Source organism: Silene latifolia, chromosome 4, assembly GCF_048544455.1.
Source record: "Silene latifolia isolate original U9 population chromosome 4, ASM4854445v1, whole genome shotgun sequence".
NCBI lineage: Eukaryota > Viridiplantae > Streptophyta > Magnoliopsida > Caryophyllales > Caryophyllaceae > Silene > Silene latifolia.
The window spans coordinates 108137168-108209256 of NC_133529.1; the positions used below are offsets into that span (position 1 = coordinate 108137168).

Sequence of the window (72089 nt, forward strand, 5' to 3'; positions counted from 1 at the left end):
GTTCCGGGGTTTTATCCCGACATCATTGTACCTACGCGACAAATCCATCAAATCCAACAGAATATAGGGTCTTAGGGCCAATTACAAACCAAGAGCAAATCCAAGTACCAACAAATGTAACGATAACAAATCCACACAAGTCCACTAAACAAGCATGAACAAGAAACATCACTCGAGGTCACCACCTCGATCCTCCTCCATCTCATCACCTCCTCCCGCTCCTGACGTGCCTCCTCCAAGCCCTCCTTGCGCAGCTGCTCCCGGTCCTGGGTCTCCTCCACTCCTCTATGGCGCTAGACATCCGTAAGGCTAACTCTCAGGAACTCCCCATGTAGCCGGATCCACTCCGTAGGAGTGAAAGACACCACTATCATTCTCCACGTCGCGCCACCAAACCGGTTGGGCCAAGTTGGTCCCCACACTCTCCACATAGGCCATCTAGTGGAGGTTCCAGAGCACCAAGGCATTACACACTCTCTCTGTAAGCTTGGTCACCTGCATCTGAGGGCTGAAGGAAGACGCGTAGCTGGGGTAGTCCCGGCTGAACAGACGGCGACTCCCCAACAACCTCTCTAACCCTCCGGGGTACTCTACCCTCCCGAGGCACCTGGTCCTCTCTCCTAGCATGCTCTCCCCCGAACGGCTAAGGCATCTCCTCCCGAAGGTCATCAATGATCAAGTACGTCCGATCGGGAAGGGCAACCTCTGCGCTCCCAGGGGCAGCCTCTGTCAACGTCTCAGTCACAGGTAAGTGGTCTGGGTCGAGCACTCTCATCTAACTCCTCCCCTGTACTCTCCATGCTAAGCCGCCATCATCCAACACCCAAAACCACTTCTGGTGGATGAAGTAGACCTTATCTAAGGTCGGAGCAACCGAGGTCAAAGGTTTGAGGGCCGAAGAAGCCTCAAAATTGGTCAGCCTCTCAGTTAGGCGAGTAGCGATAGCATTGCAACTAAGGTAACGGGTCGAAGACTTAGCCATCAAGGCTAAACTGACACATACTATTGTCGGGGTACTGTAAGCAAACCTCTTTTCCAAGGTGGGGTTCAGGTAAGATATCAACAACATCAACTCATGTGAGTTTAGCTTACTCACATCCTTCCTCCCATAAAGTAAACAAGTCAAGGGTCGGAGAAAGATCTTTAGGGTCATGTGTTGAATATCATTTATCAGCATAGCACTCGAGGTCGGGGCAGATTTACCGGTAAACAAAGGTAGGTAGCTACTGGCGCCACACTCACTCGGGACATCACTAAGATATCCTTTCTTGGGCCGGGTAAGCCTTATGTGATCGACAAACTGGTCAAGGGTCAGATAAAAGCCAGTGTTCATCAACCAAAAACCCACCATCTTCTCAGCCACATCATAAGTAAAAGAACTTATGGACTCAAGGGTAAAAAAGGCATATGAATACTTCCTCAAGTGGTACAACCCCTCCAAACCCAACACCTCAAAGATGTGTCGGACATCTACTTCTATTTTCATCTCCTCCAAAACAACCGGGTCTATGCACCTTGTGAGTCTCAAGGTGCGACTCAACAAGTCCACAAAAGCATCTCTCAATTTAAAGTCAGTGAAGATTACTGTCGGATACCCAGGTACCGGCGGAACAATGGGTCCTTGGCTTCTTTCCCCTACCTCTACCTCGGCGGCGCGTGTCCTCTTGATTTGTCGTGTCGCAGCAGTTCTCGGCATCTGTTTCAACATAATTTAGCCACACATCGGGTTTTACAAATTCAAAGTAGAACTTTGAAATGCTTTATATACGACGAAGATGATGCTTAAGATGGATTTTCTTGCCAAAACATGTATAATTGAGAGCAAAAACATGTATTTTACCAATTCCCTTACCCTTTGCCATCCATAAAAGATGGTCTAAAATTCCAAAATATGAAGTTTAAGTAAGTTGTAGAAGTAACCGAACTGCACTTTCACCAAAACTAAGCTCAATAAGTCGATCATTGTGGAAAAATTGGGACAAATTTTCAGCTTTGTGCACTTTTAAGACGAAGTTTTAAGACGAAATTTTTGGATGAAATTAACCGAAATCAAGCACCAAATATGATACCACTAGCATCCATTACCCTTTTTCAACACTTTAAGATGAATTTGATGAACAAAATCGAAAATTTAGGGCAAACCCTAGAAAAATCCGGGTTGGTTATTGTCACAAATCAGGTTTAGTTTGTAATTCCTAACATCATTAACAATGATTCAAGGTAGTTTCTATCAAAATACAATAATTACAACACAAAATTAGGATATAAAAACCGAATTTTTTCGGAAGATTCAACACCAACACATGCTTCAAATTGCTTTAAAATCAAAGAAAAGAAGTAGAAATTTACCTTGAATAAGTTTGCAAACGGATTAGGTGGATGAACTTAGGAAGATGCGGAAGAAATCAAGCACAAAATTACCAAAGTTTTGGTAGAGGAATGAAGTTTATGAGAGAATTTAGTTTTAGGAAGAAGAATAAGAAGTAAAAGAATGAGAAGAAACAAAGATATAGACTCAATTTTTTTTAAATAACTCGTGTACTGTAGCGAGTTACTCGATCGAGTATCTGCGGTACTCGATCGAGTTTAGGTTACTCGGTTGAGTTGTGACGTTGTGAGAATAAACATTGATTCTGTTTTCCAGTCAACTCGATCGAGTGACCTATCTACTCGGTCGAGTAAGGTCTACTCGGTCGAGTAAATAAAAACAAGTAACAAATGATTACGAATCTGATTAGGGGTTCCTGCAAAATAACAAATCGTTCGGAGTCTAAGGCATACTTAGAACTCGTCACTAATTATTTCTAAACTACCATCATCGATTAACATTACCTTGCATATAACACAATTACCGCAATTAAAACATTATAACTCTACTCTATTACCTTTCAAACAACATACGATTCGATTCTGCCATTGCATATCTTAATTCGCATATTTACTCATAACAATAACGATATTCTACTCATACATATGCATATCAAATTTACCACACAACATACCCATACATTTTTATCAAACATTACAAACCCGTAAATCAATTATCACTTACATGTCACCACATAACCTTATGTACACTTGCATTACACCCTACTTTTCCATCCACATACTACCACAAAATTACGAGAACAATTACGCATCACATAGGCTATCCTCTACTGTAACACCCTTGATCATCGGCTCATGAAAAATTAACTTTTTACATATAAAATTCGCCGAAATACAGAAATATTATAATCAATATACAAAGTCTCTTCTTAAAAATAGTTTTATACAAAAACAATAGAAACTGAAAAGAAATTTTATAAAGTCTAGCTAAAACTCTTGACTTGGAAATAAATTCTTTTGAACGGCAGCGGAAGACCTGAAAAGAAAACAGGAAGATAGAGAGATACTAACTTTCTTAGTACCTTATACGGAAACACAGAGAACTAAAATAGTCAAAAGGTAGAGGGAGATGAAGATACGCAATTGACTTGTGTTTCACAAATCTTTTCATTTACAATACTAAATACAGATAGTATGCGAAATGATAGTAGAACAACAAGTCTCTTAACTAATGTTCTGCACTTCTCGTAGTTAATCACTGACTCATGGTTCATATTGAAACTAAAACAAACTACGGAGTACCTTTCTATTGCATGTCTTTGTTTTCTAGTCGAAAGATATTTACTCATCACTTCAACAAGGTAAATCACACACATAAAACAACAAACAAGAAAATCAATAAGTAGAGATAGGCTTATACATTATTTACCATCTGAGGATCTTCCTAAAATAACCCATAAGAGATACACCCTCTGTCCTTTTAGATTATACAAGTTTGTCTCAAATCTATCATAAAATGTTTTGTTCAGAATAAAATTCAAATGCTAGCAAATAAGAACCTTTACTTCCTCGAGACTAAGAGGTTAAAAAGAAACGATTGGCCATAAACTTAATATGCACACTTCTATGTCAAGTCTTAGCCTGACAATAATATGTCACATGACAATAATATCTGATATGTCAAACAAGAGTGTCTAATATGTCTCGCCTCACCTAATGTGTCAGGTATGCGCAGTCTCTAATGGCTGAGATAGGATTCACTCTACCTTATACGACTACTAAAGGCATTTTCTTACGCCCGGCTCGCCACTGCGGGTTGTGAGCCAAACTATTTCAAAATCGGCTCGGAGCGAAACTATTTCAATATCAACTCGCCACTGCAGGTGATACGTGCATTTTATATAGTCTTTTTAGCCTATTCTTGCACGCATCTTTATGCTATTTTAGTAGTTATTTGCTGCGAAAATGCCCCGAATTGCATACTTTGGAAGTTCTTGTATTAATTGCAGGAATGAGCTTAGAGATGCGGAATCAAGCCTAAAACATGTCCCTACGTATGCATTTAGGAGATGAGTTGAGTCGGAGCTTGGAAAGTGCTATTTTGAGATGCGCATTGGAGTAAGGAAGTTAGGCGAGCCAAGAGAGTGCTTCAATTTGCTAGTTCCTGCTTGTAAGAGCCATATCTCGAGTTCTACAACAGTTATTAAGGTGATTCCAATTGGAGATGAAAGTTTGTCCTTTTAGCTTTCCAATGCCACCGGAATCACCCTGTTTGACCAAGTAACGAAGAAATGGCAGCCGTTTGAAGTTCAGTGCGCGAAGCAGGAATTACGCGCTGAGAAGTGCTCGATCGAGAACTATTTCTATTCGATCGAGAGCCCATTTGCTCGATCGAGAGCTACTTCTTCTCGATCGAGTGATTAAAGGGAAATAAGTCCTCGATCGAGAGGAATTGTTCTCGATCGAGAGGAATGCTAAGTAATGTTACTCGATCGAGAGCCTTAAGTGCTCGATCGAGCAACAATCTTTGACGGGCTTGGGTTTTTAGCTTTATTTTCCGCAATTAGGTTAATAAATCCTATTTTCTTATAAATAGGAAAGGGAGGACGACATTTGACTCTCCCTCTCTTCTCTTCTCTCGGAGACTGTTACTTTTACACTGTTACTTTGTTCTTTCATTTCCGGACTATTTAATTCAGTAATTTCTCTCCCTTTTTCTCCTTAATTTCTTAATGTTATTTATTGTTTCTCCTTTATTTCTTGTTCTTCCTTTAATTATGCGTAGCTAATTCCCGTAGTATGTTAGGATTAGGGAAGCCGTGGTAGCGATGTTTTAATTGACTTATATAGATTAGCCTTGCGATAGGAATTGTATTGGGCAATTTAATTGTTATCCGGTCGAATGAATGCATGCAGGAGACCATAAATCTAGTTAACCCCGACCTGGATCGAAAGATTGGAAGGGAAGACTTGCTTAATTACAATAGGGTATTGCAGTGAGGGCGAAAGTTAAGTTGTTTACGCTCTAGGGCGGTTTAAGGACCGAAAGGTGACGACCTTAGCTCTTCTTATCAATAGTCTAATCGCCTTAGTATTCCCGATAGTATAAGATCTGATAGCTGCCACGGTGGACCGACTCCTAGCATACTACCCTTCTCTTGCTGTTAATTTCCTTTATCCCTTCTCTCTTGCCTTAGTCTTTAGTTTAGTTAACACAATCAATTCAACCCCAGAATCGTGACATTAGACAGATAATAGACAAATAGATAGTACACCGCCTCCCTGTGGAGATCGACCCTACTTACCGCTGACTTCTGTTAGTTGTACTTAGGTATTTTATTTTTGGTACGAAACGACAGTATCAAATTTTGGCGCCGTTGCCGGGGAGGCAATCTATTTATTTATTTGTTTGTTTAATTTTATCTGTTTTTAGCCTCAGGGGATTTTTCCCTTGAGGCCGTTTTAATCTTTTGTTTAGTGCTGTTTTGATAGGCCTTACAGGTACTACCTAGACAGTTCTAGGTGAAAGACAATCAAAGGGAAGGCTTGAGTACCTTTGACCCATCACCAATGTCCTATTATATGGAACAATGGTGATCCTGCGGGAGATGTGGTTCTCACGAGCACAATGCAGCTGTAGTTGTGCCGCCACATCCACCCTATCAATGGCCACCGCAACAAGATCCTCCTGAGATACAAGAAGAAGAGATTGCGGAGCTGAAATCCTTGATGGAGACACTTGCATTCCAAGCGCAAGAATACTTCTCGCGAGTTGATAAGCTCGAGTCCGTAGTTGCTCAGTTAGCAGCCGAGATGGAGATAGAAGAGATCGCGGAGCTGACATATTCAATGGTAACGCTTGTATCACAAATGCAAGAGAGCAATAAAAATATGGACGCTCGATTCCATGAGCTCGAATCTGTAGTTGCTCAGATAGCAGCTGAGATGCAAGAAGAAGAAGTATACCTTGCTGAGAGCAGTTCTTCCTCTGAGGATACCGTGTTACCCAATGCTGAGGATGATCTCTATGACTCGGATGACGAGTTTCTATCATATTTCACTGCCCCACACGAGGATTTCAGCGCTGTACATGAGGAATCACTCGATCAAGTGAGTAATATCGGTCGATCAAGTGATTTTCCAGGAGAAGGTGCTCGATCGAGTGAACATTCTACTCGATCGAGTGGAAATCAGGAGGAAACTGCTCGATCGAATGAAGATTCTACTCGATCGAGTAGTTTGGCCATTGGGAGCTTTGGTTCGTCATTTGGGCTTGATTTTGATGACGATTTTGACGATGATAACGGTTATGGTGAATCTTCCCTATTCAAAGCCGAGTTGGATGCACTTGAGGCTGCGATTTACGGGACGAATTCCACTAAGAAGGGTGTCAAAGAGGCAGCTGAGTCGGTAATTGCTCCTAGCACGGAAGAGGTAATATCTTCCTTTGTCGATGATTCCGTCATTGAGAGTGACCGACACGAGGTAGTAAACGATAATTTATTTATTGTTTGTTTTAATAGTAAATTGCCTCAGTTGACTTTTGCTGCGCATCCCAATGCTTTACCCCTTCCCAAAGAGGGTCGTATAATTTGACGATTTTTCACCGTCCTTATCATTTTAATTTCGTTAATCTGAAATGGAGCCCTACTTTATTGACAATTGCTCCCGCGCTCCTATATTTTGTGGATAAATTTAGGAGCGCCCATAGGAAATTTGTTAGACTTAAATGTTTACATATCTTTATTTCCTACTTTGCTATTCCACTTTGGTGCTACTTACTCTTCTGTGTAGCACATGCGCAGCTATTTGACAGGTTGCTGCGCGCTTTGAGCTGTTTTGATTGTATTTGATTAGATAGGCTTGAAGAAAAAGAAGGTCGAGCTGGGACCTGACTGAAGCTAGCGCTACCCGGGAGGCAACCCGGCGATTTTATTCTGCTTTTTATTCAATTTCAGTTGTAATAAATGGTTTTATACCATAGACTATCTCAGTATGCTTGTCTTGTTAGTTTGCGGGCTGTTTTTCATTGCGTTTTGCAGGTACTAGCTGAGAATCACTCGATCGAGTAGTTATTCTACTCGATCGAGCACTTTTGCCGGCAATTCCCTTCGATCGAGCAGACCTTCCTCTCGATCGACCACCTGCAAGATGAGGAACTACTCGATCGATTGCTATTTTACTCGATCGAGCAGTTTTAGACGCCCATGTTACTCGATCAGCTACTATCCCTCTTGATCGAGTGTTATTGACTTGGATTAGCTTCCTGAGACGGTTTTCCGGGCCCTTAGCAACCTCCCATTTCATGGTCGGTTTGGGGAGGTCCCCTTATTCGCGCTATCTTGTGAATTTTTCCGCACTTACTCTCTCTTTCTCCTTCAGTTTGCATTTCCTTTCCATGTTTTGGTACAATGGGGGCATTGTACAGTTTGGTTTGGGGAGGTTATGCATCCATATCTGTGTCTGCATATTGTTTTTATTGCATTTCTGTATCACGTTTAATTTTCTGTTTGCATTGTTATTTATTTCATAAAAATTCAAAAATTCCATAAAAATTCAAAAATTGTTAAAAATTCAAAAAAATTTCACGTTTATTTTAGCATATAGGTTGAGTCGGAACGGTAGATTTCCGTGACGAAATTGCACTTTAACTTGTCTTTCTTACTTGAGCCTTGCACTTTATTGACAGTTATTAGCTGAGTCTTGCGCATATCTACGAGTTTTTGTTCAAATATAGCTGACCGTGTAGACTTGACCTGATAAATTGGCAACCTACTCTACAATTTCTGAGTTTTAGAGCCTTATAACTGGTGACATTCATGACCGGTTCATGTAGGAATTGAGAGTAGTACTCCTTGCATAGCATGTTCGTCTCTTTTGCACATTTATGACATTCAATTTCTCGTCAAAATGCACATATTCGGGTTCGTGGTTGGTGTCACATGCAGGGAAGGCCTTGCAAATTTCCCTTTCCTTATATTTTTCACCCATTTAGCTCCACATTAGCCAAATTTGCCTTTTGACCCATTAGCTACATCCCAAACTAAGCCTGCCTAGTCAAGCTAGTTAGTATGTTCTTTTGTGGTATGAGTTTTCGTCTGCAGTTTGGCCGTATCTCTTTTGTATGGAGTTGTTGGAAAATAAAGGAAGGAGGAAAGAAAAAAAAAGAATTGAAAAAGAAAGAAAAAGAAAAACGTGAAGAATAAAAAGAATAAAAAGAAAAAAAAAAAGAAAAAAAAAATCAAAAAATCACGTATACAGGAAGAAACCAGAGGAGGAAAGGTTTGGAAATTTTTTGAGCTGGTTTGATTTTTGAGTCCGTCTGTGCCTTTTTCTATCTTCTGACGGTCTCACTCCTCCGTTTTATTCGTATCATTTTGAGGAGATTGTGCATTGTTTAGTGAGTTGTGTGCCAAATGAAGGGCACTTGTACTTAGTTTTTCAGTCAGTTGAGATTGGGACGGTCTTATATGGTCCTGTTAGGAACTAGCTTGACGCTTTTACCTCCACATTTCCATAACATGTTTTGCCCTTTCTCACCTGAACCTCACTGTTCCCAAATTATTTGTAAGCCCTCGGCTGTGACGGACATTATTGGTTGGAGTATGTGCATTAGTACTTGAATTGTCTTTCATTTTTGTTGCATGCATGCTATGTAGGTCGCAGTTAGGTGAGTGACTGTCCTTTCTTCTCTCTTTTACATATAAATATTCACCCTTTGCTTCATGAGAGAAGAGTGACCACGAGAGAGTCCGATTTTGTTGGTCTTGCAAGGTCGATAGGTTGGCTATATTTAAAATGACTCATAATTCGTTTGCGTATTGATTTGCTTAGCTTAAACTATTAATCTTTGTTGCATTAAATTGGTTCAAGTAGACAAGTTAAGCTAGCTCTGAGTTATTTTTCCGTTCCATTAGCGTATAGTTTTGAGTTTACTCGAGGACGAGTAAAGGTTTGGTTTGGGGAGATTTGATACGTGCATTTTATATAGTCTTTTTAGCCTATTCTTGCACGCATCTTTATGCTATTTTAGTAGTTATTTGCTGCGAAAATGCCCCGAATTGCATACTTTGGAAGTTCTTGTATTAATTGCAGGAATGAGCTTAGAGATGCGGAATCAAGCCTAAAACATGTCCATACGCATGCATTTAGGAGATGAGTTGAGTCGGAGCTTGGAAAGTGCTATTTTGAGATGCGCATTGGAGTAAGGAAGTTAGGCGAGCCAAGAGAGTGCTTCAATTTGCTAGTTCCTGCTTGTAAGAGCCATATCTCGAGTTCTACAACAGTTATTAAGGTGATTCCAATTGGAGATGAAATTTTGTCCTTTTAGCTTTCCAATGCCACCGGAATCACCCTGTTTGACCAAGTAACGAAGAAATGGCAGCCGTTTGAAGTTCAGTGCGCGAAGCAGGAATTACGCGCTGAGAAGTGCTCGATCGAGAACTATTTCTATTCGATCGAGAGCCCATTTGCTCGATCGAGAGCTACTTCTTCGCGATCGAGTGATTAAAGGGAAATAAGTCCTCGATCGAGAGGAATTGTTCTCGATCGAGAGGAATGCTAAGTAATGTTACTCGATCGAGAGCCTTAAGTGCTCGATCGAGCAACAATCTTTGACGGGCTTGGGTTTTTAGCTTTATTTTCCGCAATTAGGTTAATAAATCCTATTTTCTTATAAATAGGAAAGGGAGGACGACATTTGACTCTCCCTCTCTTCTCTTCTCTCGGAGACATTACTTTTACAAATCGTTACTTTGTTCTTTCATTTTAGGACTATTTAATTCAAAGTAATTTCTCTCCCTTTTTCTCCTTAATTTCTTAATGTTATTTATTGTTTCTCCTTTATTTCTTGTTCTTCCTTTAATTATGCGTAGCTAATTCCCGTAGTATGTTAGGATTAGGGAAGCCGTGGTAGCGATGTTTTAATTGACTTATATAGATTAGCCTTGCGATAGGAATTGTATTGGGCAATTTAATTGTTATCCGGTCTAATGAATGCATGCAGGAGACCATAAATCTAGTTAACCCCGACCTGGATCGAAAGATTGGAAGGGAAGACTTGCTTAATTACAATAGGGTATTGCAGTGAGGGCGAAAGTTAAGCTGTTTACGCTCTAGGGCGGTTTAAGGACCGAAAGGTGACGACCTTAGCTCTTCTTATCAATAGTCTAATCGCCTTAGTATTCCCGATAGTATAAGATCTGATAGCTGCCACGGTGGACCGACTCCTAGCATACTACCCTTCTCTTGCTGTTAATTTCCTTTATCCCTTCTCTCTTGCCTTAGTCTTTAGTTTAGTTAACACAATCAATTCAACCCCAGAATCGTGACATTAGACAGATAATAGACAAATAGATAGTACACCGCCTCCCTGTGGAGATCGACCCTACTTACCGCTGACTTCTGTTAGTTGTACTTAGGTATTTTATTTTTGGTACGAAACGACAGTATCAGCAGGCTGGAGCAAAAATATTTCAATATCGGCTCGCCACTGCGGGCTGGAGCGAAATTATTTCAATATCAGCTCGCCACTGCGGGCTGGAGCGAAACTATTTCAATATCGGCTTGCCACTGTGTGGACATGGGCCACGGGGGCGCTTGGGAAACAAGCGTTTGCATTTGTGGAGTCGCCACCAATTTATTGTGGAAAATTGGAAACCGTTCGAATACCTCGTGTCATGTCAAGACACAAAGTAAAGACATGAACACTAAGCAATCGTTACCCTTAGCATTCTATGTCTAGAATGACTCTCGTGGATGCCAATGAACACGGATGTTCACAGAGATCTGGAGTAAGGGGTGAGGGTACGTATTAGGAAGCTCTTTTGATCGAACACCTAATCCCGCCCACCTCGATAGCGGCCTCTACTAATGATTAGGGAAAATCATCTATACTCGATATGTTGTCGGTTATATGCATGCAATGCAACATCCAAGTTTTAATCCTAACATGTGAAGATTAGGCTAAGTCGGTTAACACGTAATTTAGCATACAATTGGGGTCGAAATAGGATTTAGTGCTCAATTACATGTGAAAACATACAAATGATACAAGAAATATGACAAATACAATAAGAAAATTGCAATAAATAAAATTACAATAATTACAATGGAATAGGCGATTTATGTCGAAAATACCTTTAAAACGGATAATTTGAGAAAACGAATAAAAGAATAAAATAACGAACAAATCAGAAGGTGATAATACGGTTAATAGTTAATTATACGTATGTTAATTAAACTAGGTCAAGCAACAACGGAGTTCAGAGACAGAATTCAACCCGGAACAGGCGCAGCAGAGCTGCGTCCCTTGGAATAGGCGCAGCAGTTGCTGCGTCTATTACTGACCTGAATTCTGGCTGTGAAGCCGGAATTGCGTGTTGTTAATACTCGTCGGTGAATTTTAATGATTGATTAAATTATTTACTCGGATGAAAGTGATTAATAGGTTAATTACATGTGAATGATGTCATAAAATAACAAACATGGATGAGACGGAATTAAACGAATTAATTATATGAATGAACGATTAATTAGTGACATGGGTGAATGAAATAGGCTAAACATGACGAATTAATGATAAATTAATGACGATAAACAGATGGAAATATATCAAAAGTCGAATTCCAGAAACTCAATATTGACGAATCGAATTTCTATAACCCGGGTTGAATTTAATGACGAAAAACTCGCAAATATGAATTACTTGGGATTAAAGTCAGATTTATAATGGATAAAACATGTTAATGATGATGAATAATATACATGTGAAATTAATATGCTATCGTATCAAAGAATTGACAAGAAACAAACGAAACAAATAAAGAATTTTGACGAATTACAGAGGACGAAGGAAGAAGAAAGGAAGCAGGAACTGCGGCAGCCTCACGAAGAGGCGCAGCAGGAACTGCGCTCCTTCGAAGAGGCGCAGCAGTTGCTGCGTCCTTTCTCGACGGTTGTCTTCTGGAAATCCGTAAAAAGGGTTTTAAACGAGGTTTTAGAAATCGGTTTCAATGATATTTTCGACATAAACCTTACATTAGTGATACAAAAAGTAAATAATAATAAATAAAGAAGGATTTACACCCTCAGACTTACATGTTTGACGAAACGAGATGGACTAAGATATCGATTAGCGATGCTCGACTCGAACTATAACGCAAATATGAAAGTGCCCTCGTAAGAGGAAAACGATTAGTTAATTAAGTTGATTGATGTGGAGTTGGTCAAATTGGTCGGTCATGCAAATGAGGCTGGTACTCAGAAGGATCCGAGCTTTCGTGGTCGAATGTTCAAGCACGTAGACGCCAAAAAGTAAGAGCAAAAGTCTAGAATGCAAAGGGAGAAGAGAAGGGCGGACACTCGCGTGAGAAATATGAGGAGCGAAGGCTCCTATTTATACTAATCACGTGAAGGAATAGGGTTTTCGGAGAGTCTTTGGAAGTGAATCTCGGAAAGATATGAAAAAGATACGAAAATTACGCAGAAAAGGACCTGGGAAGAGGCGCGTAGATCATGCGTCTCTTGGAAGAGGCGCAAAGACTGCCGCGTCCTGTTTCCCAAGGGGTTTCTCTCTGCGGAAGAAAGATTTCCGTCTTTAAGTTATGGTAGGACGGAATAATCCGGTTTTCCTTAATATTTTATGTGAATATTACGGGAAATTATTACCAAAGAATAAAGATTGTGAAATATTTATAAAATATGTAATAGAAATATTCGGAACATTCCAGAACATTCTGACTCGGGATTTAACGGTTATCGACGGTTTTAGGCCCAGGACTCCAAATATACTCTAATTATCACAAACGACCGTGTCGGCGCGTAGATGACAACTAAGAGGTAGACATTAATGTTTGAGCAATCACTTGACGATAAACTTATTTAATTGTCACAAATCGTTCCGCGTAACAAACATGCGGCCCAATCATCAGCGGGTGGTTTGCGGGAGGTGCGGAAATGAGGTATCTCTGAGCCCCCACTTTGACTGAGGCTTGGACAAGGCGAAAGTCAAAGTATAGCCATCAGGTCAATCGAAGATTACAACCTGACGACTATGGCGACGCGAGGCGGCTCAAGGGGTCTGAGCCAAGGACCTGTCGTCGGGAACATTTTAGAGTCTGTCGACTATCGGGGAGGGTCGTTTAAAGTCCATTAGACTACGTAAGGAGGCTCGCCAGCCATAAGAAGAAATCATACCTGAGACTTCTTTGAAACTCCAGGGAAAACAAAATGCGATATCGGGAGTAGACAGCAGGACACAGTCGGGAACTGCTGGGAGAAATCTGCTTGTGTTCAGCTTCAAACAAACTTCGGAAGTGGCAGGACACAGGCGGGAACTGCTGAGGAGACAACTGCTTGGGTAGTCTTCAAGAAATATTGGAAGTGGCAGGACACAGGCGGGAACTGCTGCGGAGAAATCTGCTTGGGTAGACGTTAATCTCCATGTCTTGAGAGGGAAAGTCTATCCGCTTACTCTCGTCGGGGCAATATAATGGAGGCGTGTCGAAACACCTGTGAAGGAATAAATGCTCGTTGCGACAAGCAAAGGTCTTGGAAGAAATAAATAATATGCAATAGTCTGCTGCTGGCTTGGAAAATGCGGGTCGGAACGAAAGAAAATCGTCAAACGGACCAAAAGGATAAAATAGCATCGGGGAAGAGGCGCACCAAAGATGGGCCCACAAATAAGGAACTCATAACAAATTTTTGAAAATACGTATGGAGGGAACACAAGGAAGAGGCGCAGCGCCTGCTGCGTCTCTTCCCCAAAGTATTTTTTCTGCGTAAAAACGCGATAATCAGAAGGTTTTGCAAATCATTTGTTCGAAACATAAATTACACATTTCTCTCTCAAATCTTCACCATTTACGCCAAGGTTTGATCCAAAAGCTTGAATTAATCATGACTAATTGAGGTATGTGTCTCATTCTTGCATTAATCTTCCGTATTTGCTCAATTTTGATCGAAAAAATTAGGGTTTATGACCCAATTTGATCGAAAATTTGGGGCTTTTCCCCCAAATGCGTTTGCCTAATGAAATTGGTATTAGAAACGGATAATAGGTAATATAAGGAACGTAACCATGTATTTGTTTCGAATTTTCGTTGGGTTTTGAGCCTTTGAGTGAATTTGAGACGGTTTCACAGCTAAACCGTAAATTGCTTCGAAAATAGCCTTAGGATTGCCCGTTTGCGATGAAATTTGATATTTGGGATCCTTAGATGATGGGTAAACTTTCTACCATCTCGGAATTTTGGTTCGTGACAACTTTTTCAGGACACTTTTCTAGGGCATAATCGTTGTTATAACGAAATGCTGCCGAAATTTCGACTCGAACCTGGAACTAGGCTTCAAATTAGGCTTGACTTGACCCAAGTTACCACATGAGTGATCGGGTTTGTGAGAATATGGCCAAAGATGGCGAGAAAAGAGCGATTTCAGGGCTTCCGAAGGCTCGAAAATCCCCTAACTAAGGCTCGTCGTCACGTGACGCGGCCTAAATTTGCTTTAATGTTGTAGGTGACGAGGCTTCTACTCCTGGGAGAGCTCCCATGGAGATAGATGTTGCTACTGTTGAGGAGGCTTTTGAGCAAGCCTTCACCGCCGCGGTGATGGCTGCTGAGGACGAGATCCGTGAGGAGGAGGCTGTTGAGGAGGAGGAGGCCCCGAGACGGGCCAACGTTGGGCGAGGAGGTCATCAGCTGAGAGGAGCTCCCGAGTGGGCTGAGACTTGGGAGAGTAGGCACTTGCTGTGGGCTGCAGAGGGTCACCTGTCCTACAGGACGGTGAAGAGCTGGGTAAATAGGAATTCACTACTCATTACTCACCTTTTTCATTCACTTGTTCATATCTCTTTCAATTTTCATTCAAAAAACTAAAGATAGCTTTTATTTCAAATCATAATAGGAGGCCGGGAACATCAGGTCGTTCTCGGGCTACACGACATCGATGGAGTGCTACGAGCGACTGTCGACGGAGGAGCGCGCCATGATTGAGCGTGGAGCGTTCGGTGCATTGGTGCAGGCTTGGAGGGATATCGCGAAGAGGAAGCTGCGGGCTAACCTTAGCCTGGTCCGCGCTTTCTTGGACCGATTCTGGGATATGACTTCCACGTTTCACATGCCTTTTGGTGAGGTGGGAGTTACTCTGGAGGACTACGGCATGATTTCTGGTCTGCCGTGTGGGACTGAGGCTGTGGAGTGAGAGTTGACCCAGTCTCGGGAGGAGATAGCTCGTTTGTTGAGGGAGCTCGAGGTTCGGGACGCCGAGATTGCCACTCTTGCGGCAAGAGTTGCAGAGCTGGAGGGCGACCAGCAGTAGTTTTGTTTAGTTTTTTGCTTGCTTGTTGGCTGTATTTTTGCACAGTTGTACATTTGGACCTTCATTTTGAACATTCTGGACTTTGTTTGGGGCTCGAGCCCCCAGTTTGTTGTACATTTCCCTTTTTGGTGTATGTGAGATGGCCTGAGTGCCTTTGCTGCTGGGTTGCGTTGCTTGCACCTGCAGGTTAGCTTTGAACAGGTTTGGTAGATGACGGTTTACGCCGTCATGCCGCCGAAATTTACACAGAAATCACGCAAAACATACCTATGTATATACATACGGCCTAAATTAGCGCAAAACGAACGACTCCAGAGAATGCAAGAATGCAAAAGAAAATGCTGGAAATGACCGGACGGTAGGGAGGGTTACCCCCTAAAAAAAGAAAAAAATAGAAATCTATAAGTTAGAAGTGAGATGATTTAAAAAAGAAATGAAATAAATGTAAATCGAAATGAGAATTATTTCCTAAAATGAAAATGTACAAGTGTGCGAAAATAACGAAAATGTCGATGTCGTCTCGAAATGCGTGCCCGCGGAAGTTAGGAAACCCGAAATATGGTAACCTCCACGTAATTACCAAAATAATAACCCGTATGAATAGGAAATTATTCGTCGAGGAATTAGGAAAGATCCAACGCGGAAAATCACAGAAGTTAAGCTGAGGAAGAGGCGCAACATGAGCTGCGTCCCTTTGAAGAGGCGCGGCAGTCGCCTGTTCCCTGTGTTGTTCGTTTCGCGCAGATTTTTGGAAACAGAAATTAGTATAAATAGAGCCGTCGATGGAGTTTTTATTCACACAATTCTTCCGTCTTTTCTTCGTCTTATTACATAAAACTTCTCAAAATAATCTCTCATCATGAATACTTTAGAGATTCGCCTTAAAGAATGGACCAACGAATTTTCAAACGTGGAGAAATATGACATGGGCGCCTATAACCTTGGATCATTGTTGAGTTTAAAGCTTATTAAGGTTGTCAAACCATTCTTGGATGCTTGTCTTGATTATTGGGACCCGAATTACCATGTTTTTGCATTCCTTGGAGGCGATATTTGCCCGTTTCCTGAAGAAATTGCTGCTATTGGTGGGTGGGACCCCGAACACTTGCCTGCCATTCCTTCTACTTCGCAAGGGTATAAGAGCAAATTTAGAGACTTGCTTGGGTTGACTAGACTCGAGGTGGACCGTCTAGTGACCTCGAAGGGAGTGCGAATGTTGGACTTCATTGATCGATTTATTAACAGGGCCGACCCCACCGTTTCTTATGTTGCCAGGCGAAGGGCATTTGGGTTTTGCTTGTTGCATGTATATGTCTTCCAAGGGCATGTTGATGAAGACTTGAGAGGTGATCCCCGTCTTCTGGGCCTTGTTGAGCAAATGGAGCTGCGCAGGAGCCCAACTTGTTTATGCTTAGGAGAGATCCTTTTGGGCTTGGATAATAGGAAAGCCAATCGCGACCTACCGTATTTGGGAAGTCCCGTCATTCTGCAGGTAAAAGAACATTTCTTGCTCTTTCTTCTTCTTTTGTTTCGTTTTTTTTTTTTTTTTCGTTGTTGTCTAATACCCGCTTTTGGTAGGTTTGGCTTATGGAACGGCTTCGATTGATCGAGCCCCCAGTTCATGTTCCTTCCTATCATGCTCGTTCAATTGCAATGAGGACCAGGCTTTACATGGTGGACTTCACCCGAGTCTGCAATTATTGGGAGAACAAACTGAAGAGTGATGATGGCCCGTTGATTAGGTGGATTGTACCGTAGTGGCACCTCAAATCTGTCACTGGAGTGTCTTCTTTGGATCCTACTCGGTCCGTGCGCATTCCTGGCTTGGAATTTATGGTGTGCATCTTCCCGGAAAGGCTGATGAGAAAAGTTGGACTAAAACAGACAATCCCGAAGCTCGATACCGTCCCGCAAACTGCTGTGGCGCTTACTACGGAGAGCCGAAGGGAGTGGGTCATTAAATGGGATCAAAGAAATATATGGTTCTTGAACTCTTCTGCTAATGCCTTGTGGGTGTCGGATTCTTATCTGCGATGGAGAAAAGCTACTACTCCGGAAGAGCGCGAGAGATTGAGGAAACGCGAGCCCGTTGAGTACAAGGTGCGCGAGGTGGAGAAAGAGAAAGAAAAGCATTTGACTGAGGGAGAGGAAGAAGCCGGGTTTCGAGTTGTTCATCCTTCGAAGAAACCGAAGACTTCTCCTGTCGTAGAGATGGTGATTGGCAAGAACGGGAAGTCTAGGCCTCGAGAAAGACCTTTGGTGATTTGGCCCGAAGTGGCGCAAGAGCGTCCGGCTCGAGGTCGTGACAAGAAATATGACAAGAATGACAAGGGCAAAGGGAAGATGGAGGAATAGCCCAAGTCTTTATTTATTATTTATTATTATTATTATGGTTGTAATAAGAAGGTGGGGTTTTTAGAATCCTAGCCTATTTTATTTTTATTATGTAGCGTATTATTATTAGAAAATTAATGAAATAAAAAAGGTTAAATGGTTATGAAACCGTTGTGATTTTCTATTTATTATTCTTGTCGAATTCCAAATGCAACGCAAATGTCCTTCTATTTACATTTTAAAATAATGGGTTGTATCCTGTGAAGGATTGCCTACGTATTCACTTAAAAAATGAAATCAAACCCTTGCGCGTAGTTCGAGTAAATGTAAAAGAATAATTGTTCTAAGCAAGAGCTTGTAATGAACTTTAGAAAAAAATAAGCATGAGCTTTTTGCTTACTCTGAAGGTGCAAATTTAGTTTATTTGATGATATGAGGATGACAAAATTGCCAAAATGCAAGAGCATAGTGACATTAGCTTATTTCAGCTTGGCCAGGGACCGTTTATTTAGTGTCACAGGAGCGACACGTGAGGTTACGCGAGTCGCGTTTCTGTTCCTATTCTAAGCATAGTACCGTTTTAGTTGGTCGAGGTTTGTCGGGTTGGAAAACTCATTCCCCTCTAGGTCTGTGATTCTAACCGCACCCCCTGGAAGTATGGATTTGACTAGAAATGGTTCGGCCCAATTAGGTTTGAATTTTCCCCTTGGGTCGACGGGTAAAAGAGCTCTAACCGATTTAAGTACTAAGTCTCCTTCCTTGATGTTTCTTGGCCTAACCCTTTTGTTGAAAACTCGTTTGATACGTGCTTGATATGTTTGGACATTATGCAAGGCGCGTAGCCTACGTTCATCCAGGAGGATGAGTTCTTCATATCTATCCCTCTTCCAATCGGCTTCTGGGATTTGACTTTCGAGTAAAATACGCAAGGATGGTATCTCTAGCTCGACTGGTTTTACAGCTTCCATGCCGTAGGTCAAATAGAAAGGAGTAGCCCCAGTGGGCGTCCTAACAGATGTACGATATCCCCACAAAGCAAAGGGTATCTTTCTTGGCCAATCTCGATAGTTGTCAATCATTTTCTTGAGAATTGTGACAACGTTCTTATTTGCTGCCTCCACCGCGCCATTAGTCTGTGGTCTATAGGGTGAAGAGTGGTGATGCCTAATTTTGTACTTGGCTAGCAATTGCTCAGTCTCGGCTTGGAAATGTGATCCATTGTCGCTAATGATCTCATGTGGGCAACCGTATCGACAAATGATGTTGTTTTGTATGAACTTTGCCACATTTTTAGCCGTAAGACCAGTGTAGGAAGCCGCTTCTACCCATTTGGTGAAATATTCGATTGCCACTAGGATGAAACAATGACCTCTTGTTCCGGCTGGGGTTATCTTCCCGATTATGTCAATTCCCCAAGCAGAAAATGGCCAAGGAGAGGTCATCGTATAGAGCAATGAAGGAGGGACATGTTGTACATTCCCGAAGATTTGGCAATTGTGGCAATGTCTTACGTATTTGATGCAATCGGATTCCATTGTGGTCCAATAATATCCCATACGTGTGATTTTATTTGCCATAATGGGCCCACTCATGTGAGGACCGCATTCTCCATCGTGGACTTCTTTCATCACCTTTCGTGCCTGTGAATGATCAAGGCAACGTAGGATTACACCAAGAGGTGTTCTTTTGTATAACTCTCCTTGCATGAGAACGTATTGGGAAGCTAGTAGGCGTATAGCACGTTGTCCCCTCTTGTCCATATCGGGTGGATAGGTACCGTTGAGCTTGAAATTCAGGATTGCTTGGAACCAGGGTTCCTGCGTGATTTCCTCTTCGTCGGTGATTTGGTGGATATAAGCTGGCTCTGACCGTCGTTCGATGCACAAAGGCATTGATACCATGTCATCTGGCATATTAATCAAAGATGCAAGTTTTGCAAGAGCATCTGCAAATTGATTTTCTTCCCGAGGTAGGTGTAGGTATGTCACGTGATCAAAGAATTGGGCCACTTGATCTATTCTGGCTTGATAAGGTGCTAGGTTTTCACTTCGAATTTTCCATGATCTCGTAACTTGATTGATGATTAGTGATGAATCCCCATGTACTCGGAGGTTTTTAATGCCTAAGCTCAGTGCCGCTTGTAATCCGATGAGACAAGCTTCGTATTCGGCAGCATTGTTTGTCACCTCGAAGTCGAGTTTGACAGAGATTGGTGTATGCTCGCCTTCAGGAGAAATGAGCAACACTCCTATTCCAAATCCTTTTGATGCTCCATCAAAGTAAAGATCCCAGGAGTCTACATCAGTTTGGAGTATATCCTCGTCTGGAAATGACCAAGTATCTATCGTTTGTGCGTCATTGATGGGATTTTCTGCGAAGAATTCGGCAACGGCACGACCTTTTATTACTTTCAGAGGCACGTATTTGAGATCGAATTCTGAGAGCATCAAAGTCCATCTTGCTAGGCGTCCATTGAGGACGGGTTTCTCGAAGAGGTATTTGACTGGATCCATTTTGGAGTATATTTTGACGGAGTAGCTAAGCATGTAATGGCGTAGCTTCTTCGTTGCCCACACAAGAGCGAGGCATGTCTTTTCGAGTTGTGAGTATTTACACTCGTACTCCAGGAACTTCTTACTAAGGTAGTAGATAGCCCTTTCTTCACTTCCTACAGTTTGAGCTAGCATGGCACCCATGGCTGTTTCGGTTACTGTGAGATATAAACCAAGAGGTTGATCTCGTTGAGGTGGCATGAGCACGGGTGGTTTAGCCAATATCTCTTTGATTCGGTCAAATGCCTTTTGGCAATCATCATCCCACATGGTGTGGTCTGTTTTCTTGAGCTTTTTGAAGATAGGCTCACAGATCATGGTGAGTTTCGATATGAATCGACTTATGTATTGCACTTTTCCTAGGAATCCTCTGACTTCTTTTTCTGTTTGAGGTTGTGGCATTTCGATCAGAGCCTTGATCTTGGAAGGGTCTATTTCTATACCTCGTTGGCTAACGACGTATCCCAGGAGTTTGCCAGACGTTTCTCCGAATGCGCATTTCTGAGGTTTGAGCCTCATGTTGTATTTTCGTAGCCTTGCGAAGAATTTGCGAAGAATTTGCGAAGGTTTGCAATATGCCCCTCTCTATCCTTGGACTTGACAATCATGTTGTCTACATATACCTCAACTTTTTTGTGCATCATGTCATGTAAGAGTGTAGTTGCGGTGCGTTGATACGTAGCTCCGGGGTTGATCAATCCAAACGGCATGACCGTATAGCAATAGGTTCCCCATTGAGTGATGAAGGCGGTCTTATGCATGTCTTCCATGGCCATCTTGATTTGGTTATAACCCGCATACCCATCCATGAAGGATAATAATGCGTGGTCTGCAGTATTGTCCACTAATATGTCAATGTGCGACAGAGGGAAGTCATCTTTAGGACTTTCTTTGTTTAAGTCCCTAAAATCAACACAAACACGGATTCTCCCATCCTTTTTGGGTACGGGTACTATGTTGGCTACCCAGTCAGAATACTCGGAAACTTTGATGAACCCGGCTTTGAATTACTTGTCAACTTCTTCCTTGATCTTGAGAGCCCATTCCGTTCTCATTCGTCGAAGCTTCTGTTTGACAGGTTTGAAACCTGGCTTAATCGGGATTCTATGTTCGGCGATATCCCTGTCGATCCCTGGCATATCTTTGTAGGACCAAGCGAAAACGTCTTTGAACTCGTTTAGGAGGTCTATGAAATCGGCCCTTTCGGTAGAGCTCAAGGTAGTCCCTATCCTAAGTTCTTGGGGTTCTAGTTCGGTTCCTACATTGATGGGTTCGGTGTCCTCTATTACTGGTCCCCCTTCCCCTTCTTGTAGTACTTCTTTGGCTACGTAGGGAGGTATTTTGATTGAGTCTGGGTCTTGGTCATCCTCAGTATCATCGTAAACAGAATTGCACTCAAAATAGCACAAAGAGTAAGCAGAACCTGATTTATTCATATTAAAGTTTGAGTAAAGTTGAAACAAAGAAGCCATCTGATCCATGGTCAGTGGCGGCAAAGGGACAGTGGTTGGGACATTTCCCGAACTACTGTGACTACTCTAGGCTAAGCTAGGAGAAACAAAGGGAATGGGGATGACGACAGGAGGAGACTCCCTAGTGACTTCTCTAGACTCTAACTCTGACTCCGACTCCGACTCAAACTCATCGTCTTCTGGTTCTCCTTTGAACATCTCTCCTTCTCCAGTGGTGAGTTTGAAGAGTCTTCCTTGATTGTTGGTCCACTTGATTGATTTTCTCCATCCTTTCTGCTGACTTGCGTTGGTTTCTGTGATTAACGCGGTGGGGTTGAAGTGATCGTCTTGATGTATCATGGTAATGATCTCATCCTGCGCGGCCTTAACAAATCGATCTTCTCCAAACAGTAGGCTAACAGCTTGTTCGTCTAAGCAAGGTGCTTGACGGGTTTTGACGGTAGGAACAGTTTCTGGAGGGATGAAGTAGCATTCGTGAAAGATCTCGATTCCGGCTAGCTTCCTATCGAGATAATGCCAAGGCTCGGGAAATCCGTGAAAGAGTTCTAGACTTCCTTCTTGAACAAAATACCCATTTAAAGTAGGGAGATAAGGTCGCATTTGGACTCCTACATGCTTGCGGTTTTGGACTTGAGCAAGCATTTCGAGAACCTCTTCTTTAGTGGGTTTGTACCCTAGTCCAAGTGGTATCCTCTTGGAGTTGCCTTCCTTGTATGGTGCGAAGGTGTTTCTTCGAGTAGGGTTCAAAGGCATTCCAGGGAAGTATCCCTGGGTTTTAAGTATGTGGTTGACCACTAAGTTGGAGTATGGATCATAGTATAAGGGTGCCAATTCGCTTTCTATGACACTTATGCTTTGGAAGCCCTCAAGTTCATATACGGGATCTGCAAGGACTTGATTGTTCGACTTCTTTTCGATTATTGCCTTGATGGGTGACAAAGTGATCGTCACTACTTTGCCATTTAGTGGGATCTTGATCTTTTGATGAAGGGTGGATGTTACCGCTTTGGAAGCGTGAATCCAAGGTCTTCCCAGAAGTATGTTGAAGGAAGCTTCGATGTCCACTATTTGGAAGTTAACCTTTAGCTCAATTGGCCCTGTGGCTATGGTTAGGTTAGCAAGTCCTACTACCTTTCGTCGTGTACCGTCATATGCACGCACACCTTGATTGGTAGGGGTCCAATCCGACTCTTTCATGCCTAATTTGTATGCCGTTTTGAGGGGTATGACGTTGACCGCGGAGCCATCATCTACCAAGGTCATTGGCACGTTCTTCTTTAGACAAATGACAGTGATGTAAAGAGCTAAATTGTGACTAGCGCCAAAAGGTGGCAAATCTTCGTCTGAGAAAGTAATAGGATTACTTAGCTTTGGTGATTCTTGGAAGACCAAGTTGACTACATCTTCGGGTGTCGAGTTATGTGCTACATTTAGTTTGGCCAAAGCTTGCAGTAAAGCTTGGCGATGTGGGAATGAACTTGCTACTAATTGCCAGACCGAAAGATCAGCCTTTGTCTTTTGTAATTGCTTGAGCAAATGATCGGTGGAGTCATCTTCATTGTCATTTGGTATGATAACGTTGGTGGGACCATTTTGAGTAGTGCTTTGATATGGACGATCCGAACGAGTTAGGTGGTCCACATCTTGGTCTTCACCATTCTGGACTATTTCTTTGACTAGGGAATTCTCAATGAGATACTCGTCTTCATCATCGTCGGCCCAAACTCCATTGATTATAGCTATTCTCTCATTCTCATGATTTCATCTTCTAGTCGTATGATTTGGTCGATTAGTTTATCAACCGTGGCGACTATTTCTTGCATAGTAGCGTTTTGAGAGAAGATTAGTGGCACATGCTCATTGGGTGTCACGTTGGGATCATGTAAAGTTGTCACCACATTTTCTAATTCCCAAACTTGCCTATCCACACTCCTTGCCCATGTGATGAAATCGGAAATGGTAGGGGAGATACTAGAGTAGGACCCTTCATTCTCGATTGCGTGGATTTCATTTTCAATTGGAGAAATGAGGTGTGAACAATCTAAGGTAGATTCGTCACTTGTAATTACTAGAACTCCAAGAGGATTCTGAGTGTTGTTGGGTTTACCTCCCGGCGGTATTGGTAGTCGACCATCTTCAATCATGTCTTGAAGCAAATTCTTCAATTTGTAGCATTTTTCTGTGTCATGCCTCTTGCCCCTATGGTATTCACAGTACGAGTTCTCGTCCCAGAATTTGGGTTTCCTTTCGGGTTCGGGAGTAGGTCCAATGGGTTGAAGTTTGCCTTGCTTCATTAACCTTTTTAGAGCGTTGGAGTAAGTATCCCCAAGATTTGTGAATTTCCTTGGTGGGGTGCTTTTCTTGGATGGCTCGAGAAGGTTAACCTCATCGGTCTTGTTAGTGAAGCCGTATGAACGACTTGTTGAGCCTTGATATCCTCGACCTACCGTTTTGGATGACACGTCTGTCGCGTACCTGTCAAAAATACCAACTGGCTCTAACTAATATAGCTAGGGAAGTCGGGTCGAATCCACAGAGAGGTAGGAAATTGTCAGCTAAATCTAAGTTCGTCAAGGTAACCAAATTGGGGGTTTTTTAAATGTGATATTCTAAACTAATAGGAAAAAGGAAGAGAGAATAAGGGAAAGGAATTAAGCAGATAGAGAGAAACAGCTAAGACAGACGGTTCACCATAATCATTCAGTCAAGTAATCTAGGTCTCAGGTCAAGGCAAATACGGTCTAAGGAGCAGTGAATATCTCCTTTCGGTCTCAATTCGCCCTAAAGCGTAAATAGCTTAGCTTTCGCCCTCACTACAATACCCTATTGTTTGCTACTAGTCTCGCCTTTTCCAACCTTTCGGTCCAGGTCAAGGTCCACTAAGATATAAATGTCTAAATGCGTCGACTCAATTAGACAGATACAGATAATTGCAGCATTTAAACAACAAAGACTATACCAGCATCAACCCAATAAATCGATTACTATTCCCTCATAATTATGGATCCCCTATAGTCTTAGCAGTAGGGAATTAGCTACTCATTATCATCGAATTAACAATAACAAGAAATAGATAATTAAAACTAAACATAATGATAGAACTAATAAGGATTGAAAATAAAGTAATTATGATAACAATTCCAAGAGGGAAGAAATTAAAGCAATAAAAATGATTTAAGGGTGAAAGAAGAATAATAGTACCAATCGTGAAATCCAAATCCAAGTAGCAAAAGTGTAAAGGAAGAACAAAAACCCAAGAACAGTAACAAGTGATAGAGTAAAGTGAACTGATCGAAAAGAAGAGAGGAGTAACGTAGTCCCTCCCCTCTGTCTTATACAAAAAATCCATCCTAAAACCTAATCTATGGACTAATTATAAAAGCCCATAAGATAATTAGGCGGAAATTAACTAAAGCAGGAAAAACCACTCGATCGAGTGGAAATAAACCACTCGATCGAGCAAACTATGCACAAATCCTCTCGATCGAGTAGAAATAAACTACTCGATCGAGCACTTCTTGCTTTGTCTCCTCGATTGACTCCTTAAACTGCTCGATCGATCAACCTTGAGCATATAAAGCATTCGATCGAGTAGAAAACCACTCGATCGAGCTGTTTAAGCACGTTAGACCTTGAAACACTTCCCGAATCCAGCTCACGCGTCTTCCAAGTGTTAGATTTCCAAACTCCGGCTCCTCATTCTCCATAAATGCATGCAAATGGGACAGATTAAGGCTCGGTTTAGCTCCTCTTTGGTCAATTCCTGCAAATTACATAAAACGAACCAAAGTAGAATATTCGGGGGTATTTGTAGCTAGATGCTACATAAAAAGTACAGAAATGCGTGTAAAAATGAGGTAAAAACCTTATATAAAAGACACGCATCAAATCTCCCCAAACCAAACCTTTGCTTGTCCCCAAGCAAATATGAATGCAACTAAGAAATAAACAATAGAACGGGACCAACGCATCAGCTACAAATCACCCACTAAACCCAATTTAATGCAACAAAATGACAAAGTGGCAAATGAGAAGTGCAAACGAGTTAAATCAATGTTTCAAACTTACTGAACCGTCGACCTTGCAAGACTCAAAAGATATCGGACTCTCACGGGTCGCTCGTCACTCAAAATCAGGCACAAGGTGAGTATATATGTGAAAGATAGGAAGAAGTAAGACACTCACCTAACTCGACCTATAAGAACATGCATGCAGTTAACATGAATAAAGTTTCTACAACCGTACATATGCATTCCAACCATACTAGTGACCAAGACACATGCCGAGGACTTACATTTGGGTAAGTGAGGTAATGGGTAAGAAGGGGCTAAGATGAATTTGGATATGTGGAGTTAATAGCCAGGCTAGCAACAACGGATCCAAATATAAACTGCATCCCAACTTCGTACTCAATATAGCAAGATAAAACGGTGCAAAAACCATGCACTAAACTCACAAAACACCAAGAACTCGTCAACTCCCCATAAGATATAAATAAGACATGGGAGTGAAAATCATTATCCAATTCCTTTTTTATTCACATGATTTTTCTTTCTTTTCTTATTTCCATTTTTCGTTCTCTTTTTTTTTTCTTTTTCGATTCATTTTTTTCTTTTTTTTTTCTTTTCTTTCATTCCCCTCAATTCTTCCACCATCTTCTGAAAATCAGATAAAATAACCATATTGCAATAAAACATTCCAACAACTACTCGTCACTAGCTCGGCTAGGGTAGGAAATATTATAGAAAGTAGCTAATAGGACAGAAGGCAATTTGGCTATGTGGGGCTCATGGGTAGAATGAAATAAAAGGAACTGCCTCTCCTAACATGTGTCACCATCCACAGACCGAATGCATACAGGTATTAAGAAGACTAGACTCATGCTTATGCAAATTGATGTTACATGCCTTAAAGAGAGTACTACTCACATCCTAAATGAAACCGGTCATGAATGTCACCAGTTTATAAAGCTCTAACCTCAGAATGTAATGTAGCTTGCCGACATATTGAATCAAGTCTATTCGTTCAGATAAGAGAGAAACAAAAACTCGTAGATTGTGCACATAATCATGCCAACTAAATGTCAAGAATATGCAAGGCTCAAGTAAGGGTTCAAAGTAGCGTCACAGTTCAAACGTTCCGACTCAAATTAAACATGAAATTTTTTTAAATTTATGTGATTTTTGAAATTAATTAAGACAACAATGCATGCGATAATAATAAACGTGCAATCAAAAATGCAAGAAAATATGCAGACACAGATATGGATGCATACCTCCCCAAACCAAACCGTACAATGCCCTCATTGTACCAAAAATAGGGAAAGAAATGCAAACTGAAGAGAAAAGGAGAAGTGGAGTCGGAAAACTTACAAAACGTCGTATAGAGGGACCTCCCCAAACCGACCATGAACATGGGAGGTCAAAGAAAGTCAAGCAGTAGCTCCATAGACGTAAAACAGCAACTTGAAGGCATAACTACTCGATCGAGCAACTTGGAACAGCTCGATCGAGTGAACTGGTGTACGGAAGGACTAGATCGAGCAGAAAACCACTCGATCGAGTAAACGTGCATTTGTTTTGGTCGATCGAGGATAAATACCACTCGATCGAGTGAAAATTACCCCTAAAAGTGCTCGATCGAGTGGAAAACTACTCGATCGAGTGAAGTAACCTGCAAAACACGCGTTAAGAAGCAAGGAAAGCAAATAAAGTTCGTAAAACAGCGTAAAAAGTTCAACAAAAAGCTAAGGAAGAATAAAATGTTCGACAAAAGTACAATAAAACAGTCCGGGCTGCCTCCCGGAGAGCGCTGGTTTATGAGGTCCCGCACGACCTTTCTGGCATCAAATAACTGGCGCGTCAAGCTCGTCGAAGTGCAAGACTTCAACACGATTGTCTGCTTCATTCGCCTCGTGGTAATGCTTCACATATTGGCCATTCACCTTGAACCTATGACCTTCGGAATCTTCGAGCTCCACGGATCCAAATTTGGTAACAAATTTGCCACCGTATAAGGACCGCTCCACTGGACTTGACTTGCCTGGGGAATAATCTCAATCGGGCATTAAACAACAGCACCTTTTGCCCAACATGAAACTCCCGAGGTAGGATTCTCTTGTCATGCCATCTCTTCGTCTTTTCTTTGTAAATGCGCGAGCTATCATAGGCATTAAGCCTAAACTCTTCTAACTCATCAAGCTGCAAAAGACGATTCTGACCACACAACTTAGGATCATAATTAAGCTCACGAATTGCCCACCAGGCCTTACATTCCAATTCAACAGGTAAGTGACACGATTTCCCATAAACTAGCCTATAAGGTGATGCACCAATTGGTGTCTTAAAGGCGCGATTCTGTAAGCCCATAATGTGTCATCTAGCTTAAGACTCCAGTCCTTCCGTGATTTAGAAACTACCTTAGACAAGATCTCTTTCAACTCGCGATTAGAGACCTCTACCTGACCACTAGTTTGGGGGTGATACCCCAAACCACGTCGGTGTTGGACACCAACTTTAGACAAAATGGAAGTTAGTTTCTTCTCTTTAAAGTGCATTCCCCCATCACTAATGACGACCCTAGGGACACCAAATCGGGGGAATATGATCTTTTTAAACATCTTTATCACGGTCTTAGCATCACAATGAGGTGAGGCAATTGCCTCAACCCATTTTGACACATAATCTACAGCCACTAAGATGTACCTGTTACCTTTACTGGATGGGAACGGTCCCTGGAAATCAATGCCCCAGACATCGAAAACCTCAACCTCTAAGATACCGTTCTGTGGCATCTCATATCTCTTTGAAATGTTCCCTGATCGTTGGCAAGCATCACAAGCTGAAACAAAAGACTTAGCATCAGCAAAGAAAGAGGGCCAGTAAAAACCAGACTGAAGTACCTTAGCCACGGTGCGCGATGGACCGTGGTGACCACCATAGGAAGAGGAGTGATAGCCTTCCAGGACTACTTTGGCCTCCAAATGCGGAATACACCATCTGTAGAGACCGTCTGCACATTCCTTAAACAAATAAGGATCATCCTAGAAGTACTGCTTAGCGTTATACAGAAAACGCTTCCTCTGCTGATGAGAAAGGTCAGGCGGCAGCTTGCCACTGACAACGAAGTTAGCTATATCTGCATACCAAGGTTCTTGGTTAACAATAGACGATATAACAGAAATTAAAGTATCGTCAGGAAAAGAATCATCAATAGGTATAAAATCTTCCCCTTCTTGTCGCATCAGTAGCGACAAGTGATCAGCTACAACGTTCTCAGCTCCTTTCTTATCCTTAATCTGCAAATCAAACTCCTGAAGAAGAAGTATCCATCTCAGTAGCCACGGTTTAGCCTCCTTCTTAGCAAGGAGATGCCTCAAAGCTGCATGGTCAGTAAAAACAGTAACTTCTGACCCAACTAAATAGGTACGAAACTTTTCTAAGGCATAAACTACAGCTAGCAGCTCTTTCTCAGTGGTAGTGTACTTCACTTGAGCCTCATCCAGAGTTCGGCTCGCATAGTAGATAGCATTCAAAGCTTTGTCTTTCCTTTGGCCTAGCACCGCTCCTAGTGCATAGTCACTCGCATCACACATAATCTCAAACGGCAAGTCCCAGTCGGGAGGCTGTATGATCGGCGCAGAGACTAAAGCCTGCTTTAACCTGTTAAAAGCAGAAAGACAGTCATCAGTAAACACAAAAGGGACATCCTTTAGTAGCAACTGTGTAAGTGGTTTAGCAATTTTTGAGAAGTCTCTGATAAACCGGCGATAAAAGCCGGCATGACCAAGGAAACTCCTCACCCCCTTAACATTAACAGGAGGTGGTAATTGCTGAATCACTTCCACCTTTGCTTTATCAACCTCTATTGCCCTATCAGAAACTAAGTGCCCTAAGACAACTCCCTCGTTGACCATAAAGTGGCACTTCTCCCAGTTCAGCACAAGATTAACCTCAATACAGCGCTGCAACACTTTTTCAAGGTTAGACAGACAGTTAGAAAAATCACTTCCGTATACACTGAAATCGTCCATATAAACTTCCATAATAGACTCAATATACTCGGAAAATATCCCCATCATGCACCTTTGAAAGGTGGCAGGGGCATTACACAAACCAAAAGGCATCCTGCGATAAGCAAAAACGCCCTGAGGACAAGTAAATGTAGTCTTAGCTTGATCGTCTGGGTGGATAGGGATCTGAAAGAACCCTGAATACCCGTCTAAATAGCAGAAAAATTTATGAGAAGCTAACCTTTCTACCATTTGATCAATAAAAGGAAGGGGAAAGTGATCTTTCTTGGTGGCGGCATTCAGCAGCCTGTAATCTATGCACATCCGCCAACCAGTCACTACTCGAGTAGGTATTAATTCATTCTTATCATTCTTAACTACAGTTGTCCCTCCTTTCTTCGGGACCACCTGTACTGGACTTACCCATTTAGAATTACCGACAGAATAAATAATACCTGCGTCTAGCAGCTTCATTACCTCAGCCATCACAACATCCTGCATCTTCTCGGTTTGGCGACCGACCCTGTCTGCAAGGTTTGTGATCTTCCTCCAGCTCTATCCTGTGCATACAAACATCGGGACTAATCCCCTTGATATCGTCCAATGAGTAACCCAGTGCTTTCCTGTTTTTCTTAAGTACAGCTAACAAAGAAGTCAGCTGATCATCATTAAGCTTAGCACTAACAATGACCGGATATTGCTCTGTATCATCTAAGAAAATATATTTAAGATGAGAAGGGAGAGGCTTACGTTCCGGTACCTTTACCTCAATGGAGCAAAGAGTGCTAATCATTTGTTCCACTTGCTCTCCCTCATGCTCATCTAAATCATCAACAAGCAAATCCAACGCAGCGTCATCGTCGTCTGGGCTATCTACACACTCATCAAAAAGCATAAGGGCTTCTAGTGGGTCCTTCATAAAAGAACCCGACCAGAAGTCATAAATAGACTCGTCAATAATATCAACCGAATAGCAAGTATCCTCTATCATTGGTCGAGCCAAAGTACTAGGCAGACTGAAAGTGATAGCATCATCCCCTACTGCAAGAGTCAAACGCCCTTGTCTGACATCAATAACGGCCCCAGCTGTACAAAGGAATGGTCTTCCTAAGATAATTTGGGTCCGTGTGTCCTCAGCTATATCTAAAACAATGAAATCTACTGGGATAAAGAGCTTTCCTATTTTCACAAGCACGTCCTCTAAGACACCTAAGGGTCTCCTAACAGATCTATCAGCCATCTGTAGGGTAATGTTAGTCACTTTAAAATGACTCATGTTCAGTTTCTTGCAGACAGGGAGGGGCATGACACTGACACTGGCTCCTAAATCGCAAAGAGCCTTATCAATAACCATGTTGCCTATAATACAGGTAATAGAAAAGCTGCCCGGGTCTTTCATTTTAGGTGGACCCTTATTCAAAAGCAAATTACTAGACTCTTCCATAAATGAAATCGTCTCAAATTCACTTAAATTTCTCTTACGCGTCACAATATCTTTCATAAACTTAGCGTAAGTGGGCACCTGAGTAACAAGTTCGGTAAAAGGGACAGTTACGTGGAGGTTCTTCACAACGTCCACGAACTTACCGTACTGTCGCTCGATCTTTGCGTCCTTCAGACGACCTGGAAAGGGCACCCTGGTAGCAATGAGTGGACCCGCATCTTTTTCTTTACCTTTATCAATGCGTGACGTCTCCATAGCAGGGGAAGATGACACGGTAGCGGCATTAGATAGCAAAATAGGATCTCCGCCACTTAAAGTACACGATCGAGCACTTCTAGCACTCGATCGACCATTCTCTTCTTCTGTTTCACTCGATCGACCGGTTTTATCACTCGATCGAGTGATTTCTTCAGCAAACTTACTCGATCGAGTAAGAATATCACTCGATCGACCAACATCGAATTGTGCACTTCTCGATCGACCATTATTTTCACTCGATCGAGTGATGGGATGAATTAATTCACTCGATCGAGTAGATAAATCACTCGATCGAGTGTGTTGAGCACACGCAGCAAGTATTTCGACTAAAAACTCATCCAAATCATCCTCCGAGGTATCTTCAGCTATCAAAACCCCGTCTTCTGGTACTTTTGGCCTTTCATAAGTAAAGCCAACTTGGAAATTCGTTACACTAACTGAATTGCATGTCGGTAGAAGCTCGGCTTGGTCTTTCGCGAGTGTTAACTGCGCGACTTGTTCCCTCAATTCCGCTATGGCCGTGTCTTTCCTATTGCACTTCTCATCACACTATTGTGATATGCTCATCACAAAGGATTTTAATTCAGCCATTTATTCATTTGCAGAAGGAGAAACCGGCTGCGGCTCTGGCGTAGAAGGGGTAGAGACATTCTTTATTTCCTCATACAGCTGAGAAAAAGGAACTCCTTGCTTGTATTTCTGATAAGCAAGGGCACGCTCTACACTTGCCATGCATTCAACAGGATCATGCCCTTCCTCGCCACATCTACCACATGGCTCTATATGCTCAGTGATCGAACTATCCTGTAATTTAAGCATCCTGGCAAATAGACTTACAAAGCAACGAACAACCTGCAAAACTAATCAAAACTTTGCAGAAATGAGATCAGCCTCAAGGAATGAATTCCTTGAGACGAGAGACAAACTTAATTAAAGCAACAAAATTGCGCCACCTCCCCGGCAACGGCGCCAAAATTTGACACGTCTGTCGCGTACCTGTCAAAAATACCAACTGGCTCTAACTAATATAGCTAGGGAAGTCGGGTCGAATCCACAGAGAGGTAGGAAATTGTCAGCTAAATCTAAGTTCGTCAAGGTAACCAAATTGGGGGGTTTTTAAATGTGATATTCTAAACTAATAGGAAAAAGGAAGAGAGAATAAGGGAAAGGAATTAAGCAGATAGAGAGAAACAGCTAAGACAGACGGTTCACCATAATCATTCAGTCAAGTAATCTAGGTCTCAGGTCAAGGCAAATACGGTCTAAGGAGCAGTGAATATCTCCTTTCGATCTCAATTCGCCCTAAAGCGTAAATAGCTTAGCTTTCGCCCTCACTACAATACCCTATTGTTCGCTACTAGTCTCGCCTTTTCCAACCTTTCGGTCCAGGTCAAGGTCCACTAAGATATAAATGTCTAAATGCGTCGACTCAATTAGACAGATACAGAATAATTGCAGCATTTAAACAACAAAGACTATACCAGCATCAACCCAATAAATCGATTACTATTCCCTCATAATTATGGATCCCCTATAGTCTTAGCAGTAGGGAATTAGCTACTCATTATCATCGAATTAACAATAACAAGAAATAGATAATTAAAACTAAACATAATGATAGAACTAATAAGGATTGAAAATAAAGTAATTATGATAACAATTCCAAGAGGGAAGAAATTAAAGCAATAAAAATGATTAAGGGTAAAAGAAGAATAATAGTACCAATCGTGAAATCCAAATCCAAGTAGCAAAAGTGTAAAGGAAGAACAAAAACCCAAGAACAGTAACAAGTGATAGAGTAAAGTGAACTGATCGAAAAGAAGAGAGGAGTAACGTAGTCCCTCCCCTCTGTCTTATACAAAAAATCCATCCTAAAACCTAATCTATGGACTAATTACAAAAGCCCATAAGATAATTAGGCGGAAATTAACTAAAGCAGGAAAAACCACTCGATCGAGTGGAAATAAACCACTCGATCGAGCAAACTATGCACAAATCCTCTCGATCGAGTAGAAATAAACTACTCGATCGAGCACTTCTTGCTTTGTCTCCTCGATTGACTCCTTAAACTGCTCGATCGATCAACCTTGAGCATATAAAGCATTCGATCGAGTAGAAAACCACTCGATCGAGCTGTTTAAGCACGTTAGACCTTGAAACACTTCCCGAATCCAGCTCACGCGTCTTCCAAGTGTTAGATTTCCAAACTCCGGCTCCTCATTCTCCATAAATGCATGCAAATGGGACGGATTAAGGCTCGGTTTAGCTCCTCTTTGGTCAATTCCTGCAAATTACATAAAACGAACCAAAGTAGAATATTCGGGGGTATTTGTAGCTAGATGCTACATAAAAAGTACAGAAATGCGTGTAAAAATGAGGTAAAAACCTTATATAAAAGACACGCATCATTGGACAAGAGTCCTTTACGGATGTCATCTTCAATCCTTGTCCCTAGTACGGTTAAGTCCTTGAAACTTTTGATGTTTTGGTATCTCAAATGATTGGCATAGATGGGTTTGAGATTGTCCACGAACTTCTCCACAAGGGTAGCCTCATCCGGGCGTTCAACTAGTTGGGTACTAGTCTTCCTCCACCTACTTAGGAAGTCGGTGAATCCTTCTTTGTCATTTTAGGTAAGAACCTCTAGAGTGCGCATGTTAACCTGGATCTCGGCATTATCCGCATATTGCTTAGAAAACTCGATTGCGGCGTCTTCCCAAGTAGCGATCTTCTTGTGGTCTAAAGAGTAAAACCATTGTTTTGGGATGGTGTCAAGAGATGAAGGAAAGATCCTTAAGAACATCTCGGGTTTGATGCCTTTGATAGACATGTAATCCTTGAAAGCACGAATGTGGTTCAAAGGGTTTTCGTGCCCCTTGAATTTAGGGATATCCGTCATATTGAAGTTGGTTGGCAATTTGGAATTGACGGCCTCATACTTGCGATTATTCTCCCTATAAATGTCACCCCCCTTAAGGTACATAAATTGCTCCTCTAAGTATTGGAGTCTTTTCTCGGCCACAGTCAGTCCCATGGGAGGATTTTCGTCCCTGGATTCATCTGCGTAGTCACCTATTACTTCACTTTCATGGGGAGGCAATCTTCCCTCTACGGCATAGATCCGGCCCTCGATGGTCTCAAGGCGATCATGGACTTGGTCTTGGGTAACTTGGATTTGGGCTAGCGCGGCTAGGATTCGATCATTAACATCTTGAAGTTGGTGGAGGTTTGTCTCGCTAGATCCGGGCATCTTGAAAACTGGATAAGAGATCGACGATGAATCAAAACACGATCGACCAATCTAACACACTTGCTAAAAGAAGAAACGTTTTGACTCGTGAAGTGGGTGTGTGCCACTTGTGTTGAGTGAGCTTTGAAGAAAAGACAAGGTTTTGAAAATGTGTGTCCTAGTCAACTATAGTGTAGTTGTAGGAGTGGACTCAAAGTGAGGTTTTGAAATGGGCTTGTAGCCCGAATTTTGACACGACAAACGGACAGAGTTTCGACTCGGTTTTGCGCTAATCAATGGCCTATTTTTTTTTTTTCAAAATTTTGATTAAAGAAAAGGGTTTTGATTTTTGAAAAATCGTCATGGTTTTGTTTTAGAAATGGTGATCACGTAAGGTACAAACATTCATACAAGCATTATAACGGGATGCTGAGTGCATTTAAAAGGGTTTTGGTTTGAAGGGTGGGTTGCCATACCGAACCATCAAACCCGAAGTCTGTGGAGAGGCTCGTACCAAACAAGAGTAAGGTCGATTCCTAATCCATTTCCTCAAGTAGTGAAGGCCCTTGATACAAACAAGAGTAAGCATCATGGTATGGATGCCGTCAATCGCTATCCATCCTTAGGCCCAAATAAGAATTAGGACCGTTTAGACGGGACGATTGGTCGAATGGGTTGGGTTGGGCCTAGGAAGGCCGAGTAAAACGGTCTAGGAAGACCGAGTTATGAAAAACCGACAATTGTCTTGTACAAACTATTCCCTAACCTTGTTCAAGTTTCACCCTTTTGGCTACACGTAAGTGTATTATCCCCAGCGGAGTCGCCAAACTGTGGACATGGGCCACGGGGGCGCTTGGGAAACAAGCGTTTGCATTTGTGGAGTCGCCACCAATTTATTGTGGAAAATTGGAAACCGTTCGAATACCTCGTGTCATGTCAAGACAAAAAGTAAAGACATGAACACTAAGCAATCGTTACCCTTAGCATTCTATGTCTAGAATGACTCTCGTGGATGCCAATGAACACGGATGTTCACAGAGATCTGGAGTAAGGGGTGAGGGTACGTATTAGGAAGCTCTTTTGATCGAACACCTAATCCCGCCCGCCTCGATAGCGGCCTCTACTAATGATTAGGGAAAATCATCTATACTCGATATGTTGTCGGTTATATGCATGCAATGCAACATCCAAGTTTTAATCCTAACATGTGAAGATTAGGCTAAGTCGGTTAACACGTAATTTAGCATACAATTGGGGTCGAAATAGGATTTAGTGCTCAATTACATGTGAAAACATACAAATGATACAAGAAATATGACAAATACAATAAGAAAATTGCAATAAAGAAAATTACAATAATTACAATGGAATAGGCGATTTATGTCAAAAATACCTTTAAAACGGATAATTTGAGAAAACGAATAAAAGAATAAAATAACGAACAAATCAGAAGGTGATAATACAGATAATAGTTAATTATACGTATGTTAATTAAACTAGGTCAAGCAACAACGGAGTTCGAGGCGAAATTCAACTCGAACAAAGTAGCAGAGTCGCGTCCCAGAATAGGCGCGGCGATTCTGCGTCTGTTCCTGACCTGAATTCTGGCTGTGAAGCCGGAATTGCGTGTTGTTAATACTCGTCGGTGAATTTTAATGATTGATTAAATTATTTACTCGGATGAAAGTGATTAATAGATCAATTACATGTGAATGATGTCATAAAATAACAAACATGGATGAGACTGAATTAAACGAATTAATTATATGAATGAACGATTAATTAGTGACATGGGTGAATGAAATAGGCTAAACATGACAAATTAATGATAAATTAATGACGATAAACAGATGGAAATATATCAAAAGTCGAATTCCAGAAACTCAATATTGACGAATCGAATTTCTATAACCCGGGTTGAATTTAATGACGAAAAACCCGCAAATATGAATTACTTGGGATTAAAGTCGGATTTATAATGGATAAAACATGTTAATGATGATGAATAATATACATGTGAAATTAATATGCTATCGTATCAAAGAATTGACAAGAAACAAACGAAACAAATAAAGAATTTTGACGAATTACAGAGGACGAAGGAAGAAGAAAGGAAGCAGGAACTGCGGCAGCCTCACGAAGAGGCGCAGCAGGAACTGCGCTCCTTCGAAGAGGCGCGGCGATTCTTTGCGTCCTTTCTCGACGGTTGTCTTCTGGAAATCCGTAAAAAGGGTTTTAAACGAGGTTTTAGAAATCGGTTTTAATGATATTTTCGACATAAACCTTACATTAGTGATACAAAAAGTAAATAACAATAAATAAAGAAGGATTTACACCCTCAGACTTACATGTTTGACGAAACGAGATGGACTAAGATATCGATTAGCGATGCTCGACTCGAACTATAACGCAAATATGAAAGTGCCCTCGTAAGAGGAAAACGATTAGTTGATTAAGTTGATTGATGTGGAGTTGGTCAAATTGGTCGGTCATGCAAACGAGGCTGGTACTCAGAAGGATCCGAGCTTACGTGGTCGAATGTTCAAGCACGTAGACGCCAAAAAGTAAGAACAAAAGTCTAGAATGCAAAGGGAGAAGAGAAGGGCGGACACTCGCGTGAGAAATATGAGGAGCGAAGGCTCCTATTTATACTAATCACGTGAAGGAATAGGGTTTTCGGAGAGTCTTTGGAAGTGAATCTCGGAAAGATATGAAAAAGATACGAAAATTACGCAGAAAAGGACCTGGGAAGAGGCGCGATCACATCGCGTCTCTTGGAAGAGGCGCAGCACCTGCTGCGTCTGTTCCCAAGGGGTTTCCTCCTGCGGAAGAAAGATTTCCGTCTTTAAGTTATGGTAGGACGGAATAATCCGGTTTTCCTTAATATTTTATGTGAATATTACGGGAAATTATTACCAAAGAATAAAGATTGTGAAATATTTATAAAATATGGAATAGAAATATTCGGAACATTCCAGAACATTCTGACTCGGGATTTAACGGTTATCAGACGGTTTTAGGCCTGGACTCCAAATATAATCTAATTACTGTCAAAACGACCGTGTCGGCGCGTAGATGACAACTAAGAGGTAGACATTAATGTTTGAGCAATCACTTGACGATAAACTTACGAATTGTCACAAATCGTTCCGCGTAACAAACATGCGGCCCAATCATCACCGGGTGGTTTGCGGGAGGTGCAGAAATGAGGTATCTACACACTGCGGGATGTGAGCCAGGTTATTTCAAATGTCAGCCAAACTATAATTTGTTCTATGTCATATTGGCAAAGATTCGATAACGAACTATGCTCCAAACTTAGAATATGAAACTTCAAGCTACTCATCCGGTAGCTAAGGTCGAAGGAAATGACAACTAGAATACAATAAGAAAATCCAACCAAGACTGAAGGTCACAAATTCCCTTGTATCAATAATTACGCAAGCTTTAAAGCAAATTACCAATCTTTAATTGGTAGCCTTACCAAAACCATACTACCACTAACTTAATGATGACACAATTGCAAATCTATGACCACCTCTATACAAAAAACAATCGTTGATGATTACAAGTCTAACGCACTAATTGAATATCACAGTAGTCAACTCAATTTCAATAGTTGCATGGATCAGAGTTCACTTTCATTAATATTAGCCGCCAAATACTTGATTAAACCTCAATGGCAATCTTTTATTAACAAGCTTCTCAATTCCACATCTCCCAATAATGAAATTGACAATAAAAATATATATAATCACGACTAAAGGGCCATATCGAACACAATCTTAGCATTATTATAAAATAAGTTTAGAGCCAACAACTAGCTCTTACTCTCCACTTAATTAATCAAAAACATTGATACCATAATTTACCTCTTGCTAATTTATGCAAAATCAATCTGCCTAGATCAAGCATCACTTACTTAGATTATCACATCACTAAAATATACTATCACATGCAATCATCTTATAATTACCTTTCATGGCCATGAGAGCTCATGACTAATTGTTTCACTAACTAAACAAAAAGACTTTCATTAACAACTCTAAACTATACCACCTTCTTTTTGTACCAATCTCAGGGACAAAGAAATCTACAATAAGAATACTACAATTACTACTCATACATATATAATAACACATCAAGGTTCATAACTTTCATATCTCTATAAAGATATACAACAACAGACAACCTCGAATAATAGTAATAAATAATAGGGGCGGATAGGGCGGGTAGAATCGTGTTGCCTTGACCCGATGAAACGAGACGATAATTGCTTATAAGTGATGCCGAAACAAATCCAAAAGAAAGACCCACTACAATTTTGGTCTATGCGCATGAAATTGAAGGGAACCATGATTAAGCTAAATCTCAGTAATAACATGTATTATTTGGTGGAGATAGTGTTAATAAAATATTAAAGATGAAACTTTGCAAAGTGAGATAAGGATGAGTGAATTAAACATGATCATAGTATAAACGGGATAAAACTAAGAGGCTTCAGGACAAACTCAACTTATTATTTCTCACCATCAAGTTAGCTTCAATTGATAAAATCATAGGGAACTTAAAATTTCAAGTAACCTACAATTGACAAATATATCTTGTACTTTTATCCTATCAAACGATTGTCAACAATCCCAATATCACAGGATCAACAACTAAAAAATAAACAATAATTGTCTACACCCACTAAGTTCAAGAAAATACGAATCAAGAACCAATTATAAGCCATATACAATCATATATACAAACAATAATTCATCTTGATTTTATCTTAATAAACAACCCCAAATTAATTAGGCAAGACAACTAAAGAAAAGAAAATACATACATCGGTGTGCTATAGAAGACGGATCCGACGAGCTAGGGCTAGCAGCGATGTTGTAGGAATTCTTGGGATTTATGGTGAAAAAAAGTAAAAAGGAAAAAAAAAGATGAGGATATCTATGAAAATGATGAGACGGTGGAGTGGTGTGTATAGATTGTTCTATTTTTTTTCTTTTTCTTTTCCTTTTTTTTAACTAAAGTATTAAAAAGAATATATAAAATATGGGGTATTACATCTACACACAAGACATCACCTCTATACATATGTATATCACATATTACACACACAGACACACACAATTCCTGACTCCATTTTCCCATTCGAAGTGGTTGGCTTAAGCATATTGGGGGCCATGACTTTAGAATGAGGGTGCCTTCTCACCCAAAATCAAGCAATTCAAGGGGCTCCCAACACACATATACCAGGTTTACGTTAATTATGTTCGTTGGTTACAGGTTCCAAAATCGTCGCTCTGATACCACTTTGTAACACCCCCATCTATCAAGGAGCCTTAACAAGACCTTCCCTAGCAGATACGGGCATTACCATCTAGGTTGCCCAAGGAATAATATATATCATAACGTCAATAAAAGAACTATATAAGTTTATTACAAGTTTAAATCAACCAAAATAAAAGATACAACTGATATCAAACAACTATCAACTATTGTGAGATTACTCCATGCCAAGACTCGGTGAAAGACTCGTCCCTTCAACGCACCAAGATAAGCTCCCCATATCAATACCTGCTAAGACTGACTGCTCACCATAATGGATCACGGCAGACACATAACAAGAAAGAAAGACAAACAAAACCACACAAGGTCAGTAACTAAAGAAAATACACAACACAAGGTACAACATATACACATACATCTCCCACTCCAATCACCCAACAATCATCTGACTAACCCGAAGATAAAGTCCTGCCAGAATATCCATCGCAACAGATATTCCACACCGCCAGTGGGGGACCACAACCTTTCCCACCTAAGCCCCGCTCATCTACGTCTAGCGAATAACCCATGTCCATTAATGTGCACATCCCCCTTGTGACGGGAACTACAAGGGGCGAATCAAGGACGTCAAGTCATTCCCGATGATGACTCCACTCAGCCAGAGACGCACCCCGTACACATCCACAACGATACAACCACACAATCAATAATACTATACACCACACATGACAACCAATCAACAATACTGAGTAGGAAAAACCTACCTTAAACAATTAGCAGCAACACCGCATACATCCATACGAAGACAAGAGAACCTCCATCAACACTTATCACAAACAGTAGGGAAAACCTTATCACTAACAACCATGACCATAAAGGAACCTGAGGATGATGATGTTGACTTGACTATGCTCAGCATTCCGGCGACAAGACCGCTACCTGACTCAAGTCTCCATCCCCATGGTGTCTCCTAGTGTAAAGGATCTTAAAAGGTTGAAGGTTGGTGGGAGAGAGTGTATCGACTATTAGGTTTAGAAAGAAATAAAAAAGAAAACTGATTTGGGTTTACGACTCACGAATTATATACTTATGCTGAACTCGCCATACTCGATCGAATATGGGACTTACTCGATCGAGTGACGTCTACTCGATCGAGTCACTAGATTACTCGATCGAGTATCCTACACTAGATCGAGTTTCTCTCTTCCCAACAGCAACTATGATGTATGGTCGATTGTGTGAAAGGTTCCAAGGGCCTAACATGTGTCTAAGGTCAGTCAACATCTAGTCAACGGGTCCCTAACAAGGCGGGTATTACAGGTTCTACCATACTAGTATCTTTCACATGGCATAGGATCAAAAGACATCCCTTCCTCAAGTAAGACTTCAATGTCACTGCTGCGATCACTTTGACTTTGGGTTTGATAACAAACCCACGATAAGACACACTATCCCCCTTATGACCCCTCAAAGAAACTTTCTTTTGGTGACAGTCTATTCTAGCCTTATACTTACCCAACCAGTCCATCCCGACTATCATCTCAAAACCATTCATATGAAACTCTAACAAATCAACTGGAAGATCAACTTGCCCAATAACCATGGACACCCCTCTATACAGTTTCCCATAAGACACTGACTCCCCCGACGGTATATAAACTTCATCTTTTACAGACTAAAACTCTCTCAAACCCATAGACTTAGCATGACTTGACGATACAAACGAATGCGACTTCACCGAATCAAACAAAACAAAGGTAGAAACGTTGTTAACAAGAAAAGTACCGGTGATCACGTGAACATCATCCTCAAGAGCTTACTTATCCATCATGAAAAGCTTGCCACTGCTCTTTTGACATCCCCCTTGCACTGTACTAGCTGATGTAGAAGGCTTGGCAGCTGACCCCTGATTGTTGTTAGCCACCGGTCTCTTATTAGAATTACCGCCATTGCGGTTTGAACCACCGTTGTTGTTACTCTGACCTCCTTGATTATTCCACGACCCAGCTGGCCAGTTGCTAGCATAGCTCTGCGTCGGTCCCTGAGAAAAGCTCCCCTGAGACTGTCTCTGAAAACCCCTTCCCACTGCACTAGTACACCCATGCCTCTTGTGACCAACACCGCCACAGTTGAAACACGCGATACCCCAGCTGCTACTACTACCACGACCACGCCCATTTGAAGATCCTCTACTAAAACTCGACCCAGAAGAATAAGCCCTTGCCTGATTGTGTTTACCACGCTTGTAACCAGATTGTACACTGTCGTCGCTCTCAGCCTTCCTCTTTTCCGAGCCCTTCTCCTTATTTTCCTTGGGTATTTAGACCAACCTCTCAGCCCGTCCATCCCTCTCATAAGCCTCCTTCACATCAGTAAGAGTCCCCGCTGGTAGCTTCTCTGTGAGTTGATAAGTTAACGCTTTCTCAAAATGAAGTGCTAAGTTCTCTTGACTTAGCCCAATATCCTCAGCATACCTTGCCTTTTCGTTGAACTTGTGATAGTAATCGGTCACCGTCATGTCCCCGGTCATCTTAAAACAATCGAACTCATCACGTAGCTTGCTGCAAACATGCTCCGGAATGAACTTCTGCCTCATAGCTTTCTTGAACTCGGACCACAGGATTGCAGTCTTAATTTGCTTCATATAGATGTCCAAGGCAATGTCCTTCACCTTATCCCACCACTCTCCGGCTGAATCTCTCAGGTAGAACGCAGCTTGTTCCACCTTAAACTTCTCCGGACAATGTACCACCCCCAGGATATTCTCCATCTCACGGTGCCAGTTGTCAAACAAAATCAGCGCACCTGTACCCACATAGTTAATGGGGTTGATGTGAGATATCGTAATTCTCATCTTGGCAAAGTCTACCCCGACCTCCTTATCTTTCCCCATGTTCTTGAGGGTCTCGGTAAGCGCGCCTTGATGCTCAAGCATCTTGGCAATATCCTTAATGCTCATCTCTTGAGCCTTAACATACAAAAATGATCTCTTTCGCGGCATATCTTTGAGCTATAAAAGAGAGATAAACGTAAGCACATAGCCTACGACTCAAAACAAATATGACCCGCACAAAGACGTACTCAATCGAGTAACCACACATACTCGATCGAGTAGGAGTCTTTCTATCGAGTAACCTACACACTCGATCGAGTACCTCAACTCCAGAAGCTGCCCAGAACTGACATAAAACATACTCGATCGAGTCACATAAGTACTCGGTCGAGTACCATAAACTCGATCGAGTACTCCCCTTACTCAATCGAGTAGCACGACCCCAGTAGCTACTGCCCAGCTACGTACACATACCCACTCGATCGAGCCAAGCCTACTCGATCGAGCCAAGCCTACTCGATCGAGTCCACCCTACTCGATCGAGTTGCCCCCACTCGATCGAGTCATGCTCACGATACATACTACCCGCATGCTTTATTATATAACTTTACATAAAACAAAATCATGTATAAACCATATCACATCCGCTAATCACATGTTACTAGCATAGCCACATCATAAATTCCACCTTTCGTCACATAATATATTCTTAATCACGAAATTCATATTCTCATGCAATTACTTCCATCTTTTCTAACCAATTCATCCACTTCAACTACACACTTCATCCAACATATGCATATGAACAATAGTAAACAAGTAGCGAGTCCATGACACCCCATAGTGATCGTTTTAAAGTCGTAAGGGCAAGTTTCACAACTTTAGGATGTCACCCAAGCCCTTGCATTAGCCCTTAACAACTCCTACCCGGGTTCATTTTAGTTTGACTCTCTACATTCATTGCGTTCATTAGTTACAGGTTCCAAAATCGTCGCTCTGATACCACTTTGTAACACCCCCATACGCCAAGGTGCCTTACCAAGACCACCCTGGCACATAGAGATGCTATCATATCGGTTACCCGAGGCATAGTAATCAAAAGTGACCATCAAGAAATGTATTTTAAGTAATTAAGTTTAAATGTGCGTTTATCAGAACCAATTGAAATGTAAAGTACAATGTCTCAAAACCAAAATTCAACTAAAACAAAAGTCTTATAACAAAACAATGGAAGACTACGACTCTGACACATGGTGACTTCATCCCTATCTATATCCCGCGCGTATCCAAGATATACCTGCTAAACAACTGCTCACCATCCCCGAATGGATCACCACAGTTTTCAAAACATTTAAACGGGGCCAGTTACTGCATAAACAATATAAGACAATACAACGGACAGATACACAATCACAATCCTCCAACACCATCACATCACCAATCATCTGACTATACACTAAAGTGTGTAGCCCTGCCAGAATATCCATCGCAACAGATATTCCACACCGCCAGTGGGGGACCGCAACCTTTCCAACCTAAGCCCCGCTCATCTCCATCGAGCGAATAACCCATGTCCATTAATGTGCACACTGTTGGAAATCATTAATCTCATTAATTTACATATTCATATATGAATCAATTTATTTAGTCATAAAATAAAAGCTAGATCTTATGCATGCAAACTTTAATAAAAGAGATGGAAAAAACGATTTCTCACCATCTTATTTTCGGCCATTTGGGCACCAACAAGATCTCCTACTTGTTAGTTCTTGAGCTATGATGAGTAATAGGATGATCCTCCAAAGACCTCAAGTGTAGAAGCCACTCCTCTTGATTGCACCCAAGATTATCCCATATCTCTACTAAATAATATGTGCTAGATATTTGTTTAGTAGTTTACCTTAAAATTGATTACTAATACTCATATATTACACTAATAATATTAGTAATCTTATTTGAACAATTTGGATCATGATTTCTCTAATTTTGGAGAAAAATCAAAGAGTAGAGAGAAAAATGCATGTAACCCTTTTTAATTTTGTTCTTATCTAAACCTTAGGCATGTAAGGTTAGGTAAGTAGTGTCATGATGGTTTTATTTTAGCTTATTAAAATAAATCACCACCATCCACTAACCCTCTACATTTCGGTCCACTTATAAAATGGACTACCATTTTATTTTGTCAATTTGTCAATTGTCACACAATATGTCACATGTAGTATGTTACATGTTATTAATTAATTAAATGCATATTTATCACATAAATATCATTTTTATAAATTAATTAAATAACATTCAACAAATTGACTAGTGATACTTGATCACATAAATAAAATGGGTCATTTAATTATAATTCACAACATCTCGTAATTATAATCAACCATTCATTCTTATCTCTATTGTTTCTCAAACAATAAACAATTTTAGTAATAAGTATTTCAATTACTAAAATAAATCTTATTTAATCCCATTACAATAAGATATCAATATTCTCTCTCACAAATTGAATTGTTCAATTTTAAGGAATTGATTAACTTGTATCGTCATACAATTAATCAATTTTACAGATTAGGGCATCATCCTTTAGGTGTGACCTTAAGGGATCAACTGACCACCACCGTCCCCACCAAGAACGTCAAACTCTAGCAAGCCAATCGTTACCGATTAATGTTGATCAGTTGACTATAAAATGAATCATCCCTTACGTATTCTTAAAAATGAGATTTAAACATGTGATCATCATGATCGACAATTGTGATCGCATTATTGTCGGGGACACTCCAACAATCCCCTTGTGACGGAAACCACAAGGGGCGAATCAAGGGTGTGAAGCCACTCCCGCAAGTGACTCCACTCAGCCGAGGGCGCACCTCGCTAACCACAGACAAACAACAACAAACCACAATACCAATGTAAATAATGCCAACACCAATTAACGATAAAACCAACATGCCAATCAATCAATCAACCAACTTATAATCTTTACACACTCAACTGAGTAGGGAAACCCTACCTAAAGCTAAATCACCAACAATCAACCAAATGCAGCGGATCAAAAACCTTCCTCTCCGAAATCACCTCCTATAATAAATTAATCACATAATTAGAATCTATCATATAATCAAACCTAACAACCCTAGGGTTTTAAACAACATTAACTATTTGACATAAAAACAGTACAAGGATCTTACCCACAATACGATGATCACAAAGGTATGATGAACTCCAAAATCCGATAACCCTAGCCCTTGATTTGATTGGAATTAGTAAAGAGAAGAACGTCGTTGATTTTCTTTTTTTGTAAAAGTTTAGAGAAATAAAGGTAAAAGTAAATAGGAACAGACGAAATCACTTTATATAACTGTTTACACGTCACTATCAAACCCGGCCGAAAAACTGTAAAACCTGACATACTCGATCGAGTAACTAACGTACTCGATCGAGTACCCATCAGGCAGAACATACTCCAGAATGCAAAACTAACTTACTCGACATAGTAACTCCTACTCGATAGAGTACTCAACAACTCATAAATCTGAGGTATTACAATTTTAATGTCATCTTGAATGAGAAGGCTGCTGGGACCATAGCCAGGGCACTCTGTGTGCTAAGAGTTGGGTCTGAACGCACCACAACTACTATCCTTTCCTTCATGTTTAGGCTGTCTCTCTACGGGCTCTCCACGGCTCGGTGAAGAGTGTACATTCCCTCTTAAAAGGTCTAGTAAGGCAACTAAAAAAATCGGACTCGAGTGCCTAGGAACTCTTTATGAAGATCTGCTATAAGCATTGAGGGGCATTTCGATCTCACTCCTGATGGGGTTGCTCTCCATATTGGGTTTTGACAGACTAGGTGTACCAGGTGTAAGAGAGGTCTAATCACTGGTGTCTGTTGCTTTGGTTGACTGGGGCGGTTTGGTGACTGTTGGTGCATTTTGGGTGACAGGGTGACAAGGACCATCAGGTTGGCCGATGCTGAAGCGATGATTACCCACTACGGAGGCGAGAAGAGATCGTCCTCCAAAAGGTTGGGATGTTGAATTCTGAATGCTGTAAGAACTTTGACTAGTACTCGACATGTTGAATGAATGATTGATGTGTTTTTTGCTATAGAAAATGATCACTATACCCCACGGCGGGCGCCAAACTATTTTGGTGAATTGTTACCTAATATATATTTGGAGGGAGGGTTAAAGTGATCTTACTAAGGTTAACGAATCAAATGAAATGCACGATCGAGAACTTAAACGAAGAAAATGCAAGTGATGTAAAGGACACAAGCAATTAGTGACGCGGAAAATATGAATTGGGAAAGATTGCGGGGGAATTGAAATCCACCGAGTTTCACTATAATTCTTAGAGGAGTATTTTGGCGGAACTGCAAGGGAGCAAAAGCGAGTACAAATTTATGTGAAATGCTATTGGAATTTTGCTTGTTTGCTCAGAATTGTTGGAGTATGAGAGTGAGAGTGTGTTGAAGAAAAGATGACCCTTCTTGCCTTGCGTGTCTTGCTGTAATAATGTGCAAACTCTGGTAGGTTCCTCCAACGTCTCTCGTTTATACCCTCTTAATTCTTCTCAACGACTCCTAATTTTAAGGAGTTGGTTGCTAACTTGGTTTATGTTTTTTCTTTAGACATGTGTTTTTAATAATGTTGATTGGCTTTCCTTGTCCATATCACATATCCTCTACATTTGGAATGAACCAACCAGCGGCTGACACATCATATATAGTTGCTTATGAATCAAAATTTTAACCCAAACAACCGCAACATTAACGAATCACTAAAATAGAATAACATAAATTCTTGTATTGAACTAAAAAAACAGTGACGGTAATAAAAAGAAAAAACAACTATTTCCTAAAAAGTATAACATCATGTGAAATAAAATTATCACAACTTTATGAATTCTTGCATTGAGGTAGTTGACCGCAATTTGTTTAATTGCTGAATAGGTTTGGCAAGTTTGTCTAGAAAAGGTATACAATGTTCCCAAATCGTTAATACAAGGAAATAAATCAACAAATTTGGCATAATTTGTCATTTAATTAAGTAAATGAAGAGTAATTATTCACAAACCATAAAAACTTATTACCCTGAAATGGTATGTAATGCATTGCCAACATAAGAATAAAGAGTTGACCAATATATAGCAAAAAGCTGATCATTACTCAAGGTTTAAGACGCATCATTCAAAGGATGGTTCACATGGAGGTAAGAAAGTTCACATTCCTTGCGTTTTTCTCAGTCACATATTTGGTGTTAGGACTGATGGCAATGTCACCCAAAGAGCAAGAGGCTGATAAACAACTTCTATCCCTTAATAAGCCAGCCGTCATGAGTTTCAAGGTACTCTGTAGTATTTTAAATCAACTTAAAGACTTGTGATTCTTTATTTTGTAACGTGATTGAATAATAAAAGAAAAGGATATGTAAAATGTTATTGCTTACATTGTGAAACAACTTGCTTACATTGTGAAACAACAGTCGGTGAATGAAATTTCTGACACTTTTTTTTTTATTCCGATAAAAACACGGCTAATTTTGGCGATTAGATAAGGAGTACTAGAACCGCATTTTCAATACAATACCTTTTTATGAGAATTGCATCTTCCGTACGAAATCTTATCTTACAAGGTGTCGCTATGTATATAACTTTACAAATTACTAACCGATCAATTGCTTTTTGAAATGTTCAAATAGACAAAGTATGGTGACACATTGGATTGTGTAGAAATACACAGGCAGTTGGCTTTTGATCATCCTTTATTAAAGAATCATTCTATTCAGGTATGATTTTCCGGTGATATATTTTCAATAATGTTCTTACAAATTGGGAAAAATTGTACTTTTAATCAACTAACTGTTAATGGGGTTGAAGTATCAAAATAAATACATTATACATGGTCCTATACCTTAACACGCCCCTCACTTGGTATCATGAAGAAAGATTACCTCAACAAAAATTTTAATGTGATGGTTAAGGCCAATCATTTGTACCTTAACAATCTCAATTTTTGGTCTTCTATTGCAGATGAGACCGACAGTATACATTTCTGCAGGGCCTGTGAAATCTTCATCGTTTCCGACTAAACAAATTCTGCCTAGAAATATAAGATGTCCTAAAGGAACCATTCTGGTAAGAAGGATACAAAAAGAAGATATTTCAATGGAAAATGTTCCGTTGTGGGTGAGTCCAACGATCACAAGTTCACAGAAATCTATCGGCGAAAATGTAGCTCAACCAGCTCAAGGTCATCAAGTAAGTGCTTAACTACTTCAAAGTTTAAATTGGTCATTAATTAATGGAAGAGTAACAAACCTTTACCAATAAAATAATTATAATGTCGTATAAATAACCTCTATATTATATTAGGCGTTATTTTCGGTTAGTATATATTTTACTTGAACTAGTAAAATTTTACCCAAGTTGCCCCTCTCATTTTCAATTCATTTAAATCAATTAAATTCCTCTCATTTCTCCTCTTCCAACTCCTTATTATTCTTTTCCCAACCACCGATGGCCACCACCATGCACCACCTTCTCCACCAACGCCTACCATCACACCTAACACAACGAACATCACCCTTTTGCTCCACCACCACCGCCCCACCACCGCCATCCGCATGCTACATCATAAAAACTAGAAAAAAAAAGAGTATTAAAAGAAAATTCGTATCGCATAAAGAAATTCTAGGAAATAAAAGAACAACTTCAAAACAATATCCGTATGCTCGTACGACTTATACTCCATTTGTCCCAATATATTGTTTTCTTTTTCTATTCTTTATGAGGAGTATATTAATCAAAGTAAACAAATAATTGAGATGGAGGGAGTACATTTTAGAAATATATAAACAACACCAAAATCAAATTCCTATTGTGTAGAGGAGTATTTAAGCCAATCCTAAATTCCCACCATTAGTATCCCCGATACTCAATTCGGCACCATGTGTGCAGTTGCATTTTTCACCGTCTCCCCCCCACCCTTCATGACACCCCACGCCACATATTTAGCTGATTCCCACAATCATTGTGAAATACAAAACTCCGTGACTTTTAATGGAATAGTTGTTTATAATATGAGGTGGTTAACTAGGAAAACAAAAAATAAAAGTTAGGTCTTTAGTAGAAAAAAATAATAATATTGAATCCCTTATCATATACTTAATTTGTCTTGGTTTTTTTTAAGACAATTAGCTTGCTTTGGTTATAAAGTTGTTGATTGAGAAAGTTAACATGCACCTCCTCCTTTTCCTTTTAGTTATATCCCCTTAGAAATTTTGCATATTTGTGTTAATATAAGTTTGAGTATGTCAATATCGAATTATGTGAAACTGGAGTTGGACTTTTACTACGTAAAAAGTGAACCAATTATGTCAACTTTCACCATTTTTTCATTAAAGAAAATTACGTAAATTACTTGAAAGTATTATGGTTGAGTTAACCGGTATTAATCAACCTCATACAAAAGAGTGTATCTCTCGAAATAATGATCTTCTTAATTCAGGCTAATTTAATTTGGGTTTTAAACTTCTAATTAGTTTCGGTTCATTATGAAATTTGTATCTTTAGGTATTCTCATATATGGTTAAATTTTGATTTAATTAAGGCTGAATCAAAATATCCATATGATTTAGGCTACACATTTCCGATCTTCAATTGGATAATTTTTTTTTTTAAAGTTAGCAAACGTAGTCACGAATCATGATGTTTTATTTGATGTTTTCTTTCAATGCTTTTATGATCAATCGACATATTAAATAAATTAAACTGATTTGGTTCTATTTCTAAAACATAAGGTTGCAACTCTAGCGATGCGAACGAAGAACACCGGAGTTCAAGGGAACATCAATTTATGGGGACCTGAAGTCGCTGCAAACCAATTTAGTTCAGCCTTAATTTTTGCTGCAAGTGATGAAGGATCTGTGCAAAACTATATAGCCACAGGGTGGTCTGTAAGTACATTTTTATAGTTTTAGTAGCAACGTATTGACTAAAGGCTCACTTCACTTATTACCATTTATTTATATTAATTTGTCAGGTAAATTCAGCTTTATATCCGAATTATACTCGACTACACGTATTTTGGACGGTAACAACATTGTATTATTCATTATGCCTTTTTATATGTTCAATTTCTCTTTCTTTTATATATTTTTCATTTAATTTTAATATTTGAATATACTGTAGAAAGATAGTGGTCAGACCACAGGTTGTTTCAACTTATTATGCCCAGGATTTGTACAAGTTAGTCAAAATATTGCTCCGGGAGTTATTTTACAACCTTTATCAACATTTGGAGGATCCCAGTTTGAGATTCCACTAAATATCAGACAGGTAAATTTTAATATCCATTTCTTTTTGGGGAAAGTTTACATTGTACCTTTATGTTTTTTTTTTTAATTTGCAATTCTACGAGGTGTCCATCACTTGTAAAAAATCTATTGAGTACCTTTACTCGATGCCCTTATCATTAAGGTCTGATAATCTCTAACTTTTCTGTTTAGTGCTCATCTTTTTCTGTCAACTACATGTAGTTTCACCATATTCGCCCTTCTTCATCATCTGTATGCACCATCTTCCCATGTTTAGTCTTCTTCATCATTATATACACTTGCTTTTCACCTCTTTCTCACCATTGCGCTTTATCCCTCTTTAATTAAGTACAAGAAAATCAAAATTATTTCTTATATAAACAAAAAAGGTGATACCAAATTTAAAAATAACTTCACCGTAACTTTTATGAAGGAATCTATTTTTTTTTTACCGACAATAGCCCACCATAACACTGGGTAAGTTTCTACCCTCTTTGTACGTAGTTTCAACTTTCAAGTGATGGCATGGTGGCGGAAAACAATAACTACAAATTATATGTTATCAAGCGCGGACTTTGATTTATTTTAACTTTTTCTCGTATACGAAATACAGGACACACATACTGGTAATTGGTGGGTTAGTTTGGGAGATAAAAACATCGGATATTATCCACAAGAACTTTTTACCACTTTAAAAAGTGGCGCTGATGGCGTTGGATGGGGTGGAGAGATTTCAAGTCCAACGACAGAAGCCTTACCAGGAATGGGTAGCAGCCACTTTCCTGAATTGGGGCCTGGAAAAGCATGTTATATTTCTCACATGCAATTGTTTAGCAATTCCGGACAAGTTATATACCCTGATGCAAATAGTGTCATAAATTATGCTAGTAAATCCGAATGCTACAAAGTTAAATACGTTGGAGACAACGGTGGGCAATCTGGACATTATATGTTTTTTGGTGGACCTCCTGATTGTCAAATTTGACAAGTACTTTATAACACATTGATGAAATATTTTATACCATAATCAATGGTATTTAGGCAAATTTTAGTAGAAAGAATTCTTTTTTTTTTTGAATTAATAATACTTGACAATTATATAATAAAGGATTTCATGTATTGCGTAGACTATGTATTTAATTGTAACATAAATCGTTGATTTCTATAAATCTTCTTATTTATCTCTAAAATGACTGACTAATTCAAAAACTACTATAAGTCAAGTTATTTTATGGTTAATTGTCATTAATATTTCTTTATTCATTAACAAACAACAATAATAGTGCTGGTTTAAATTATTTTGGACCAGAATTGATTAAAATTGCATAAAGATGATATTTAAAAAAAAAAAAAAAATATGAGAACTTAAAAGCATTTGAAAAAAAATTCTATTAAATATTATGTTTGTTTAGTATAAATTTAGGATATGTCATAGATGTTGAAAAAAATAATGGTATCGCAATTTGTAGCTTAGGCTCACAAGTCAACTCTTTGCTATACCTAATATACAAAAGCCGGATAAATGCCTATGTTATATGTGTCGATTAAGATTAATGGATTATTGACAATCACTTGTGTGGAGCAGTAATCAAGACGGTAACAAAAGTCGTAGTCGATCCAAATCAAGATAAAATAATTCTAACTACCAAATTAGTAATGAGTGGTTTCAGGATGTCAAACGACAGAGAGGGACCAAAATCTATAATCATTGTCCCTCTCTGTATGATACTCAATTTTGGACAGTGTTATATTTTTTTAGACTGAGTTTGAACAAAACTAAGAAATATCTAAAACAAAGAAAACAAACTAAGATAAACAAAAAAACTAAAGGCAATAATAACGATTGATAACTTAAAAGAAGAGATTTAGGATAAAGGGTCCAATCATGCAACGAATGATGTAATAAGTCATGAAATGAGGTTAAGGTAGATGTATTTTTTAAGATTAAACTACGTCCTATCATCAGTCTTATAGCCTTCTTAAGATGGCTATATAAGTTCTCCTATCTTATAAGGTCGATCATACCAGATTAAAGCAGTCAAATAATTAATCCAGGCTCTCACTCTTAAGACAAACAAAACAATATGTAATAAATTAAAAAAAATCTAGCCTCTTGCTCCAATCCTTCCTGTCGGGATTCACTGTTTTCTCCAAAATGCCCTTGATTTCCTGGTTGGATACCTCCGCTTGGCCATTCATTTGCGGGTCATAGGTCGTGGAGACTTTATGGATGACTCCATAGTTTTTAAGCAATGCTTCAATCACCTTATTGCAAAAATGTGTCCCTATGTCACTTATGATAGCCTTAGGGTATCCAAACCTTGAAAAGATGTAGCTTTGGACAAAGGCACTCACCGTCTTGGCATCACCGGTTCGGGTGTCAATTGCTTCCACTGATTTTGACACGTAGTCCACGGCTAAGAGAATGTATAGAAATTAGGGATGAGCATAAAAATCTGAACCGTATTTTTAAACTGAAACTGAATCGAAAACCGAATTATGGAGTCCGAATATTCGGGTTTTTTCGGTGCTGTAACCAAACTGGATTTTTACTATAAAAACAGAGCGGATTCGGTTGTAAAAAATTCAAAACCGGGGACCGGTTTTTAAACCGGTTTCTTTTTTGGAAATTGAAAAGTCAAAATTAACGTAAATTTAAAACCGGAGACCGGTTTTTACACCGTTTTTTAAACCGGTAACCTAATTTTTCTATGTGTTTCTATGCATTTTATTTTGCATCTTTCTTGAAACCGGTTATGAAAACTGGAGCGGATAAACCGGTTTTCGGATCCGGTTTTTAAATTCAGAAAAAACCGGTTAATCGGATTAATCCGGAGCGGATTCGGTTTTAAAAAAAAAAATTTAAAACCGGTTACCGAATCGGTTTGCAAAACCGGAACGGATAACGGTTTTGCTCAACCCTAATAGAAATCCATGGGAATTTGGGAATGGTCCCATTAAGTCCATACCCCACACATCGAAGATTTCGCAAAAGAGAATTGATTTTTGAGGCATCTCATTTCTCCTTGAGATATTTCTTACCCTTTAGGAATATGATCACAAGTCTTGACAAATGCATGGGCATCCCTAAAAAGACTTGGCCAATAAAAACCGCATTCGAGCACTTTTGTTGCCGTCCTTTGGGAACCAATGTGCCCTCCACAAGCATACTCGTGACAATGTTTAGGAATATCCGGGATCTCACCATCTGGCACCCATCGACGAATTACGTGATCTTGACAAAACTTCCAAAGGTATAGGTCATCCCATGAATAGTACTTGGAGTTGGCTTTAATTTTGCTTCTTTGACTTGAGGATAAAGTGGATGGAAACCTCTTTGTCACCATGTAGTTCACCACATTAGCGTACTATGGTTCAATTGTCTTCAAAGCATAAAGCGACTCATGGGGTAGGCTTCCATCCACTACACCTTGCCTTTTCATTTGTTGTTGATCAAGATTTAGCCGACTAAGGTGGTCGGCTAAGACATTTGCCACTCCCTTTTTCTCCTTTACCTCTATATCATACTCACTTAGAAGAATAACCCAACTCATTTGTAATACTACGGTTTTATGAGTCTTTGGGTACTCTATCGAGTGGGGCTTACTCTGTCGAGTAAGTATGTTTGGTATACGAAACAGTAGTCTGCTTGTAGGGTACTCGATCGAGTAGCCTTGGCACTTGATCGAGTAAGTGGCACTCGATCGAGTACGTGACTTACTCGATCGAGTAAGTCGGTTATCGGGTGATTTGCGACGGGTTTGTTAATAATGCGGATTAATATATAATACTCCGTCATCTTTTCACTAAACACTTTTACAAACCTAAAAACACAAAAAGGAGAGATTTCAAGTTACGTTGTTCGATTCATTCGCATTATTGGCAAATTCCGGAGCTAGAGGTGTCGGTTTCCTTTGTTCTTTATACCGTTGTGATCCTTGCGTCAAGGGTAAGTTCTACGTATCATTTTTATAGCATTTGGTTAATGTTTGTTAAACCCTAATTTGGGGATTTGGGGGTTTTTATATTTTGTGTGGTTAAGGTAGTAATTGTATGAATGTATGTATATGAGGAGGATTCATAGAGGAGAGATTTTGAGATAGCTGCTAGATCGTCTGATTCTGTGATTGCTTTCCAGGTAGGGTTTCCCTACTCGGTATTAATTACATGATGTGTGTGGTGGTTGTATTGTTATTCTTGATTTATCATACTGTTGGAGTTTGTGACGGTTGTTGATTAATATCTTTGATTGTTGTTGTATCTGTCTGTGGTCTTCGGGGTGCATCCCTGGCTGAGTGGAGTCACTTGCGGGAGTGACTTCACACCCTTGATTCGCCTTCTGTGGAACCCGCCACAGAAGGGATGTGCACATTAATGAACATGGGTTTATCGCTCGATGGAGATGAGCGGGGCTTAGGTGGGAACGGCTGCGGTCCCTCACTGGCGGTGTGGAGTATCTGTTGCGATGGGTACTCTGGCAGGGATACACACTTTAGTGTGTAATCAGTTTGTGTGGATATTGATGATGGAGACAGGGGATTGATGTGTTGGTTGAGTTGTTTGGCATTTGTTTCGTATTGATTTGTATTGTGTAATTAGTACTGACCCTGTTGTTTGTGTTGTAAAACTGTGGTGATTTATTCGGGGATGGTGAGCAGTTGTTGAGTAGGTTTGATATGATGCATTTGGGCTAGCTGGGATGAGTCATCACTTGGCATTAGAAGAGTCTTCCGCTGTGTCAGACGATGTCTGTAGTTGTTCAGTTTTGATAGTAGACAGTTTTGGTTTTGGTTTGTATTTCATTTAACAGTTTTGGTTTGAGACATGTAATCACTTAAATTATATTTACTTTTAAAGTACGTTTCTTTATTGTCTTATGATTATCATTGCCTCGGGTAACCGAGATGGTGACGTTCCTATACCTGAGTGGTCCTGGTAAGGCAGTTGGAGTATGGGGGTGTCACATCATTAGTCTTGGCTTTGTATCTTTCTTCTCTACTAATTGAGTGATGGCCTTGTGATCGATGTATATGATAACTTTGACACCCAAGAGGTAGGAACGGAATTTCTCAAGGGCATACACCACCGCCAAATATTCCTTCTGGGTTGTGGTGTAGTTCTTTTATGCATCATTGAGTAAGGAATAAGCGTATTGGATAACGTAAGAAGCTTTGTCTTCTTTTTGTCCCAACATGGCTCCAATAACATAGTCGCTTGCATCCGTCATTATTTCAAAGAGAAGATTCCAATTAGGAGCTCGGATGATTGGTGCCAAAACTAGTTTCTCCTTCAAAGTGTCAAAGGTCTTCTCGCATTATTTTAAATACAAATTCTGCATCCTTATGAAGCAACCTACACATGGGATTAGAAATCTTTGAAAAATATTTAATGAAACGATGATAAAAACCCACATGGCCAAGGAACGACTTCACATCTCGAGTATTATTGGGATATGGTAAGGTTTGGATGACCTCTACCTTTCCCCTATCCACTTCAATCCCTCTTTTAGATACCATGTGTCCCAACACGATGCCGCTCTCGACCATCAAATGACATTTTTCGGAATTTAACACTAAAGAAGAGTCAATGCATCGTGCTAGGACCGTGGTGAGGTGGTCTAATCAAGATTCAAAAGAGTCTCCATGGACGGTAAAATCGTCCATTAAGATCTCTAAGGTGCGTTCAACAAGGTCGGAAAATAGACTCATCATGCACCTTTGTAACTTTCCCGGTGCAATACATAAGCCAAAAGTCATTCTTCGATATGCGAATGTCCCAAAGAGACATGTAAAGGTGGTTTTAGCTTGATCGTCCGGCAAAATAGAGATTTGAAAATCGCCAGAATAACCATCTAAAAAGCTATGGAATTCCTTTCCCCCAACCTTTCTAGCATTTGATCTAGAAAGGGCAAGGGGAAGTGATCTTTAGGTTGACCGCATTTAGGCGAAGGTAGTCAATGCACATCCTCCACTCCGTTTGCAAGCGGGTGGGAATCATTGAACCTTGTGCGTTTTTTTTACTACCGTTACCCTATATTTCTTGGGCGCCACTTGGGTAGGGCTTACCCATTGTGAATCACTTATCGGAAAGATTATAACCATTTTCAAAAGTTTAATAACTTCTTCCTTTACAACTTCCATCATAGGTGGGTTAAGCCTTCGTTGTGGTTACCGGGCGGGATTTGCATTCTCTTCCAACTGAATCTTATGCATACAAGTACTTGGGCTTATTCCCCTGATATCCATAATGCTCCACCCAAATTCTCTTTTGTTCTCTTTAAGCATACTCACCATCCATTTCTCTTGGTCAACTTTTAATTTTTTTGGAGATGATTAAGGGAAGTGTGTCATCTTTTCCTAGGAAAATGTATTTGAGGTGAGTTGGTAGTGCTTTTAGATCGCTTTTGGAGGGTTTGATTGTAGAGGGGAGTGGTCTTTCCTAAGATGCATCTAGGTGAGGAAGGGATCAAACTTTGGGGACCCATGGAAGGCAAAGACCTCAGCTGGGGCAGATATTTCCTGTAGGCTGCGGTGGTGGCTGCGGGATGAAGTGAGGGCAGCAGGCAACGGTTGTGGCATGTATGTTTTGAACGATTATTCTTTTTGGGTGCTTCTTTTGGAGGCTCTTCCTTCTCTAACTTACCTATGCTTTCCTGCACATCTTGAGACAACAAAAATTGCAACCCTTCTTGGCTCAAGTCGTTAGTGAGGACTACCTCAAGTGGGTCCTTATGACATAAGTTATACACATGATGTGCCAAGGTTCAAATATGTCTATATAATAGCATGAATGCAAGTCGTTAGGTTGTCTCATGGAATCATAGATGATGTAGGTGAGTTTCTTCCCGTCAAACTCCATAGTCAAGTTTCTGTTTGATACGTCAATCTTTGTTTTAGAGGTCTTCATAAAGGGGAGTCCTAAAAGGATTGGGGTTGCCCTTGAGTCAACTTCCATGTCAAGAACATATAAGTCGGCCGATAAAGTGAGATGATCGACCTCTACTAACACATCCTCCACCATCCCCTTAGGGTAGATGTTTGAGCGATCCGCAAGTTAGATCACTACATCGGTCTTGTTCAAAGGTGGAAGTCTCAAGGTCTCATAAAGAGTGTAGGGCATGACATTAATTGACGCACCTAAGTCTAACATAGCATGTGTGAAACTATTGTCCCAATGAAGCATGGTATAGTGAACATTCTCGGATCGCCAGACTTCTTAAAAATGGCGTAAACGTGTTCACTTATCCTTACTTTTTGAGTTCCCTGCTTTGAATTTATCCTAGGTGTTCAAAGTTCATTTAGAAACTTTGCATACCTCGAAACTCTTTTCAAAAGATTGAGTATGGAAATGTTCACTTCACACTTTCTGAAGGTTTCGTAGAGATCCTCATCTCTTTCAAACCTTTTAGAATGTGTGAGAGCGTGAGGGAAAAGTACCTCAACGACATGTTCTCTAATGATCTCATCCACATGATCCTTTGAGGTGTCGTTTTATTCCTCTCCTTTGTTCATGTTCAAAGGATTCTCCATTTCTTCCTTACTAGCTTTGGTTGATGACCCATTTTCTTGGTCAACCAGAAGCTCTTCTTCTTCTTATTCCTCAATGTCAGTGACCCTCTCCTTTGACTTTGCCTTTCTCTTATTCTTTGGAGGGGATTCCAAGGTTCTCCCTTTCCTTAAAGTCATGGCACTTGCATTCTCCCTAGGTGGCGGGAATGGTTGTTGATGGGATCGAAGTGGAATTGTTTTGATTTTGCTTGGAAATTTCTTGAGAAATTTGGCTAAGTTGAACCTCAATGTTGGAAACACGTGCATCACTTGAACTCTTCTTGGCATATAGCTTCTCAAACCTCTTGTTTGTAATGGATTTCTCTCTCACTAGGGTCTTAAGTAACTCTTCAATATTCCCTCCTTGTTGAGAGCTTTTGTTGTTTTGGGTGCAAATTGGAATGATTTCCCTTAGTTTTGATTTTGATTTTGGATGCTAGAGTTGAAATTTTTTTGGGGGTTTGAATTTTGGCCCTGTTGTTTTATTTCTTTGATAGTTTGGGTTTTAGCCTTTTGAGTTTTGGTTTCGTAGGTGGTTGAATTGACCATTTTGAAAACTCCTTGAAGTATCTCCAGCGCAACTAAGGTTTGGGTTATCCCTAGAGCCAACATTATGTGTGTTTCTACTTAGGTCATACTTGTAGAAGTCACCTCCGCTTGGGTTCCTTGAATTGTAGTTGCTATGTCCCATGGCACTAACATTCTCTACTCCAATGCCTTCTTCTTGCACAATGGGGCTTGATTCCACCGGATGTGGTCCTTGGCAAAATTTACATTCCACATTAGGCCCTTGTCCTCCACCCATATCTTGAGTGTTACCCCTAAAGTTTGCCACCAAATAAGTGGGATGATCCACACTTTTTTCAAGCCTTTGATTTGAGGAAGAGGATGCTTCAAGTGAAGAGACATTCTTTGACCCTCGGCCTCCTCTCCCATAACTCTTTGTGCTTGCGGCAAGTGTTTCTATAATCTCATTTGCCTCCGTTACGGATAAGTTTTCAACTCCTCCACTTGTTGCGGCATTCACAAAACGTTGGTCTTGTTGAGTAGGCCATCACAAAAATTCACAAGGAGGTCATCACCAACCAATCCATAATATGGACATTGGGCAACAAACCGTTTAAATCTCTCCCAATATTCATACAAACTCTCACCCATTTCTTGCTCCGGAGAGGTGATAGCTTTCTTGGCATGATTGTGTCGGGAGTCGGGATATAACTTCTCTAGGAATGTCGCCTTCATTTCCTTCCATGTGCGAATAGTACCCGGAGGGAGGCAAAAGAGCCAATCCTTGGCCGCATCTTGCAAGGAAAATGGAAATGCCCTTAACTTGAATTGGTCTTCCGCGATCCCATTGGGTGTTGCTCCTCCACACATCATGTGGAACTCAGAAAGATGACGATTCGGGTTATTTCTCGAGTGCCCATGAAATTTAGGTAAGTTGTGGATGAAGTATCCCTTCAATTCGAAGTTAGCATTGGCCCCAATGGGTGGATAGGCAATGCATAAGGGTTGCTCATCGTAATTTCTTGCCCCTAGTTCCCCGATGGTCCTAGTGTCGTTAGTCATTGTTTGAGGTAAGCGAATATTTAAAGGTGTAACTTCAATGGTTTTCCTTTCACTTGAATCAACTCTTTGAGGTCTTTGGTAGAATGGATTTGTAAAGAACCAATCGTAAATTTCCCTTGCACTTGAGTCTAGGTCTTGATAGCTCAATTATTCTTGAGAACTAGGCATAAAACCTTCACACTAAACAAGACAATTTAAAACTACCACTTACTTTTAACAACAAATAGGAAATAAGGAACAACCAAGCATAAACCACAACTCGAGCTCTAGCTATGTTTCCCTCCCCGGCAACAGCGCCAAAATTTGATAGAAAAAGACTAGGTGTCATTAAATACTCTAATTAACCTATCAAACAAACAATCTATAAGCCTAACTATACTCTACTAACTTCTGACAACAAAGTAGTAAAGTGGTAAGCTAGGGTCAAACCCAAGAGAAGGACTTTTAAACTAAAGACTTGAATTGTAAGAAATTGACCAACAATAATTAAAGTGCTAATGACAACTAAGACTTAATAATTAAAACTAATCACAAACAATGGATATTAACAATGGTCAACAAGTAGGTAAACATAAAAGGAGAAAATTTGGTTTGGAAAAATCATGGAGGATGATTAAAAGATGAAAACTCTACTAAAAAGACAATTCAACAAACACTTAGATTGCAAGAAATCAATATGAGAGGGGACTTGGTGTAATCTCTCTTTAGTAACCAATAATGGATAAGTTAGACTCTCTTTACTCTTCGTATATTATCAACCTATTACCATCATATCAAGTTAGTAACACACATAAATGACCATTCATATGCATCCATCAAAATTTACCCAACAACTCAATACCATGAGAGGTGACTAAACATGAGCATGAAGATTTGTACGAAGATATGTAGGCTAGGATCAATTCTCATAAAATGAACCCATACAAATAAGAAAAGATATAAGCTTTCCTACTTATTATGTGAATCCTTTAACCAAATTCAACACACAACAAGTTTGTTTCAACAATCCTAGATAAATGAACCCACTTCTCTAGAGTTTGCACTAATTAAATAAACACCATGCAAGGGTAGCTAATCCATACATTCATTCACTTAACATATGAAATAAACCCAAGGAAAGGGTAATTGATAAATAAGAAAGGATTAAAAAGTTTTACAAACACCAAAGTTGGAAACTTTGGAGTAATTAAACCAAGAAATAAGAAACTTAGCCAACCATAGTCATCATACAACCCAAGTTTTTATGGAAAGATTGAAATTCAATGGAAAGATTAAAGTTTAATTATTACAAGATTAAGAGTAAGCATAGATGATGAGTCTTGAAAAGTGTGAGCCTTATATAGTGTTGCACTTATTCCTAGGTTAAACACGGAATTAGGCCTCTAATCAATACATAATACGGGATTTAGAAGAAGTGGCAAATCCCGGGGGCTGCAGGCTCCGGTAGGGGCAGCAGTCTGCGGTTTTGGTCTGTTTGCTGAGCTGCGTTTTAGCCTTCCTTTCTTCTATCCTTCATATTTTTCCATTCTTCTAGGTCGTAGTTCACTTATTCTTTTAGCTTAGTTTGAGAGGACGTGGTTTGACCCGGCTTGGCTTGTCCCATCACCACTCCGTACCATGAATCAACCATAAAAAGCATTAAACCAACAAGTAAAACAATTGAGAGGCACACTCATACTTGACTCGAAACTTGGTTTATTTCATCCTAAACTACTCTGCATGACTACTTTATTTGATTAAGAACACCTAATTGACACGATATGAAACGGTACTATCAGGAAGCCTAGTAGAGGCGTGGGCCTATTAGTGATGCAAATGGGTCTACCCTGATTTGTAAAGGATGAAGACATGGGTCCTCTTGAGAGGGGGGGGGGGGAGAACTAGGTGGTCCAAGGGGCGTCTCTTGGTTTTTTAAAATGTTATTAAAATCGCTTTTGTTGAAAAGGTCGTTAAGTATGCTTTTCAAGACTCGAAATAATCACCATTATGTTGGTAATATCCCATGTCGAGTTTGGATTTGCAAGCTTGACATGCATGGTTTATAGATAAAAGTGCAAATGGTGTATACTTAACCATTTCGTCACCGTACTCGAGTTAAATAGACATGGCAAGTATATTAGCCAAGGATGACATGTGACATGGTCAAGATAAAGATAAAATAAAATGAAAATAGGAGAAAATAAAAAGAAATAAAAAGTGTTTGATGCGAACTAATTATGCTACGCTCGTTGCCTTGTAATTAGTCAACATGTATCATCATATTCAGATTAAACCGACATGGTATGTATTAACCAAGGATGATTCTGAATGTGACCAAATGCTTGCAAGTGTAAACAAATGAAAAAAAGGAAAAATAAGAGAAAAGAATGTTAAAATGCTCATAAATTTGTTATTAATTAACAAATCTCATCGAAACACGGAATAAACCATCATAGTATAAAGAGCCAAGTATGATTTCCGGAGATGGTTAAATAGTGTCGTGATAAAATGACATTAAAGTGATAAAAAAAACCGTAATAAGAAAGAAAAAAAATAATAGATAATTGTTGAGGGAAGATGAACTCAAACACGTTTTGGACTACGTTTGTGAGGCCCTAGGGCCGCGAGCCTTGTGGCGACATAAGGAGCCTCTGTCTCAGACCAAAAGTCCAGTTTTAGCTCATTTAACCCATGTTTGAATCGTGTTATGCATTTGTCATGTTTATAAAGTCATAAAAACAATAAAAACATGAAGTAAATGAGTTTCTTATACTCTCATAATTACATGTTTATTTGCTAGCTAGAATCGACAAAGTGTAAAACTCGTGAGTCGGACAACTCGGTTTGGAAAACATTTTGTAAGAACGAGCGTTGCTTTTACTTGTTCATTAAGTGTAGTTGGTCGAAATGGTCGGTCAAGTGTTTTTAATGCACGATGACGGTACCAAACAAATTCTATAAGGCTCGTGTTTTGGACCGTTAGGTCCAAAACATGTGTTGGTTTTTGACTTGAGAAGTCGAGGCCTAGAATGTTAAGCGAGAAAAGAGGGGGGGGTGCCCTAAAATGGTGCACAAGAGGGGGTATTTATATAATAAGGATTGGTGTTGGTTGCTTGAAGCAGGTTTTGGCGACGTGGCGTGTGAGAAGCCAATAGAGGCGTGAGCATGTGTGCAATACAAAGGCGTGTCCCATCCTTTTCGCAAATTTGAATTTTTTCTTTTGTTCTAACATATGTTTTGTGGTTCATACTTTAAAACCGTGTAAACCTAGCACTACTACAAATACAGGCAACCACAACGGCCCTTTAACAACGCTTATTCACGAAAATCATCAAAACACGTTATAGAATTGATTCCGCGAATTTTACCAAACTTAATTACAACGGTTCTGTGTTGTTAACTGTTGTTATTGGTTTTAACAACGGGTCATACTTAAACAACCGTTGTTAATGAAAAAACTAATAACAACGGTTAAATTTTAACCGTTGTTAATGGTTTGGCGCCGAATTAGTGAAAAGTAATCACAACGGTTATATTAGAACCCGTTTTTAATACTTTTTAACAACGGTTGTAGACTCAATAACCGTTGTTATTAATATTATGAAAATCTTAAGAACAACATATTGCTTTATTCTGCTATACGCTACAAAACACAAACACAAGCTAATACTGCTACTATATCATCCTCCATTCCTCCCTGATCGTCTCTCTGTCTTCATCTCCGTCACTGTTGTCACGTCTTCTCTCCCTCATCGTGTTTATCAATCAGGTATATATATGTTTCTTAGCAACGCTTATAGATATAGGATTTTTTGGGTTATTATCTAATTTGTTGATAATTTAGCTTAATTGCTTTCCTGAATTTCGTTTATTTGTTTGCCTATTATTGTATTTTCTGAATTAGTTGCCTATTATTACGAATGTAGAATAATGACTTGAACTTGGACGATTGATGAAAATATGAGTGACCGCACCTACAAGGATGGTTTAGCTGAATTTTATGAATTCGTTTCGAACAATTTGAAAGGTTCTTCTAGTATTGCATGTCCTTGTGAAAGATGTGGTAATATTAGCTATATGGCTTTTCCGGACGTTAAAATACACCTAGAAAAGTGGAGATTTAGTCGATCCTATACACTTTGGATTTTTCATGGGGAATCATTAGAGGAAGAGAATAACTCTGAAGAAGATGATGTTGAGGTACACGAAAGGCTAACTGATGATCCTGAGTTTGCCGAGTTTTTTGAGTTGGAAGAGTTGGAAGTAGAGAAGTTGAATGTTGGGTCTATAGATAATGAAGAGAATGATGATGAGTCCATTGCTTTTGAAGATGTAGGTGATGACACTAGTAATTGGGATGACCTTAACAACATGTATGAGAAGTTGTGTGAGTCTGAAGCACCTCTCTATCCTGGTTGTAAGTTCACAAAAATGTCGGCTGTGGTGAAGTTGTATAATATCAAGGGGGCAAATGGGGTGAGTGACACGTGTTTCACTAGTTTTTTAGCCTTGATAAAGGAGTTGCTTCCTGATGGTAATGTTCTACCTGTTAAGACATACGAGGCGAAAAAACTAATAAGAGGAGTGGGTATGAAATATGAGAAAATACATGCATGTCCAAATGATTGCATATTGTATCGGAAATTATATCAAAACTTAATCAATTGCCCTAAATGTTTGGAGTGGCGTTATAAGGATAAGGAAGGGATCCCGGCTAAGGTGTTGTGGTATTTTCCATTGATACCAAGAGTCATAAGGATTTATGCGAATCCCGATGATGCAAAAATGTTAACTTGGCATGAAACAGGAAGAATAAATGATGGAAAGCTAAGACACCCGGCAGATGGTAAGCAATGGAAATCGTTCGACGCTAAGTATCCCGAGTTCGGCAATGAACCTAGAAACTTACGTCTAGCGCCTGTCCATCGATGGAATGAACCCACACGGAAACATGAGTAGCCAACATAGTACTTGGCCGTAGTGTTGGCTATTTATAACTTACCTCCATATGTGTGCATGAAAAGAAAGTATTTGATGTTGTCGTTGTTAATTTCCGGCCCTAAACAACCTGGAAATGATATAGATGTATATTTGGAACCTCTTCTAGATGATTTGCGATTGTTGTGGGATAGTGGGATAGAAGTATTTGATGCATATAAGAACGAAACTTTCAATTTGAGAGCGATGTTATTGTGTACAATAACTGACTATCCGGCTTATGGCGACCTTTCTGGGCACACAGTTCATGGGAAAGAGGCTTGTCCATTGTGTGGGGAGGATATTGAGTCTAAATACTTGAAGTCTTCTCGTAAGTATGTGTATATGGGAAATAGGAGGTTCTTGTATCATGACCATTGTTATCGCAAGATGCAGAAAGCATTCAATGGAAGACAAGAACTTCGTCAACCTCCTAGAATTTTGAGTGGGCATGAAGTTTATCAGAAAGTAAAGCATATTGAGATAGATTATAGGAAGAAGAGCGGCTCTAAATTGTCTACTCGTGGGTATAAGAAAAGATCCATATTTTTTGATAAACTTCCATATTGGCCTCGACTGGAGGTCGAGGCATTGCCTCGATTTCATGCACATTGAGAAAAATGTCCGTGATAATATTATCAATACTCTTCGAATGTTCCTAGTAAAACAAAGGATAACGCCAGCAGCTAGGGAAGATATGAAAATGATGGGTATTAGGCTAGAGTTGGCACCACGGAAGAGAGGTAATCGTACATTTTTACCGCCATGTGACTTATACCCTTTCACGGAATGAGAAAAAAGAGTTATGTGCATGCTTGAATGGAATTAAAGTGCCACATGGTTATTCGTCGAACATCAAAAGCCTAGTGTCGATGCAAGACCTAAAACTCACCGGGTTAAAGTCACATGATTGTCACACTTTGATACAACAATTACTACCTGTGGCTATTTGTTCCATTTTACCTGAAAAGGTAAGATATGCTATAACTAGATTCTGTCTCTTCTTCCAGTCCATATGCGAGAAAGTCATCGATCCCGATGACGCGGATTCATTGCAGGACCTCGTTGTAACCTCTCTTTGTCGTTGGAAATGTATTTTCCACCCTCTTTCTTCACTATCATGATTCATCTGACCATTCACTTGGTTAGGGAGATTTTGTACCTTGGGCCCGTGTACTTGAGATACCAGTATCCTTTCGAAAGATTGATGAAAGTCTACAAGGACTATACATCTAATCGGTATCGTCCGGAAGGTTGTATTGCTGAACGCGCTATTTAAGACGAAGCTCTTTCATATTGTTACGCTCATCTCTCCCCTGAGGAGTTGATTGGTGTTCCTAAGAATCGTCATAGTGACTGGATGACCGGAAAAGGTATTAGGGGCCGGGTTGAAAAAATTGTGACACGTGAAATGTTGCATTTAGCACACATGTATGTGTTAAACAACGAAGATGAGGTGCAACCTTATATTCAACAACACAAAGATGAGCTCAAATACGATCACCAAAACAAGACCGAGAAGTGGATTGCGAACGAGCATACGAAGACGTTTGCAGAGTGGTTTAAGAATATTGTCTTAGAGTGTACTGATCAAACTGGTGATGACATCTCTCCTAGGTTACTATGTCTTGGTTTAGGTCCAAATGCCAGGGTCACCTTTTACAACAGTTTTTCCATTAATGGATATACTTTTTATACCCGCGAGCAAGATGAGTTGAGCACAATGCAAAATAGTGGTGTGAGTTCTGAATTTGAGGCAATGCACTTTGCTACTTCAAAAGATAAAAAGCCTATTTGGGGAAAATGCCTTTATTATGGTGTTATTCAAGAAATATTGGTACTAGATTACATTGATTTCACAATGCCTTTGTTTCGATGTAACTGGGTTGATAACAACATCCATTGTGTCCGAAAGGATAAGATGGGATTTACGTTGGTCAATCTGGGTAAGGTTGGCAATAATAAGGATGATCCTTTCATAATGGCATCCCAAGCTAAACAAGTGTTCTATGTCACCGATCCTATGGATAAGAAGTGATATGTTGTACTGTCTATAAGGAGTAGAAGGATTAGTCCATCCGATAATGGTGATGATGATCAGGATGTCGTTTTTGAGGGAATGGATCAGTCTACCACTGTATCTTATTTCGACGATGTTGACACTGATCATGAGGACACTGAAAGCATCTATATGCGTGATGACCATGGTGAAGGTATTTGGGTTAACGAAGAAACTATGACATCCAAGAAACGTCCCCGATCCTGAGATTGTTCATCAGGACACATTGATATAGACGACCAACATTTTGAGTCATTTTCAGACCAATAATTTGATGGTTTAATTTATTGGTAAATCAATAATGGTCATTATATTGTTAAATAAAAATTCCCAAATTTGCATGGCATGGTAAATCCTGTAGCTTAGATATGCAGTATGCATGCATGCTGGTGTTGTCTTATTTTCTTGATCTTATTATTAGATGTGGATGCTGGTGCTGAAATTGCAGTAATTTAAAAAAAAAAAAGGTTCAACAATAACAACGGTTATATTTAAATTACCCGTTGTTAATACTTTCAACAACGGGTCTAGTACCTCTACCCGTTGTCAATGATTTTTTTTGACATATTTCATTTTGGCGCAAATTTGGTGAAAATATATTACAACGGGTATATTTTAACCGTTGTAATAAACTTTTGACAACGGTTGACTTTTATTGACCCGTTGTTATTAACATATAACAACGGTTCTTCTTTGAGCACCCGTTGTTAATAGTTTGTCTTAATAAAAAACTAATTTAGAAACCCATACAGCATGCCATACACAAACACACACAACATTAGTTCAACCGTTGGTATCCTGAGTTAATTCTTCTCTCTTCCTCGCTTTCTACATTCTCGTTGCCGGCCGTCGCCCAATTTCCGACGCCCAGATTCCGTTGCCTTCCCTTATCATCCTGCTCGTTCTCTTTATCATCATCATCATCAGGTATGTTCACTTTAATTTTGTGTTTCGTCATTAGGATTTTAAGACGATCATCTTGTTTCTTTTTCATGCATCTGTTTGTTTTTCGTCTTCTTTGTTATCTTTATCATCCCGCATCATCTACTTCACTCCTCTTATTAGGGTTTAGGATTTTAGAAGCTCAATCTGTTGTTTTAAATTTTCATTCCTATTAGAGTTTAGGGTTTTAGATAATACTCTGCATGTACGTTGTTAAGTTGTTCATTTCCTATATCATTCATATTTGGGTTTTAGGATTATCATGGGTGAAAAACGTAAAAGAAGTCAAAAGAATAATAAGCCTGGTGATAATAAGCCTGGTGAGAGGGTGCTACGAAGTGCCAGAAAGTCCTTGCGGCTATAGCCGCTAAACAATGTTCGAAATAACATGGAGTGAGATGGGTTTCCACCGGTCCAAATGCGGGTCTTTTCTCCAGTTGGATTGGTACTTGCACAAGACAGTTTGTGCCTATCCATTTAGATGATTTTAGAAATTTGTATCCAAAATTGGCGGAGTTATACTTGGCTCGTGTAAAGGAAGGCTTTATTATACCCGATGAAAGCCATGATCCGTATTTAATGCATAAGGCAGCGGATGTCCACAGCGGTGGAGGTGTGACGTTGCTAGGGATTGGTTGTATGTGGACAAGGCAACGGGGGAGATGCGTAAGAGCCCACCGGAAAACAAGTGTCCCACCATCAAGTAGGAACAATGGGATCTTTTCAAAAAGATGAGAACTACTGAGAAGTTTCAGGTTAAATATCCTCGCCTTTTAACGATTTACCTATCATTTTTTTAATTAATGAGTCCTTTATATAATCTTTTTATTATCTCATCTACTTGCGCTTTTATATAATTATTTGAAGGCCGTTAGCAGAAGAAATCGTGCTAACATTTCATGCAAGAAGGGGAAATGGTATGGTTCTCGAGGCGATTACAGAAAGATAGAAGAGAACCTCGTAAGTAGCATGCATTATTCCCCTGTGAGACTTTATTTTTTTAATCACACTTAGACTTGCATTGATACACATTTACGTGTATAAATGTTACCATGTTAATGTGTAGGTGGCAAAGGGAGTGAAAGAGGTGGATCGGCATGTAACTTATAAAGAAGGGCACACGCCTAAAGGATCCCGGTCGCGTGACAAATATGATGAGGAAGTGTTGGCCAACATAGTAAGCATTATTTTATTAAGACGAGTTCACTACTAACTTTATTATTTTAGTCACAAATATAATTTTAAGTTTATTTAATATATTATAGGACAACGTATTGAAAGAGGTAGAAGAAGGGAAATTCACTCCCAGTGGTCGTAATGACGTTCTTGCTAGAGCGATCGGCCGACCCGAACATCCAGGTCGTTTGAGGGGCGTCCCGTTACAGGTTGGAGTAACGAAATATTATGGGAAAACCGCCCGAGATAAAGAAGAAAAGGAAGACTAAGTCCGAGAAGGTCGACATGGTAACATTTATTCTATTATTTTCATTTAAGTTCAATTCACATGTTATTGTTGGGATAAAAATTGCCGACACATTATATTCTTGGCAAGCACTTGATTAATGGCATCCGTACTACTAAAGTGAATCCGGAGGTAAGCTTTCCGAAGAAGAAGTGAAGATGATGGAGGATGTCATTTCTAAAGGGGGTAATAATAAGGTACAACAGATTGGTCAAGAGGCCGCTACTACCTTGGCAATACATGAGAAGGAAGTATCGGTCAACGAGATTCGAAAGATCGGGTACCTTATAATGCTTCGAAGTTGTAACAACTAAAGCCGTTCGGTACCTAATACTTCCTTATTTTTCTTTTCTTTTTTTTTTTGGGTAAGATCGGGGGGTGTGTTCCCTGCCAGCTCTAATGCTATAACCGACATGGTGCCATTGGTTAGTTTTATTAGGTAAATAATGGGTCTGAAAAGGAGATGCAACTTGAGAAGACGGCTTATGGAAAACAAAGATACATCCCCTTCAAGTCGTTCCCCGTTTTTGGAAGGTATGCATGAAGTGTTTAATTAGTTAAATTTATATGAATGTTGAAGTTTGTGCAAAAATCGGCCTGAGACAGAAAGCGTTTTTGCAAAATCTTTTGAATCTTCAAGCGTTTTTGCAAAGATATAATAATGTATGTGTATATTCTTCAGCCGTAAACAAGAGACCAGTTATTCTTGCGACCCTAAAACCGAAAAGCCACATGTGCGTGTTGGCGGGGTCTCGTAGAAATGCACACCAAATGCAGTTAATGAAATCGTAGTTCATGGCAAAAACTTTTGCCGAATCATACCAAAGTAGAGATAACTACGGTCTTACTGTGCCATGAAAACTTGCAAACCGCGTCTGTCCCAGTTCGTGACGACATTACCATTCTGGGAGATGTGCTTGGAAGTTTCATCCAATGGCCTGAAACTCACATCTACTTGGGTCGGACGTCTCCGCCTCAGAAGCGGAAAGCAGTTGGGGTTAGAAGAAATACCTTTATATATATGTTAAATTTTTAACTGTTGAATGTTTTTATATGTTAAATTTATATGTTATTTTTTTTTTGTAGGGAACAAAAAAGCCGGCTTTGGCGGATAAGCCTAAGTCCACAAACATGCCAACGACCTCGTCGAGACAACAACTTGATGAGGTATTTAATTAACTTCTCCATTTTTTTAAAAACCTCGCTCCCTTTATTTATATTTTGTCTGTATTTATAAAAAGCATGGTAATTTTGTGTAGGGGACAAAAAAGACTGATAAGCCTAAGTCCCCAGTCTTACCTGCTACTACTACCTCATCATTGAAAGTTAGGAGTTTAAACGACACACAATATAAAGGGAAGGATTACATGGGATATGTAAGAACGGTGACGATGAGGAAACTGCATGAGGAGGCTGGCCATCGCATAGCCACCAAGAAATTGATAGTTATTCCGCTCGAGGAGGATATTCTAGGGGTTGAGCGCCAAGCACATCTATCATGGGATATGCTAGCCGTATGGGCTGACCTAGACCAGATTGATATCCAACACGTATTTGTTTGGATGAAGTAAGTTTCTTAATAAATAATTTCATATTCTAATATTCTGACTACTAGATAGTGTTTTAAATACCGGAATAAATACCGTAATAATGTAGGATATTGAAATTGAGAGTGATCCCCGAGAAGAATATTCCATCTGATCAATACGGATTCCTGTGCCCCTATATTTTATCTTTATTTATTGCGGATTTCTCATTCCAAGAACGGGTAGATTATATTGCTCAAAGAATTGGCGACAACCAAGAAGTCGATTTTTGGCGCTTATAATGAAAAAGGGTAATAAACAAATTAATATTACGTTTCCCCCTACAATTGCATTTTCATAATTAATATATGTACTTGTTAATAATGATGATGTCTCTTGATGTAGGACTCATTGGGTGCTAGCAGCCATCATGCCGACAAGGAATAAAGTTTTCTGGTTGGACTCTTTACATCATCAACCAAGCGAGACTTTTAAGCGCTTGATTAATATGTAAGTTTATAATACTGGTTTATTTATAATAACATTAAGTTTCAATTTTTATTTATAGAAAAAAGCTCATTTTTGCCCCTAAAAAAATGAGTTTCTGCCTCCTTTTTTATTTTAAAAAAAGGGCCTTT

At 39.9% G+C, this 72089-nt stretch overlaps 1 protein-coding gene and 1 long non-coding RNA gene across 2 annotated transcripts; one reads left to right on the forward strand and one right to left on the reverse strand.

Moving 5' to 3' along the window:
- Positions 1-3178: 3178 nt before the first annotated feature.
- LOC141652395 (uncharacterized) lies at positions 3179-39886 on the reverse strand. The gene is made up of 2 exons (XR_012547187.1): positions 39783-39886; positions 3179-3364 (listed from the first exon to the last, which is right to left on the reverse strand). It is a non-coding gene; the product is annotated as an uncharacterized LOC141652395 (long non-coding RNA).
- A 9116-nt stretch (positions 39887-49002) lies between these two features.
- On the forward strand, positions 49003-52474 carry LOC141652396 (protein neprosin-like). The gene is made up of 5 exons (XM_074459855.1): positions 49003-49333; positions 50875-51030; positions 51117-51167; positions 51266-51412; positions 52004-52474. Exons 1-5 carry the CDS (start codon positions 49106-49108, stop codon positions 52373-52375), a joined length of 954 nt encoding a protein of 317 aa, XP_074315956.1. The 5' UTR covers positions 49003-49105; the 3' UTR covers positions 52376-52474.
- Positions 52475-72089: the final 19615 nt, after the last annotated feature.

Coding starts and splice junctions, on each gene's coding strand:
- LOC141652396 (XM_074459855.1), top strand. CDS start 49,106: ATGAGACCGACAGTATACATTTCTGCAGGGCCTGTGAAATCTTCATCG. Junction 49,334..50,874: donor AACCAGCTCAAGGTCATCAA/GTAAGTGCTTAA, acceptor CTAAAACATAAG/GTTGCAACTCTAGCGATGCG. Junction 51,413..52,003: donor TTCCACTAAATATCAGACAG/GTAAATTTTAAT, acceptor TACGAAATACAG/GACACACATACTGGTAATTG.